Source organism: Nycticebus coucang, chromosome 10, assembly GCF_027406575.1.
Source record: "Nycticebus coucang isolate mNycCou1 chromosome 10, mNycCou1.pri, whole genome shotgun sequence".
In the NCBI taxonomy this organism is placed as follows: Eukaryota; Metazoa; Chordata; class Mammalia; order Primates; family Lorisidae; genus Nycticebus; species Nycticebus coucang.
In genome coordinates this window covers 112,992,452-113,064,540 of record NC_069789.1, presented here as the reverse complement: position 1 = coordinate 113,064,540, position 72,089 = coordinate 112,992,452, and the positions used below count along the sequence as shown (strand labels likewise).

General features: G+C 39.9%; 1 pseudogene; it reads left to right on the top strand.

Annotated features, from left to right (window-relative positions):
- The first annotated feature begins 41,200 nt into the window (after nt 1-41,200).
- Nucleotides 41,201-45,570, top strand: LOC128596552 (ganglioside-induced differentiation-associated protein 2-like; annotated as a pseudogene).
- The last annotated feature ends 26,519 nt before the right edge of the window (nt 45,571-72,089 follow it).

Genomic DNA, 72,089 nt, shown 5'->3' with positions numbered 1-72,089 from the left:
ATGGCAGCTTTGGGATTGAAGGCTATCCTCAGTGACTTTGGATGCAAACTTCTTTTCTATCTTCACAGAGTGGGCAGAGGAGTGTCCATTAGCAGCACCTGTCTGTTGAGTGTCTTCCAGGCCATCACGATCAGCCCCAGGAACTCCAGGTTGGCAGCGTTTAAAGCAAAAGTTCCTGAGTACACTGGCCCCTCAATATGCCTGAGCTGGATCCTGTACATGCTTGTAAATAGCATTGTTCCCATGTTCATGACTGGAAAATGGAGCAACGTAAATTTCACAAGCTACAAAGATTACGGATACTGTTCTGCTGTTCGTCATGACAAAACCAGTGACATAATGTATGCAGCTCTGCTTTCCATATCTGATGTTTTCTGTCTGGGCCTCATGCTCTGGGCCAGCAGCTTCATGGTTTCTGTCCTACACAGGCACAAGAAGAAGATGAGACACATTCATAGGTCCAATGTCTCCTCCAGATCATCTCCTGAGTCCAAAGCTACTAAAACCATCTTTCTTTTGGTGAGCACCTTTGTCTGTTTTTACACCCTCTCTTGCATCTGTCAAGTTTTTGTGGGTCTCAATGATTACCCCAGTTTGTTCTTGGTGAGCATTGCTTGGATCACTGCTGGGTGTTTTCCAGCTGTCAGCCCCTTTCTGCTCCTGCGTTATGATTCCAGTTTGTCCAGGCATTGTCTTGCCTGGATAAAGAATCAAAAACCTCCTGATTCTATAAGAAATATGTAAATGAATGGCACCCATATCTCAGTGGGTAGGGCACTGGTCACACACTGGCAGGTTTGAACCTGGCCCGGGCCAGGTAAAACAACAATGACAACTACAACAACAAAAAAATAAGCCAGGTGTTGTGGTGAGTGCCTGTATTCTGAGCTACTTGGGAAGCAGAGGAAAGAGAATAGCATAACCCCAAGAGTTTGAGACTGCTGTGAGCTGTAATGTCACAGCACTCTACCAAGGGCAACAGCTTGAGACTCTGTTCAAAAAAAAAAAAAAGAAAGAAAAAGAGAAAAGACAAGAAAAGAAGGAAAGAAAGAAAACAAAGAAGAAAAAAGAAATGTGTAAATGATTAGCTTCCGCTCAGTGTTGAGGTCTTTATTTCCTCTTCCCCACAGAATTTTACGTGCTGTTGTAAAATAGTCAGATTAAAAAGGAATGATTATCTACCATTCGTTACTAATATTTGTGTGTGAGCATTTGTGTGTGGGTGTATGTAACAATCTTTTTATGTTTATTATTGACCAAGTAATAACACTAAAATATTACACACAAGAACTGTAAATTTTGGATTAAAAATAAGACTAATTTCAATAATAACAAACTACTTTAACATAAAATCTTTTATTTTGTGTATTTTTGTACTGATTGATTGACTTGTCATTAGCTTATTAACTGAGAAATGTTCAATTTCCTTAAGTAGTGTGATGGTTGATGTCTCTGGTTTTTCGTTCTGATACCTGCTGTTTTATATATATTCAAATGCGTGTTTTGCCTTGCGATTATGATTCAAATGGTTTTGAGAGCAATTTTTGAGAAATCATAAATTCACGATATTCTCAAATATGAGTTCCTTTGTGGAACCAATGCAGTACAGACATCCCAAAATATTCATAAAATGTTTGGGAAGGGTGTGATTAATGAACATCAGGTGTGTCAGTAGTTTGAGGAGTCTTATTCTAATGGTGTTAATCTTGAAAATTACCCACGTGGATGACATCCGCCCAAGGTATATGACGATGAGCTATAGTGCAAGTGAATCCATCTCAACCTATATGTGAATGAGCATGAAGGTTTGACGTTACTGTTCTGGTGATATTGAAACATTTGAAAAAAACAGCAAGATATAGAAGGTGGGTAGATGGATCCACATGAATGAAATGAGCAACTGAGGAGTAATCGCCTCAAAGCTCACCTTGCTTTTCTGTCACAACATAAAGGTGAATCATTTTTACATCTCATTGTTCCACGTGATAATAAATGGGTTCTTCTTGAGAATTGCAAAGATGTGACTCAGTGGTTGGATAATGATGAAATGCCCAAAGCCAATCCAAAACTAAATGTTTATCTAAGAAATCTAATGGTGTTGTTTGGTGGTCCAGAACTGATATTACTCACTACAACTTCATGAAACCTGGTCAACTGAGCACAGGTCTACTGCAATCAGGTGAATGAAATGATGAGGGTGTTTGCTATTAAGGAGCCATGATTGGTCAGTAGAGACAGGCCAATCATCTTGAGAGACAAGGCTCAACTACATGTTACACAAACAATGCTGCTCAAACTACAAAATCTGGACATGGAAACTGTCTGTCATCCACCATAGTGACCAGACCTTGTGCCAACCACTTCTTCCAAGGAAAATTAGTCAATTCTCAACATGTTTTGGAGAACACCTTTCATGATTTCATTGCAAGTCTTGCTTCAGTCTTCTTTGCTATTACAATAAACAAACTACCGTTCAGGTGGCAAAACGCTGTAGACAGCTTAGGTGCATGCTTTGATTAAATGGACTGCTCCTTGTCTGAGATACAATAAACCAAACTGTGGATTTTAAATTAGACATTTCGTATTTGGTGACTGCATGAAATACATCAAATGCGAGTTTTCTGTTGTTTTTTTCAAATTGCCGAATATTTCAGGGGTATACAGGCTTTGGTTACATAATTTGCTTTGTGTATTTCAGGTCAAAGCTATAAGTGTTCCTTTTACCCAGAATGTGTTCATTTTATCCTTTAGGTGTGAGTTCACCCAAGGTGTCTGCCCTCTCCCACCTTCTCGATTTCCGTTGTGTTTACTTCCATATGTGCACATGGGTGGATCAACTAGTTCCAATTCAGTACTGAGAACATGTGGTGTGTTATTTTCTTTCCTGTGACACTTCACTTAGAAGAATGTCTCCAGGTACCTCCATCACACCTCTCCACTCACCTTTATATATCTCTCACATGCTTCATTTCTTCTCCAACACCATGCATATGTAGACATCTAAAGAACTCCCACCCTAACCTTCTCCATTTCTCTCCCAGCCCCTCACCTTTTTGATGTCTAACATTCTGTAGGCCTGTTCCAGGGCCTATCACCTGTGCAAACCCAGTCAATGCCTTCTGATCCCCTGTGTTCAATCCTAATTTCAATCCCTCAGCCCATCTCTATGTCACCTGCATCCCACACTATATAATGTTCCCATCCACAACTCTCAGGTGTTCCCAGTTTCCCCATACACACATCCAGTCCTGTATCCTGCCTTTTCCCCCTGGGCTCTGCAGCTTACTCATGTTTGTTGCCTCCCAGCTCCCTCATTGCCCTGTGCTTATTTGCCTTTCTCCTCTTCTCCTTGAGCTCCTCTGGGCTCCATCTCCTGTCCTCAGACTCTAGACCTGCTGTGGACCACGCTCTCTACTTCCAGGATCTACTTAACCCTTCCTTGTCCATGCTTTGCTTCTGAATTCTTCGTAGACAGTCAGTTTCATGGGACTTTCACCAAACTCTGACCTTCTTTGTCTGTTACTTCCCTACCCTACCATTTCCTTCCATGTGAAGAAAACTTGTATGCCTATTTCCCCCAGAAACCCCTGTGCCCTTGACCCTTAGCATCCCTCAACACTTTTATCACCTTTAACACCCACACTGCCCACACTGCACAATAATTTCACACACTTGGGGCATTTAACACTTTTTGTTCATCTGCTTCTCTTTTCTCCTGCACTCTTTATTCTCACTCTCCCCAGGCTCTCTGCACCACTGTTTTACCCCTATGTCCTTCACACCCTGTGTCCTCTTTCTGCCCTCCTTCTTTCTCACACCTATGCACTGACTCTGCTCAGAAACCCCATATCAACTTTCCAACTTTGCATTACATGAGAAGGTGGTACTGAAAATAGTAATTTATTCTTGCATTTAATTGTCAACCAAGTTATTTTTTCTTTCTCTTTCATTTTAAATTTCAGGTTCATATGAGAGTAAAAACAATTAGGCTACAATGTTTGCATTTGTTAGGTGGGGTCTCTGTTGTAGTTGTGTCCCCCCTACAAGAGTTATGCCTATTTTCTTATGTTGTGCCCATTAGTTGGGAGCACAGCAACACACAATAACTTTTCATATTATATATTGTGAATATTTGTCATTGTGGTTTTTGTGAGATTGGAGGAATTAGAAATAATACAAAGAGTTCCCCTTTTCTTACATCCAGAGTTCTAGAGATATAACAGGCTTCTATGTGGGGGTATATATGTGTGCATGGCATGTGTGTTCACAAGGACATGCACACATCAGAATTGTGAGGTTTGATATTATGAAAGTGGCTGTGATTATGTGTTCATGTGAGTGTGTGTCATTTACAGTGTTTATGAATATGACTGTCAGGGTGTATGTGAAGAGTGTGTGCACAAGTGTTTAAGAGTTTCTGCTGATACTGTGTGCATGAGTGACAGTGCATGTAATTGTATGAGAGTTTCTGTGTATGAGTGTGCATGGGCACATCTTCCTTGCATCTGTGTGAAAATCAGTGAATCAGTTCATGTGTTTGTTTGCATGTGTGTGGTGTCCATGTTCCACTGTTTAGGCTATATTCCTGAGTGGAAAATTAGGGGAGATTGGATAGGGAACCTGGATTACATTGTAGAATTGCTTGTTAGAAAAACCAAAGAATCAATTTCATCTCCCACTTTATGTTTCTCAATTGTAAAAGCAACAAATACTCCTCACTTACAATTCATAAAAATATGAATGCAGAGGAGAGTAGTAACTATTCTGACTCTTGAATCAAGAAAGTGGCATTGGCCTATCTGATAGTTCCATGAGTAATAGAAATTTCTTGTTAAACCACCTGATTGTGGTGTTTACTTATATATGGGAGGCTTTCAGATCCTCACTCTTCCTTCTGTGGATGTTGTTTTGTGTCTGTGATTTATGATTAATAAAGTTCAATATTGGTAAAGTATACATTCACGTCAATTTCTATATTAATTGGCTGTGATCATGATGATGGACCCAATCAATTGTCCTTCAAATGAGTCCAATGATTTTCAAGGTAAATATCTTTGAACATCATCCCTAGGAGTAACTCATTTCTCATTTGGCACCTTGTTGTAATATCCTTTAAGTAAAGAGTGTCTGCTTTGCTCTGAACATAGAAGAAAGGTGGTAACTGTTCCTTTCCCAAAGCTAATTGCCAAGGATGTTAAAAGTAATAATAAAAATAAGTCCACACACAAGCAAATGCTGTGTATCCTGACCTGAGTCCCCCCAAGTTCACTACAAAAGAACAAAGAGGTTTCACAACATCCTTAGACCCTCAATACACCCACACATCTGTGGCCCTCAGGTGCCTCTTGTAAGTCACTTCATCTCTTAGCAAAACATGAGCTCAAATTCCTAGTCACTCAAAATGGTTCTTTAGGACAGTAGTTTACTATCTTCTCAGTGTGGTGGCTCTCTGAAAATAAGTCACTTCCTTTTCCAGAACTCCTTGTGTCTTAATTGACTGGCTGTCCTGCAGTAAGTGAGATGATCTTGGATGAGATTACACTAATTTATATAACTTAAAGGATGCTATTACTTAATAAAAGGAAGATTAGAAAAGAACTACATTTGGGTAGAGCAACTTTTCAAGGAGGCAAAGAACACAATGGGATACAAACACTTCCATGCCAGGTCCTCACATGACAGACTTCACTATGTAGTAGGGAGATTGCTGGATCAAATGGTCATTGTACTTTTATTTCTTTGAGGTATTTCCATGCTACTTTCCACAGAAAGTAACAAGGAACAGAACATTTATCTAAAAGAACAGATGTAACCTTTAACTTAGCTGTACATTAAACTTACCTTGATTTTCCACCCCTTAGGCCCCTTCCAGGAAATTCCAGACCAAAGCAGGCCCTGTTTGCAATGCTTGACTTTTATAAAACTAGTTTTCTAAGCACTTAGCAGGGCCTTAAAAGGAACATCCCTTTCTGTAGACCGTGAGACAGCTTTCCACCAAGTATAAAGTTATGCCAGTATAAGTTTAAACATGATTACATTATCCTACAATGGGAAGGTTTGATTTTCCTCTTCCAGTTGTTGCCCATGTGGGTGGGGTGGGATGTCTTAGTTGCTTGTATTTCTCCTCAGCTGAGACTTCAACCCAGGGTCCCAGATTCACTAGGTTTGGACAGAGATCAGCTGAATACAAGACAGAGCCTCCTAGTCCCACCACACCAGCCAGGTCCCCAGAGTCTCAGGTGGTGGTACTGTATGGGTCCTTTGCAAAGGTATAAGGGAAAAGCTGCAGTCACCAGTCCCAGCTCTTTGGAAAAGGGCTGGTTAACCACAACCCCAGAAGCCCCCAATCCAATTTTACCTTACCTGCTCATCTATCCAGACATTGAAAAACATTCATGGGATGGAATCAGTTAAAAAACTCTGGCAACATGAATAATCAGAGTAGATCAACTCCCCCAAGGAATGACAAAACAACCACACTACAAGATCCCATTCATAAACAAATGACTATGATGTCGGAAATAAAGTTTAGAATTTGGATGGCAAATAAGATTAACACAATGAAAGTAAAATTGGTATTAGAAATTCTAGAAATAGTTGAAAAGTTGTCTCAAGAATTAAATGAATTCAAAGACAACAACACCAAGGGTTTTGACACATTGAGAAAAGAATTTGCAGCCCTCCAGTAGAGTCCTCCAGTAACAGAATGGAGCAGACAGAAGAAAGGATTTCTGACATTGAAGACAAAGCCTTTGAATGCTCCCAAATGCTCAAAGATAAAAAGAAGTGGAGAGCAAAAATGGATCATTCTTTCAGAGAGCTGTGGGATAATTCCAAAAAAGAAGACATTTGCCTTATAGGAATTCCTGAAGGTGATGAGGTTGTGTTGAATGTCTCAGATGCTCTCCTCCAAGAGATAATCGAGGACAACTTCCCAAACATCACAAGAGATTCTGAAATTCAGATAGTAACAGTTTCAGAACCCCAGCACGACTCAATCCAAATAAAGCATCTCCCAGACACGTTATAATTAACTTCACCAAAGATAATATGAAGGAGAAAATACTGCAAGCAGCCAGATATAAGAATCCACAACCCATAAGGGGAAGAATATTAGAATGATTGCAGATCCCTCTGCTGAAACTTTTAAAGCCATAAGAGGTTGGTCATCTACCTTCAACCTCCTAAAACAAAACAATGTTCAACTCTGGATACTGTATCCAGCTAAACTGAGATTCATTTATAATGGAGAATTGAGACATTCACATGTTGAAGAAATTTGCCATAACTAAACCAGCTCTCCAGGATATTCTCACACCCATGCTCCACAATGACAAGCACAATGCTCTACCGCCAATGTAAACTAACTCAGAAACTTTTGATCAAATCTCAACTTCCACAGTGGTGAAAGGATTAAACATGTTCACTGGACATTTGAAAAACTCAATGCCCAAAATACTACCAGGCTTATCAATACTCTCAATTAATGTGAATGGTTTAAATTGTCCTCTAAAGAGTACTTTAAAAGATAAATATAGACTCAGGGTGAAGAGATGGACATCTATAATTCAGGCAAATATAAATCAGGTAAAGCAGGTGTTGTAATTTTATTTGCAGAAACAATAGGCTTTAAACCAACACAAGTAAGGAAAGATAATGATGGTCACTCATATTTGTAAAGGGACATTCTCAACATGATGAGATTTCAATTCTTAATATATATGCACCCAACCAGAATGTTCCTCAATTTATAAGAGAGACTCTAACTGATGTGAGCAACTTGAATTCCTGCAGCAACTTAATGGTCAGATATTTTAACATGCTTTTGGCAGTGTTGGATAGATCCTCTAATAAGAAACTAAGCAAAGAAATTTTATACTTAAATTTTACCATTCAACAATTGGATTTAACAGACATCTACAGAACATTTCATCCTAGCAAAACTGAATACTCATTCTCATCAGCCCATGGAACATCCTCCAAAATTGATCACATCTTAGGTCACAAATCTAACCTCAGCAAATTAAAGAAAAAATATATAAATTATTCCTTGTAATTTCTCAGACCATCATGGAATATAAGTTTACTCAGGAACAACAGGAATATGCAAACTCACACAAAGACATGGAAACTAAATAATATTATGCTGAATGATAGCTGAGTCATAGATGAGATTAAGAAGGAAATTACCAATTTTTAGAACAAAATGATAATGAAGACACTAAGTACCAGAACCAGTGGGATACTGCAAAGGCAGTCCAAAGAGGGAAATTTGTAGTAGTGCAAGCCTTCCTCAAAAGAACAGAAAGATAGGAAATCAATAACTTAAAGGGATATCTCAAGCAACTAGAAAAGGAAGAATATTCCAATCCCAAGACCTGCAGAACAAAAGAAATAACTAAAATTAGGGCAGAATTAAAAGAAATTGAAAACAAAAAATTATGCAATAGATCAATGATGCAAAAAATTGGTTTTGTGAAAAGGTCAATAGAATAAATGAACCTAACCAGAAATAAAAGAATAAAATCTCTAATTTCATCAATCAGAAATGACAGAGATGAGATACACACTCCTCAGAAAAGCAAAAAAATCCTTAAAGAATATTACAAAACTTTATTCTCAGAAATACGAAAATCTGAAGGAAATTGACTAATACTTGGAAGCATGTCACCTTCTTAGACTTAGCCAGGAAGAAGAAGAAATGTTGAACAGGCCTATATCAAGTTCTGAAATAGCATCAACTATACAAATCTCTCTAAAAAGAAAAGCCCGGGACCAGATGTCTTCACCAAACCTTTAAAAAGAAACTAGTACACATATTACTCAACCTTTTCCAAAACATACAAAAAAAAGAAATACTACTCAACACATTCTATGAAGCAAACATCACCTCAATCCCCAAACCAGGAAAAGACCCAATAAGAAAAGAAAATTATAGACCAATATCACTAATGTATATTGATGCAAAAATATTCAACAAGATCCTAACAAACAGAGTCCAGCAACACATCAAACAAATTATACACCATGACCAAGTGGGTTTTATCCCACAATCTCAAGGCTGGTTCAGTATACGTAAATCTATAAATATAATTCATCACATAAACAAATTAAAAAACAAAACCATATGATTCTCTCAATTGATGCTGAAAAAGCTTTTGATAATATCCAGCATTGTTTCATGATCAGAACATTTAAGAAAATGGGTATAGAATGGACATTTCTTAAACCGATAGAGGCCATCTACAGCACACCGACAGCCAATTTCGTCTTTAATGGAGTTAAATTGGAATCATTTCCACTCAAATTAGGAAGCAGGCAAGATTGCCCATTGTCTCCAACTGCTTTTTAACGTTGTGATGGAAGTCTTAGCCATCCCAATTAGGCATGAAAAAGCGATCAAGGGTATCCACATAGGGTCAGAAGAGATCAAACTTTGACTCTTCACAGATAATAGGATTTTACGTCTTGAAAACATCAGGGATTCTACCACAAAACTCTTATTAGAAGTGATCAAGGAATACAACAGTATCTCATGTTACAAAATCAAAACTCATAAATCGGTAGCCTTTATATATACCAACAATAGCCAAGCTGAAAAAACAATCAAGGACTCTATTCCATTTACACTAGGTGCCAAAGAAGATGAAAAACTTGAAAGTATACCATACCAAGGACATGAAAAATCTCTAGAACGAGATATATGAAACCCTAAAAAAAAGAAATAGCTGAAGATGTTAACAAATGGAAAAACATACCATGTTCATGACTGGGAAGAATCAACATTGTTAAAAAGTCCATACTACCCAAAGCAATATACAATTTCAATGCAATTCCTATTAAAGCTCCACTGTCATACTTTAAAGATCTCAAAAAAACAATACTTTGTTTTATATGGATTCAGAAAAAAAACTTGAATAGCCAAGACATTACTCAGAAGTAAAAACGAAGGAGGAGAAATCATGCTACCAGACCTCAGACTATACTATAAATTGATAGTGATCAAAACAGTATGGTGTGGCACAAAAACAGAGAGGTAGATGTGTGGAACAGAATGGAGAACCAAGAGATGAACCCAGCTACTTACCATTATTTGATCTTTGATAACCCAATTAAAAACTTTAGGTGAGAAAAAGATTCCCTATTTAAGAAATGCTGCTGGGTGAACTGGCTCGCGACCTATAGAAGACTGAAACTGGAACCATTACCTTTCAACATTAACTAGATAGACTCTCGCTGGATTAAGTATTTAAACTTAAGACATAAACTATAAAAATACTAGAAAAAAGTGCAGGGAAAACACTTGAACAAATTGGCCCGGGGGAATATTTTATGAGAAGGAACACCTGGGGAATTGAAGCAACACCAAAAATTCACCAGTGGGACCTGATCAAACTAAAAAGCTTCTGCACAGCCAAGAACACAGTAAGTAAAGCCCTCAGAATGGAAGAAGATATTTGCAGGTTATGTCTCCGACAAAGGTTATATAATCAGAATCCACAGAGAACTCAAACATATTAGCAAGAAAAGAACAAGTGATTCCATCTCAGGCTGCACAAGGGACGTGAAGAGAAACTTCTCTAAAGAAGATAGGCGGGGGAGGAGACAAGAGGGCTGACTGAAGCCAGCTTTTAACAGAGGCTCCTGTCTAGTAGGAGAGTTAAAGGACAAAAATTCAGCAAGTAACCTGGTGGATTTGAGCTGCACTAAGAGAAAAGGTTGAAGAATGCACGTCAACCCAGCTGAGGTGAGCTGCGACCACAAGGATACAAACAAAAGGTACAAAATCCGTCACCAAGCGGATGGGAGTCCCCTCCCCCATGAGAATGGCTCAGAGTGCCCCACAAACAATCGGGCAGAGTTCAAAGGTCTTCCGACTACACTCCACGGGAGAGACCCTCTAAAAACTGGACCTACCTCCCCTACTAGGATGCCACGGCATCCTTCTGCCAGGCATAAAACTGTATAAACTGTATATAGTCTCTACCTGGAATTCTGATCTCCCAATGCTCCCCTTTACTCACACTGAGGTCTGGCGGCCAGTCCCGGTCGGCGGAGAGGGGACTGCACTGGAGTGGCAGTTCCCTGGGGCACAGTGCGACAGCCGACTTTTGGTGACAGTACAGCCAGTCATAAAACTGTGTGAGGCTATGTGTGTTCTCTGCCCGCAAGCCCAGGCTCCCAGCGCTCCCTGCACTCCCCTCTGCTCTCACTTCAAGGTCTGGAGGCCTGTCTCCCAGGGGTCCAGACTCTTGGGCGATTGCTCGAGGGGTGTAGACAGTGCTGGGCTGCAGCACTGGGGTACGAGAGCGGAGAGAGGATGGTTGGCTGGAAGGGAGCTACACTGGAGCGGCGGTTGCCTGAACCATAAAACAGCAGCCCTCTTTTGCTAGCAATACCGCTTACTACCGAATTTCTGAAGCCACACCCCCTGTCTCCCTAGGCAACCAGAGACTCTGAGTACAGGATTTGCCTGAGGCTACCCCAACTTGCAAACCAGGGAAACTCCCAGAGTGGGGCTGACCCAGAGGTCCGCTTTACTAAACCTAAGATGCACCTGGTCCTCAGGGAATCGTCAGCTTATAGACAATACAAGAGCAAAGACAAGCTGATTTGGAGCTCAATTCAACTTCTCTTCTGCAGGGGAACTGCAGAGTTGTTCTGTTCTGTTCTGTTCTGTCAGTAACATTAATCAGGGGCGAGACTGGACCTGATTGAAAATCCCCCAACCTTCATCAAGCACCCGAGGTTGTTAGCCTTCACCTCCTCCTGCTACAGAGAGGCAGAGCACAGCAGCCTGGCAGACTTCCTTGTGATTCAGGCAGGTGCAAACTCCCGGAGTACCGATTCACTACAAGCAACTCGGTCAGCCAACTGCAGGGCTATCAGTGACTGGGTGTGACAGCGGTGCAAGGTCGGGAACGAGGAATCAAACTTCCCAGACTGATCTATTGGCTGGGTGGCTCCTCCTGACTCCACGCAGCACTGGGGCAAGCCACACCAGAGTAGCCACCAGACACATGTGGTCCAGTTCCCAGAGACCTCTTAAACTCTCTCACCCAAGACAGGTGCAGACTGAGACAATTGATTTGGACTTTTTGAACTGAACCAATCACCTGAGGAAAAATCAGGTGGTACCCTGTGTGCACGGTGGTAGGAAGGTTTGATTTTTCTTTTCCAATTGTCTGCCGGTGGGGGGTGGGGTGACTTAATTGCTGATATTTCTCCACAGCTGAGACTTCAATCCAGAGTATCTGTTTCACTAGGGTGAACAGAAAAAAAAACTGAAAACAAGACAGAACCACTTAGCCCCACCACACCAGACAGGGCCCAAGTTTCTCAGGCCACAGCACTGTACATGCCCTTGACAAAGGCCCAGGGGAAAAAATCAGAGGGAGTAAAAGCACCATGGGGCGGAATCAGTGGGAAAACTCTGGTAACATGAATAACCAGAATAGATCAACCCCCCCTAAGGAAAGATATGGCAGATAAAATTGAAGATCCCATTCATAAACAACTGGCTGAGATGTCAGAAATCGAATTCAGAATGTGGATTGCAGACAAGATTAACAAAGTGGAATTAGGAATTCGAGGAGAAATTCAAAAGTTGTCTCAAGAATTTAACGAATTTAAAGACAAAACCACCAAAGACTTAGACACACTGAAGCAAGAATTTGCAGCCCTCAAAGATATGAAAAATACAGTAGAATCCCTCACCAACAGAATGGAGCAAGCAGAAGAAAGGACTCTGACATCGAAGATAAAGCCTTTGAATGCTCCCAAACCCTCATAGAGGAAGAGAAATGGAGAGCAAAAATGGATCATTCTCTCAGAGAGCTCTGGGATAATTTGAAGAAGGCAAATATCCGAATCATAGGAGTTCCAGAAACAGATGAAGTGGCCTCGCTGGGCACAGAGGCCCTTCTGCATGAAATTATGAAAGAGAATTTTCCAGACATGCCTACAGATTCTGAAATTCAGATAGCGGACAACTTCAGAACCCTAGCACGACTCAACTCCAATAAGACATCCCCAAGGCATATCATAATTAACTTCACTAAAGTAAATATGAAGGAGAAAATCCTCAAAGCTGCCAGGAGAAAGAAAACCATTACCTTCAAAGGGAAGAATATTAGAATGACTGCAGATCTCTCTGCTGAAACTTTTCAAGCCAGAAGAGGGTGGTCAAACACTTTTAATCTCCTAAAGCAAAATAACTTTGAACCCTGGATCCTGTATCCAGCTAAACTGAGTTTCATTTATGATGGAGAAAATTAATACTTTAATGACATTCATATGTTGAAGAAATTTGCCATAACCAAACCAGCTCTTCAGGATATTCTCAGACCTATCCTCCATAATGATCAACCCAATCCTATACCACAAAAGTAAACTCACTCGGAAACTTCGGATCAAACTCCAATTTCCACACTGGTGAAAGAATTAAAAATGCGCACTGGACTTTTGAAAAACTCGATACCCAAAACTTCACCAGACTTATCAATAATCTCCATTAATGTGAATGGCTTAAACTGTCCTATAAAGAGGCATAGGTTAGCTGACTGGATACAAAAACTCAGGCCAGATATCTGTTGCATACAAGAGTCACATCTTAACTTAAAAGACAAATACAGACTCAGGGTAAAAGGATGGTCATCCATATTTCAGGCAAATGGTAATCAGAAAAAAGCAGGTGCTGCAATTTTATTTGCAGAGACAATAGCCTTTAAACCAACAAAAGTAAGGAAGGACAAGAATGGTCACTTCATATTTGTTAAGGGTAATACTCAATATGATGAGATCTCAATTATTAATATCTATGCACCCAACCAGAATGCACCTCAATTTATAAGAGAAACTCTAACAGATATGAGCATCTTGATTTCCTCCAGCTCCATAATAGTCAGAAATTTCAACACTCCTTTGGCAGTGTTGGATCAATCCTCCAACAAGAAGCTGAGGAAAGAAATCTTAGATTTAAACCTAACCATCCAACATTTGGATTTAGCAGACATCTTCAGAAAATTTCATCCCAACAAAACTGAATACACATACTTCTCATCAGCCCATGGAATTTATTCCAAAATCAATCACATCTTAGGTCACAAGACTAACCTCAGTAAATTTAAAGGAATAGAAATTATTCCTTGCATCTTCTAGGACCACCATGGAATAAAACTTGAGCTGAGTAACAACAGGAATCTGTATACCCATGCAAAAACATGGAAGTTAAATAACCTTATGCTGAATGATAGCTGGGTCAGAGATGAGATTAAGAAAGAAATCGCCAACTTTGTGGAACAAAACAACAATGAAGACACGAACTATCAGAACCTCTGGGACACCGCAAAGCCAGTTCTAAGAGGGAAATTTATAGCACTGCAAGCCTTCCTCAAGAGAAGGGAAAGAGAGCAAGTTAACAACTTAATGAGACATCTCAAGCAACTGGAAAAGGAAGAACATTCCAACCCCAAACCCATTAGAAGAAAAGAAATAAACAAAATTAGAGCAGAATTAAATGAAATTGAAAAAAATAGAATAATATAATAGATCAATAAATCAAAAAGCTGGTTTTTCAAAAAGGTCAATAAAACAGATAAACCTTTGGCCAACCTAATCAGGAAAAAAAGAGTAAAATCTCTAATCTCATCAATCAGAAACAACAAAGATGAAATAACAACAGACACCTCAGAAATCAAAAAAATCCTTAATGAATATTACAAGAAACTGTATTCTCAGAAATATGAAAATCTGAAGCAAATTGACCAATACTTCGAAGCACGTCACCTTCCAAGACTTAGCCAGAATCAAGTGGAAATGTTGAACAGGCCCATATCAAGTTCGGAAATACCATCAACCATACAAAATCTCCCTAAAAACAAAAGCCCGGGACCAGATGGTTTCACGTCAGAATTCTACCAAACTTTTAAAGGGGAATTAGTACCTATATTATTCAACCTGTTCTAAAAGGTAGAAAAAGAAGGAAGACTACCTAACACATTCTATGAAGCAAACATCACCCTGATCCCCAAACCAGGAAAAGACCCAACAAGAAAAGAAAATTATAGACCAATATCACTAATGAATATAGATGTAAAAATATTCAACAAGATCCTAACAAACAGAATCCAGCAACACATCAAACAAATTACACATCATGACCAAGTCGGTTTTATCCCAGGGTCTCAAGGCTGGTTCAATATACGTAAATCTATAAATGTAATCCAGCGCATAAACAGATTAAAAAACAAAGACCATATGATTCTCTCAATAGATGCATAAAAAGCTTTTGATAATATCCAGCATCCCTTCATGATCAGAACACTTAAGAAAATCGGTATAGAAGGGACATTTCTTAAAGTGATAGAGACCATCTACAACAAACCAACAGCCAATACGATATTGAATGGAGTTAAATTGGAATCATTTCCACTCAGATCAGGAACCAGACAATGCTGCCCATTGTCTCCATTGCTTTTTAACATTGTAATGGAAGTTTTAGCCACCGCAATTAGGGAAGAAAAGGCAATCAAGGGTATCCACATAGGGTCAGAAGAGATCAAACTTTCGCTCTTTGCAGATGATATGATTGTATATTTGGAAAACACTAGGAACTCTACTACAAAACTCTTAGAAGTGATCAAGGAATACTGCAGTGTCTCAGGTTACAAAATCAACATTCGTGAATCTGTAGCCTTTATATATACCAACAATATTCAAGTTGAAAAAATAGTTAAGGACTCTACCCCATTCACAGTAGTGCCAAAGAAGATGAAATACTTGGGAATTTATCTAACAAAGGACGTGAAAGGTCTCTATAAAGAGAACTATGAAACTCTAAGAAAAGAAATTGCTGAAAATATTAACAAATGGAAAAATATACCATGCTCATGGTTGGGAAGAATCAACATTGTTAAAATGTCCATAATACCCAAAGCAATATATAATTTCAATGCAATCCCTATTAAAGCTCCACTGTCATACTTTAAAGATCTTGAAAAAAACAATATCGTTTTATATGGAATCAGAAAAAACCAAGACATTACTCAGAAATAAAAACAAAGCAGGATGAATTATGCTACCAGACCTCAGACTATACTACAAATCGATAGTGATCAAAACAGCATGGTATTAGCACAAAAACAGAGAAGTAGGTGTCTGGAACAGAATAGAGAACCAAGAGATGAACCCAGCTACTCACCGTTATTTAATCTTTGACAAGCCAATTAAAAACATTCAATGGGGAAAAGATTCCCTATTTAACAAATGGTGCTGGGTGAAATGGCTGGCAACCTATAGAAGACTGAAACTGGACCCACACCTTTCACCATTAACTAAGATAGACTCTCACTAGATCAAAGATTTAAACTTAAAACATGAAACTATAAAGATACTAGAGGAGAGTGCAGGGAAAACCCTTGAAGAAATCGGTTTGGGCGAGTATTTTATGAGGAGGACCCCCCTGGCAATTGAAGCTGCTTCTAAAATACACTACTGGGACTTGATCAAACTAAAAAGCTTCTGCACAGCCAAGAACACAGTAAGTAAAGCAAGCAAACAGCCCTCAGAATGGGGAAGATATTTGCAGGTTATGGCTCCGACAAAGGTTTAATAACCAGAATCCACAGAGAACTCAAACGCTTTAGCAAGAATAGAACAAGGGATCCCATCGCAGGCTGAGCAAGGGATTTGAAGAGAAACTTCTCTGAAGAAGACAGGTGCACGGCCTTCAGACATATGAAAAAGTGTTCATCATCTTTAATCGTCAGAGAAATGCAAATCAAAACTACTTTGAGATACCATTTAACTCCAGTGAGACTAGCCTATATCACAAAATCCCAAGACCAGAGATGTTGGCGCGGATGTGGAGAAAAGGGAACACTTTTGCCCTGCTGGTGGGAATGCAATTTAATACATTCCTTTTGGAAAGAGATATAGAGAACACATAGAGATCTAAAAATAGATCTGCCATTCAATCCTGTAATCCTTCTACTGGGCATATACCCAGAAGACCAAAGATCACATCATAACAAAGATATTTGTACCAGAATGTTTATTGCAGCCCAATTCATAATTGCTAAGTCATGGAAGAAGCCCAAGTGCCCATCGATCCACAAATGGATTAATAAATTGTGGTATATGTACACCATGGAATATTATGCAGCCTTACAGAAAAATGGAGACTTTACCTCTTTCATCTTTACATGGATGGAGCTGGAACATATTCTTCTTAGTAAAGTATCTCATGAATGGAAGAAAAAGTACCCAATGTACTCAGCCCTACTATGAAACTAATTTAGGGTTTTCACATCAAAGCTATAACCCAGTTTCAACCTAAGAATAGGGGGAAGGTGGAAAGGGAGGGGAGGGAGGGGGGAGGTAGGTAGAGGGAGGGGGATTGGTGGGATTACATCAGCGGTGCATCTTACAAGGGTATATGTGAAACTTGGTAAAGGGTCTGTGAAGCTAGTGAATGATGCCCCATGAATATATCAATGTACACAGCTATGATTTAATAATAAAAAAAAAAGAAGACTGGCGCACGGCCTACAGACATGAAAAAATGCTCATTATCCTTAATCATCAGACAAATGCAAATCAAAACCTCTTTGAGATATCATCTAACTCCAGTAAGATTAGCCCACATCACAAAATCCAAAAACCAGATATATTGGCATGGATGTAAACAAAAGGGAACACTTGTATATTGCTGCTGGGAATGCAAACTAATGCATTCCTTTTGGAAAGATGATTGGCGAACAGTTAGGGATCTCAAAATAGACTTGCCATTTGATCCTACAATTCCTCTACTAGGTATATATCCAGAAGACCAAAAATCACTTAATAACAAAGATACTTGTACCAGAATGTTTACTGCAGCCCATTTCATAATTGGTACGTAATGGAAGAAACTCAAGTGCCTATCGACCCATGAATGGATTAATAAATTGTGGTATATGTACACCATGGAATATTACGGAGCCTTAAAGAAAGATGGAGACTTTACCTCTTTCATGTTTACATGGATGGAGCTGGAACTTATTTTCCTTAGTAAAGAATCTCAAGACTGGAAGAAAAAATATCCAATGTACTCGGTACTTTTATGAAACCAATGTATATTTACTCACACTTTCTTATGAAAGATAGATCACAACTATAACCCAGGATGAAGGAGGAAAATGGAGGGGGGAGGGAGGAGGGGGAGAGATTTGATAGACAAACAGTGGGACCACACCTATGGAGGATATTGCAGGAGTACAAGTTAAACCTATCAAGAATAGAACATAAATGTCTCAAGTAAATGAGGTGAAAGTTATATTAATTGGTTTGATGTAAGCACTCAAAATTGTATAAAAAAAAGCACATTCTACCCCACATATCCATAAATGTATTCGTGATGTATGTGTATATGACTTAATAAAAGGAAAAAGAAAAGCATAGGTGTGATGAGGCTGGCTCAAGCAATTCCTGGAAGTAGAAAGTGTGGTCACATTGGCCGGCACTTGTCATTCAGTGAGTAGGGCACAGGCCCCATATACCAAAGGTGGTGGGTTTGAATGTGGTCCCGGTCAAATTATAACAACAACTAAAAAATAGCCGGGTATTGTGGTGGGCGCCTGTACTCCCAGCTAGAGGCTGAGGCAAGAGAATCACCTAGCCCAAGACCTGGAGCTAGGGCTGTGAGCTGTGATGCCAGAACACTCTACTGAAGGCAACAAAGAGCGACACTGTCTCTAAAAAACGAATGGATCAATAAATTGTGGTATATGTACACCATGGAATATTATGCAGCCTTAAAGAAAGATGGAGACTTTACCTCTTTCATGTTTACATGGATGGAGCTGGAACATATTCTTCTTAGTAAAGTGTCTCAAGAATGGAAGAAAAAGTACCCAATGTACTCACCCTTATTATGAAACTAATGTAGGACCTTCATATGAAAGCTATATCCCAGTTATAACCTAAGAATAGGGAGAAGGGGGAAAGGGAGGGGAGGGAGGGGGGAGGGAGGGGGAAGGAGAAGGATTAATGGGATTACACCTGCGGTGCATCTTACAAGGGTATATGTGAATCCTAGTAAATGTGGAATGTAAAGGTCTTGGCAAAATAACTAAGAAAATGCTACAAAAGCTATGTTAACTAATGTGATGAAAATGTGTCAAACGATTTATGAACCAAGTGTATGGTGCCCCACGATCATACTAATGTACACAGCTATGGTTAATAAAAATAAATTAAAAAAAATTAAAATTAAAAAAAAAAATAACAAAGTGTGGTCACCAAACTCTGACATCTACCTCCCTTGTCTATCTTCTCTGTACCCCCATCATTCCCTTCTTTGGGATAAAAACCTGCACCCATATTTCCCTAGCATCTCACGTACCCTGGATCCTTGGCATCCCTTTACCCAGTTTTTATCCCCAATCTTCACAATGACTGTTGATACACCTGGGACACTCAACTCTTTTTTATTCATCTCCTTCTCTTCACCCACCCTCCCCAGGCTCTCTACACCACTGTTTATGCCCTATGACTTTCACACCCTTTGTCTTTCTTCCCTCATTCTCTCTCACACCCATGCAGTGGCTCTGCTCAAAACTTCCACTTCAACTTTCCCAGTTCGTATTATGAGCTAAGGTGGTAGCGCACACAGTAACATTTAAGACTACATATTGTAAATATTTTCCTGGTGAATTTTTGAAGTAGTGGAGGAATTAAAAATAATAGCAAGAGTCCCTCTTTTCTTGCTTCAAAAAGTGTGGCCATATAACAATTTTCCGTGTGTATGTATATATGTGCATGTGCATGTATATTCACAAGGACTTCCACACATCATAATTGTGAGGGTTGATCTTTTGAAAGTGGCTGTGATTGTGTGTTCATGTGAATGCTGAGTGTCCTCCTGAGTGTGTCTTCACATGAGTGTCAACATGTGTGTGTAGGGTGTGTGCACAATATTCAGGAGGTTCCACTCATATTGTGAAGGTGAGTGACATTGTTTGTATTCGGCGTGAGTGCTTCTGTGTATGTGTGTGTACATGCACGCCTTCCTTGAATCTCTGAGGAAATGTGCAAATCAGTCTGTGTGTGTACACTTGTGTGTGATGTTAATGGTTCACTGTTTTGCCTCTAATTCCTGAGTGGAAATTTAAGGGAGATTGGATAGTGAACCTGTATTTAATTGTGGAATTGCCTATGAGAAAAACCAAAGAATCAATTTCATCTCCTACTTTGTTTCTCAGCTGTAAAATCAACTAATACTCCTCACTTAAAAGTCTAAAAATATAAGTGTAGGCGACTGCAGTTACCATTCAGACTCTTGTATCAAATAAGTAGCTTTAGCCTATCTGATAGTTCCATGAATGGTAGAATTATCTAGTGAAACCACCTGATCCTGGTGCTTTTATGTCTTTCACATCCTTATTTCATTCTTCTGTGAATGTTGTTCTGTGTGTATCATCTGAGATTAATAAAGATCAATGATGGTAAATTATATTTCCCATAAGTTTCCATATTAATGGGCCTTTGATTATAGAAATGAATCAAATAAATTGTCCTTTAAATGAGTCCAGTGATTTGCAGCTTCAATTATTGCCATCATGTTCTTCCTTGCGCTTGTACCTTGTTAAACACCCTCCCCCTTTGGTAACAATGCTTTAGGTTAAAAGCATCTGCCTTGCTCTGAACATAGGCTAAAGAAAGATGGTAACTGTTCTTTCCCAATATTAACTCCCAAAGAGGTATTAAAAGTTTACACTCAAGCAACAATGCTGTGTTAAAGATTCATAGCAATGTGCTGAACTGAATCCTCAAAAGTTACCAAAGGAAAAACAAAGAAGTTTTACAGCCTCCTCAGACCCTCAGTGATGCCCACGTATCTGTGGCTCTCAGCTGCCTCTTATAACTTCCTTCACCTCTTAATAAAACAGGAGCCCAAATTCATAGTCATTTTAAATGGTCCTTTAGGACATTAGTCCACCCCATCTCACTTTGGTGGCTTTCTGAATAAAACTCACTTTGCTTGCCGCAACCACTTGTATCTTAATTTACTGGCTGTCCTGCAGCAAGTGGGATGAACTTGAATAAGGTTACACTAGTCATAACTTATGAGCCGTGCCAGTTAGTAAAAGGAAGATGAGAAAAGAAATAGATTTGCGAAGAAAAACTTGCAGGCAAAGATTACAATGGAACATACACACTTCACTAGCAATCCCTCACATGACAGACCTCAGTAATTCCTGCTCTCTCCTGTGAGACCTGGCCTGCTTTCAGGGATCATGAAGAACAGAGAGCCTCTTGAAAATATTTCAGTATTCTCTTAGGGGATGCTAGCTAGAAATGGGTAATTGTTTTGTAATAATTGACAACTGGGAAAATTTTCCAGAATTATTTTCAGCTCCCAAGGCTGCACACTCATGCTGGCTCCAGGTGAAATGATAATTGCAGCCCTGAGGTGAGATGAGGTCACTGAAGCACAAACCATATCTAGAGTCTGGCTGCCTCCCTGCCACACAGGCACTGGCTTGGAGTGACTGTCACCCTGAGCACCCCATCCTGGCAAAAAGAAGACGCAGGGTGAGTATTTTCTATTTCAGTGTGAGGGGCAGAGTCTGTAAGGACGAACTTAAACTAAGAGTCTGTTTAAGACAGTGATCGTGTCAGAGGAAAGGACTCTCCTGGATGGAAGCTGGTCAGGTGTCCAAACCCCTCAGGGAGGGGACAAAATTTGTGGGGAATAGATGCAGCTGGTAGGAAGAAATGGGTGTCCGAGACCCTGCACCAGTTCCTAATTGTGCCTAATTTGGTTAATAAGCCTCACTGGCAGGGAGTTTTACTGTTTTATCAAAGTCATAATGAACATAAATGTTCAAGGGGCTTAAAGATGTCATTCCAAAAGTTTAAAAATTTTCCCTTATAAGAAGAATAAGCTCTGTGGGTCTCAAATATTATGGTGATCGTAGTTCACAACACTACATTGTTTGCTAGAAAATGTATACAGAAAAGATTTAAATGTCCCAAACTCAGTCCCCTGACACAATAACTGTTGGTGATGATAGATGTGTTAATGAAATCGTTTGTAGTAATTAGTTAGTATGTGTATGAATGTCAAATCTTCATATTGTACACCCTGAATATACACACGTTTTATTCCCTAAAAAGAAATGCTTCTAAGTAATGGTTTTCAAAAAAAATACAAGACTATAAAGTAAAACTTATAGCCATACCTGAACAAATAGAAATTTAAGAAGTGAACATGCCATTCATTCAACTGTTACTGGAATTTCCTTCTTCACTAAGTCCTTGGTCTCAGGGATTCAAAGAATGAATCCAGGGGCCACAGATCAGGTAAGACAGGATTTATTATACAGAAAAGGATACAGAAAAAACATCAAAGCTCCTGACAGAGGGGAAGACCCAAGTTGGAAAATCTCAGCCTGAGCCCTTTGTCTAGGGGTAGGTAGAGCCTAACAAAGGAATGGACATAGTCCCTTCTTGAGCAAAAAACAAAAAAACAAACAAACAAACAAAAAAAAAAAAACCTCAGCGCAGACCCTTCTTGAAACTTTCCTTGCCCAGAAAACTTACATGAAATTGACCAGGCCTAGGAAATGGGGGTTCCCCCTTCAGCTTTGAATGGGGGAACTCTGCATTATGGTCTATTTCAGCTTCAGAAGGTGTGTGTGTGCTGCGGGGAGCAGCTTCACACCATTTGGTACTGAACTTTTTTTCTTTTTTTTTTTTTTTGTGGCGGCGGGTAGAGGGGGAGGACAAGGTCTTACTATGTCGCCCTCGGTAGAGTGCCTTGGCATCACAGCTCACAGCAACCTCCAACTCTTGGGCTTAAGCGAATCTCTTGCCTCAGCCTCCCAGGCAGCTGGGACGACAGGTGCCCGCCACACGCCCAGCTATGGTACTGCACTTTTAAATAAGGGGAAAGAAGAGGTGGCTCAGGAAGCCCCATAGGCTGCGCCCTAGTCTCCCTCAACCTCCTAGGGACTCGTGGGCTTCCGCCGCACTCGCCCCTCTCCCTAGCCCTTGTCTCCCCAGCCCTGCCTCTCTGAGCCTCTCAGCGCACCATCACCCCTGGGGCGGAGACACAGAAGGCGAGGCAGATCCTGTCAGGCAGCCTGCGCAACACAGAGCGGGGTCACCACCTGCTGTCACTACCTTCAAGGAATCACAGACTAAATGTTCAGGTTTCCTGGAGATTTGCCAGCAATCCCTTCACACTCCTCTAACTAATAGTAAGATGAACTTTGAGGGATAACATGATCCTATGTGGACGGTGTATTTGAAGGGCAAGGACTTGAATAGAAACCTTTTCTCTAAGTCTGGGTGTGAGATGCAATAAACAGTGACAGTAACTGTGTCTGTACTGAAAATGGTTTTAGTCTGGAGAGCAAAGGCTGTCTCTCTTATTAATGTTAAGGAAGAAACACTTCAGGAAGGTTAACGTAATAATTTTGGCTTTTTCATAGCAGTTGTCAGGATGATGTCATCTTGTCACCTGTGTAAAAATATACTCATAAGTTGACACAGTTGTACACACTGGTGTAGGAATGTGACAGTGGAGATTGTGTATGCTCCAGGTTTATATGGTACATCTCTGTACCCCCCATTGTATTCTGCTGTGAAGATAACACTCCTGTACAGAAAAAGTCAATTAATAATATATACCGTAATGACAAAATAAAATCTACTCTTTCAGTTTCTCAAATGCACAGATTTTCATGTTTTATATATTCCTTCCTTGCCATAATACTTCTCCTTTAACATCATTCACATATGTCACTACATTGCTAATAGTTTTATGTCTATTTACTAAGTACCTGTTAACTTAGGTATTAATAAATAGATAAGAATGTAATCTAAAATAATCATAACTTTGTTTCTACTCTGCACTATATTATCACGTACTGTATTTCATGTCCCAAGTTTAGTACATGACAAAGGATTATTCAATTATTGGTAATGTAGGTGCCATTGTGCTTATATTCATGTGACAAAATCCTGCAGGTTCTTCTAAAACTGTCCTAATATCAACCCACTATTGCATTCACTACACATAATTTGTAACGCGGCCAGTCCCTGCAGTATTATGTTGCCATCATTACTGAAATATCTAAAGCCTTTCTAACAATTGATAGAGGTCTTAAAAAAAATCTTTATAAATAAATGGAAACTTGTTCCAACCAAATGCACAGTCTAACACCATTGTAACAGAAAGTAACAGTGTGTTAAAACAAATCTCAACATACATTTGAATTATTTGGGAAAAAACATGAGTAGCCATTTTGGGAATGCTAGTGGTTCACTGCACTTTTTTTTTTTAAACATCCAGTCAGTGAAATAGGCCACTCCATCTCTAATTAGCATGTGAATTTAGAGAAATATTTAACCTCTCTGTTAATAAGTTCTCCTCATCTTTATATGAAAGTGACAGCCCTTTTTGCTTCCATCGTTGTCAGGAATGAACAGGTTCCCTTGTTACTGCCCTCATAGCAGGGACTGAAACATTATTAATGCTCTCTCAAAGTTTACACTTCACTCTTGGTAACCTCTTAGTAAAATAAAGACATGAACATACACTTCTCAGGGAAATTAATGGTCTGTGGAGAGCACTGGATGTGAGTTCCCATCATCCATGTGGCCCCTGCTTCATCTTCCCCTGCAGTGTCCTCTGGCTGAAAAGGTTCCCCAGACAGGATGGCTGCCAGTGATGTGGCAATAGGAGTCATCTTCTTATCACAGACTGTGGTGGGAATTCTAGGGAATCTCTCTCTACTTTATCAGTATCTGCCACTGGGGTTCTCTGGATACAGGATGCGGTTCACAGACACGTTCATTAAGCACTTGACTGTAGCCAACCTCCGCTTCCTCCTCTGCCCCAGACAATGGCAGCTTTGGGATTGAAAGATTTCCTCAGTGACATTGGATGTAAACTTCTTTCCTATCTTCATAGAGTGGGCAGAGGAGTGTCCATTTGCAGCACCAGCTTGTTGAGTGTCTTCCAAGCCATCACAATCAGCCCCAGGAAATCCAGGTTGGCAGAGCTTAAAGGAAAAGCTCCCAAGTACACTGGGCTCTCTGTATACCTGAGCTTGGTCCTGTGCTTGTAAATGTCATCTTGTAAATGTCATGCTTGTGAATGTCATCTTTCCCATGTTTATGACTGGAAAAGGGAGAAACATAAACTTCACAAGCTACAAACATTATGGATACTGTTCTGCTATTCATCATGACAAAACCAGTGACATAATTTATGCAGCTCTGCTTTCCTTCCCTGATGTTGTCTGCCTGGGCCTCATGCTCTGGGCCAGCAGCATCATGGTTTTGGTCCTGTACAAGCACAAGGAGAACATGAGACACGTTCATAGGACCAATGTCTCCTCCAGATCATCTCCTGAGTCCAAAGCTACTCAAAGCATCCTTCTCTTGGTGAGCACCTTTGTCTGTTTTTACACCCTCTCTTTCATCTTTCAAGTTTTTATGAGTCTCACTGATTAAAACACTGCTATGATAGCTGCTGGGTGTTTTCCAGCTGTCAGCCCCTTTCTGTTCATAAGCTGTGATTCCAGTGTGTCTACGCATTGCCTTGCCTGGATAAGGACTTGAAACCCCCCTGATTTTATAGGAAATGTATATATGATCAGCTTCAGCTCAGTGTTCAGGTCTTTATTTCCTCTTCCCCACAGAATTATATGTGGCATTTTGAAACAGTCACATTAAAAGGGAGTGGCTATATACACATATATGTTAGAAATATTTGCCCATGAAAAGGTGTCTGTGTGTGTCTCTGTGTGTACATATCAGATTATGTTTATTACTTAAAAAGCAATAGCACTGAAGTATTGCACATAAAAATTATAAATTTTAGGGCAGCGCCTGTGGCTCAAAGGAGTAGGGTCCCAGCCTTATATACTGGAGGTGATGGGTTCAATCCCGGCCCTGGACAAGAAACTGCAAAAAAAAAAAAAAAAAAAAAAAATTATAAATTTTGGATTAAAGAAAACACTAATTTCAATAGTGAAAAACTTCTTCAACATGAAATCTTTTTAATATATATTTGTATCAGTTGATTAATTTGCCATGTGCTTACTTATTAAGAAATGTTGAGCTTCCTTAAAGTAGTAAGTTTGACAATTGATGTCTCTGACATTTCATTCTGACACTTCTTATTTTCTATATTGTGAAGGTACATCATCCTGTATTCAAATGGACATTTTGGCTTGTGATTATCATTCAAATTGATTTTAAAGCAATTTTGGGGAAACCATAAAGTAGTCAAAAATTTCTGGTATTTTCAAATATATGTTCCATCGTGGAACCAAAGCAGTGAAGACAGGTCAAAATATCCACCAAGTGTTTGGGAAGGATGTGACTAATGAACACTCAGTGTGTCAGTGGTTGGAGGAGTTTTGTTCTGGTGATTTTAGTCTTGAAAATGAATCACGTTGATGACCTGAGCCCAAGGTGTATAATGAGGAGCTGAAAGCTGTAGTGCAAGTGAATCCATCTCAACCTACATGTGAATCACCAGCAATATTGGACAGTTTGAAAGAAACCAGCAAGGTAAAGAAGGTGGATAGGTAGTTCCCCAGGAATTAAATCAGCATCAGACAAGAAATCTAACAGCTTGCCTTGCTTTGCTGATCAAGGTAACCATTTCTACATTTTACTGTCCATGTGATAATAAATAAACCCTTTTTGAGGAGATTAAAGATGGCGGCCGAGTAACAGCTTCCCTGCAACTGGGAACAGCAAATCTGGGGACACAAGACTACAGGCATCTCTGGCCCGTGGGATCTGCCTAAATCATCCCTTTGAGGATACAGGGAGCCAGCAAGGGACTTCTGGACCCCAAGAGGAGGACAAAAACAGTGGAAAACTAGCAAGTGGTTGCGTGTGCTCGATTGATCTAATCACGACGGCAACCGTAAGTACAAGCAGCAGTGAGACTGCAAACCGGACAGGCCTTACCTGTGAACTAATTCAGTGTTCTTGGACTTGGCACTCAGTTGAACTGCCTTGGGGAGAGCTTGAGCAGGAGTGTGGAGAATTTTGGGCATTGTCTGGGGCCCCAGACTGAGCCACTGAGCTGGGCGCACAAAGCCATTGTGAAAGAACTGCCTTAGCAAGCTCTGCCCTCAGGGTCTCAGAGCAAGGATTGGGCGGGTCAAAGTAACCTTCTGACTGAGCAGCCTAAAGGCGGGGACTGAGCTGCCTTACAGCGTTAATCCTTAGGGGCAGAGTGAGACGGTTTTGGCACACTGGAGCCTTGGGCTGTTGCCCTGGGTAGAGTGCCGTGACATCACAGCTCATAGCAACCTCAAACTCCTGGTCTTGGCACAGCCCAGACCTCCATACGAGCTGTGCAGTGACCCCCGACTGGTGACCCACACCCACCGGGGCTCCACATTCCGTGACCAGGAACTGCGGGAGCCACACAACCCCGCGTCCTCCCTCCTGTGTCCACCCAGCTTCCACACTAGCCCATTCATCTGGACAGGGACTCTGGTAGCTGCGTGCCCTTTGGAGCCCTCCCTGCCTCTGCGTAGAGCTCGTCTCCTGGCCAGAGATGGCTGGAGCCTTGGGCTCTCTGTGGCAAAGTCACTGGGCGCCTGGCACTCCCAGAACCGTATGCAGCACCCCCAGCTCTGTTGCTGGATCCGGGTGTGTCACAAACTGGAGCTGCTTCAACAACCAGAACTCCCTAGCTAGAGCAGCCCCAGAGGAACTTCACAGGGTCACTCCCTACAAAGATCCAGCAACAATAGAGTGATCTGGCTGGGGTCTAATCTTGGAGAGACACCTCCCCAACTCTGAGGACAGCCAGAGGCAACGGTGAAAAACAATCAGGAGGCAAAATCAACAGAAAAACTCTGGCAATATGAATAATTTGAGTAGATCAACTCCCCCAAGGATCAATGGGGCAGAAACAGCACAAGACCCCATGCACAAACAAATAGCTGAGATGTCAGAAATTGAATTCAGGATCTGGATGCAAATAAGATCGAATTAGAATTCCAAAAGTTATCTCAAGAATTCAATGGATTCAAAGACCAAATGACCAAAGATTTTGACACATTGAGACAAGAAGTTGCATCCCTCAACTTCTACTGTGATTCTCAGTAGAATCCCTCAGTAACAGAATGGAGCAAGCAGAAGAAAGGATTTCTGACATTGAAGACAAAGCTTTTGAATGCTCCCAAACCCTCAAAGAAGAAGAGAAATGGAGAGCAAAAACAGACCACTCTCTCAGAGAGCTCTCAGACAATTGGAAGAAAGCCAATATTCATCTTATAGGGATCCCTGAAAGTGACAAAGTGGCTTCACAAGGCACAGAGTCTCTTCTCCATGAGATTATGAAGGAGAACTTTCCAGACAAGCCAAGAGATTCCGAAAGTCAGATAGCAGAGTTTCAGAACTCCAGCACGACTCAACCCAAATAAGAGATCCCCCAGACACATCATAATCAATTTCACTAAAGTTAATATGAAGGAGAAAATTCTGAAAGCTGCCAGATGAAATAAAACCATTACCTACAAGGGGAAGAATATCAGAATAACTGCAGATCTCTCTGCTGAAACCTTTCAAGCTAGAAGAGGATGGTCATCACTTTTAATCTCCTGAAACAAAATAACTTTCTTTTTTTATGTATTTTTTTTTTGTAGAGACAGAGTCTCACTTTATTGCCCTTGGTAGAGTGCCATGGCGTCACACAGCTCACAGCAACCTCCAACACCTGGGCTTAAGCGATTCTCTTGCCTCAGCCTCCCAAGTAGCTGGGACTACAGGCGCCCGCCACAATGCCCGGCTATTTTTCTGTTGCAGTTTGGCCGGGGCCGGGCTTGAACCCACCACCCTCAGCATATGGGGCCAGCGCCCTACCCGCTGAGCCACAGGCGCTGCCCGAAACAAAATAACTTTCAACCCAGGAACCTGTACCCAGCTAAACTGAGCTTCATTTATGATGGAGAAATTCAATACTTCAACAACATTCACATATTCACAGAAACCAGCTCTCCAGGACATTCTTAGACCTACCCTTCATAAAGACCAGCATAATTCTCCACCACAAAAGTAAACCCACCCAAAAAATTTTTGATCAAATTCCAACTTCCACAGTTGCAAAAGGATTAAAAATGTCCACCGGTCTCTTGAAAGGCTTATCAATACTCTCAATTAATGTGAATGGTTTAAATTGTCCTCTAAAGAGGCATAGGTTGGCGGACTGGATACAAAAACTCAAGCCAGATATCTGCTGCATCCAAGAATCGCATCTTACATTAAAAGACAGATATAGACTCAAGGTGAAGGGATGGTCATCTATATTTCAGACAAATGGAAAGCAGAAAAAAGCAGGCATTGCAATCCTGTTCGCAGATGCAATAGGCTTTAAACCAACCAAAATAATTAAGGATATGGATGGACACTTCATATTTGTCAAAGGTAATACTCAATATAATGAGATCTCAATTATTAATATTTATGCACCCAACCACAACACACCTCAATTTATAAGAGAAACTCTAACAGACATGAGCAACTTGATTTCCTCCACTTCCATAGTAGTTGGAGACTTTAACACCCCTTTAGCAGTCCTGGATAGATCCTCCAAAAAGAAGCTAAGCAAAGAAATTTTAGATTTAAACTCAACCATTCAAAATCTGGTCTTAACAGACATCTACAGAACATTTCATCCCAAAAAAACTGAATACACATTCTTCTCATCAGCCCACGGAACATACTCCAGAATCGACCACATCCTAGGCCACAAATCTAACCTCAGCAAATTTAAAAAAATAGAAATTATTCCTTACATCTTCTCAGACCATCATAGAATAAAAGTTGAACTAAATAACAACAGGAACCTGCATACCTATACAAAAACATGGACGCTAAACAACCTTATGCTGAAGGATACATGGGTTATACACGAGTTTAAGAAGGAAATCACTGTATTTTTGGAACAAAACAACAATCAAGACACGAATTACCAGAACCTCTGGGATACTGCAAGGCAGTCCTAAGAGGGAAATTTATAGCACTGCAAGCCTTCCTCAAGAAAATGGAAAGAGAGGAAGTCAATAACTTAATGGAACATCTCAAGCAACTGGAGAAAGAAGAACACTTCAACCCCAAATGCAGCAGAAGAAAAGAAATAACCAAAATCAGAGCAGAATTAAATGAAATTGAAAACAAAAGAATAATACAACAGATCAGTAAATCCAAAAGCTGGTTTTTTTAAAAGATCAATAAAATAGATAAAACTTGGGCCAACCTAACCGGGAAAAAAAGAGTAAAATCTCTAATTTCATCAATCAGAAATGGTAATGATGAAATAACAACAGACCCCTCAGAAATTCAAAAAATCCTCAATGAATACTATAAGAAACTCTACTCTCACAAATATGAAAATCTGAAAGAAATCGACCTATACCTGGAAACATGCCACCTACCAAGACTTAGCCAGAATGAAGTGGAAATGTTGAACAGGCCTATATCAAGTTCTGAAATAGCATCAACTATACAAAATCTCCCTAAAAAGAAAAGCCCAGGACCAGGTGGCTTTACATCAGAATTCTACCAAACATTTAAAGAAGAACTAGTACCTATACTACTAAACCTCTTCCAAAATATAGACAAACAAGGAATATTACCCAGCACATTCTACAAAGCAAACATCACCTTGATCCCCAAACCAGGGAAAGACCCAACAAGAAAAGAAAATTATAGACCAATATCACTAATGAATATAGATGCTAAAATACTCAATAAGATCCTAACAAACAGAATCCAACAACACATCAAAAAAATTATACACCATGACCAAGTCGGATTTATCCCAGGGTCTCAAGGCTGGTTCAATATACGTAAATCTATAAATGTAATCAACACATAAACAAACTTAAAAATAAAGACCATATGATTCTTTCAATTGATGCATAAAAAGCTTTTGATAATATCCATCATCCCTTCATGATCAGAACACTTAAGAAAATTGATATAGAAGGGACATTTCTTAAACAAATAGTGGCCATCTACAGCAAACCCACAGCCAATATCGTATTGAATGGAGTTAAATTGAAATCATTTCCACTTAGATCAGGAACCAGGCAAGGTCGCCCATTGTCTCCATTGCTCTTTAACATTGTAATGGAAGTTTTAGCCATTGCAATTAGGGAAGAAAAGGCGATCAAGGGCATCCACATAGGGTCAGAAGAGATCAAACTTTCACTCTTTGCAGATGATATGATTGTATATCTGGAAAACTCTAGAAATTCTACTACAAAACTTTTAGAAGTGATCAAGGAATATAGCAATGTCTCAGGCTACAAAATCAACACCCATAAATCTGTATCCTTTATATATACCAACAATAACCAAGCTGAAAAAACAGCCAGGGACTCTATTCCTTTCACAGTAGTGCCAAAGAAGATGAAATATTTGGGAGTATACCTAACAAAGGACATGGAAGATCTCTACAAAGAGAACTATGAAACTCTAAGAAAAGAAATAGCCGAAGATGTTAACAGATGGAAAAACATACCATGCTCATGGCTGGGAAGAATCAACATTGTTAAAATGTCCAGGGGAATGATGGGAAGATGGCAGACTGCAGCCAGCTTTCCACAGAGACTCCCATTCTGAAGGTGAGTTAGGGGCTGAAAATTTAGCAAGTAACCTGATGGATTCGAGCAACACCAAGTGAGAAAGTTGAAGAACGCACATCAACCCCTCTGAGGAGAGCTACGACCACAGGAAGCAAACAAAAGGTACAAAACCCATCACCAAGTGGACGGGAGTTCCCCCTTCCCCACCTGATTGGCTTAAGGGCAAAAAAGGGCAGAAATCAAAGGCCATCCCACTACACTTCACGGGAGAGACCTACTACAAACCGGACCTACCTCCCTTACTAGGATGCCTAGGCATTCTCCTGCCAGGCATAAAACTGTATAAATCTGTTAATATCCTTTGCCGGCAACTCTGAGCACCCAGCACTTCCCTCCACTCTCTCTGAGGTCTGAAAGCCTGTCCCCCAGGAGTTTGGATTCTTGGGTGACTCCTAAAGGGGAGAGGACAGTCCCCGAGCTGCAGCTGGTCAGCGCTGATTCTGGGGCACGGGAGAGAGGTGAGCACAGTCAGCGGAGGGAGACCCTCATCAGGGCGGTGCTTCCCTGAGGTGAGGTGCAACAGCCCTCCTTGGGCAACAATACAACCAGGCATATAACTGAGTCGAACTCGCTACCAGCTTCTCTGAGCTCCCTGCTGCTCTGAGCTCCTGGTGCTCCCCCCGCCCTCACTCCGTGGTCTGGAGACCTGAGTACCTGCCGTGTGACCGGGCAGGGAGCAGGGTGGAGCTGAGTCTTGTTTTTGCTACCCGGTGGTTCTGGGCTCCAACCGCTCCCTCCACCCTACCCCCACTCTGAAGCCTGAAGGTTTGGGCTGCGACGGTACAACCGGGCGAGAGACTGGGAAGAACTGAATTTGCTCGCTGTCGACCGGGCTCCCTACAACTCGGAGCCCCTGCTGGCTCTGGGCTCTAGGTGCTCCCTCGCCCTCACTCTGTGGTCCAGAGACCTGAGCACCTGCCGTGTAGCCAGGCGGGGAACTGGGTGGAGCCAAGTCTGTTCGCTGCCCGGTGGTTCTGGGCTCCAGCTGCTCCGCCCAACCCCGGCCCCACTCTGAAGCCTGAAGGCTTGAGCTGCGGTGGTACAACTGGGCGAGAGACTGGGAGAAACTGAATTTGCTCGCTGCCGACTGGGCTCCCTGCAGCTCTGAGTCCTTGCTGGCTCTGGGATCCCAGCGATCGCCCCGCCCTCGCTCTGTGGTCCGGAGACCTGAGCGAATGCCGTGTGGCCGGGCAGGGAACTGGGTGGAGCTGAGTCTGCTCACTGCCCAGTGGTTCTGGGTTCCAGCTGCTCCCTCCACCCCGCCCCCACTCTGAAGCCTGAAGGTTTGGGCTGCGACAGTACAACCAGGCGAGAGACTGGGAGGAACTGAATTCGTTTGCTGTTGACCAGGCTCCCTATGGATCGGAGCCCCTGCTGGATCTGGGCTCCAGGAACTCCCCCGCCCTCACTCTGTGCTCTGGAGATGGAGACCTGAGTGCCTGCCGTGTGGCTGGGCAGGGAACTGGGGGGAGCTGAGTCTGTTCGCTGCCCGGCAGTTCTGGGCTCCAGCCGCACCCTCCACCCGGCCCCCACTCTGAAACCTGAGGGCTTGAGCTGCGATGGTACAACCGGGCGAGAGACTGGGATAAACTGAATTTGCTCGCTACCAACTGGGCTACCTGTGGCTCTGAGCCCTTGCTGGCTCTGGGCTCCCAGCACTTCCCCCGCCCTCGCTCTGTGGTCTGGAGACCTGAGTGCATGCTGTGTGGCTGGGCAAGGAACTGGGTGGAGCTCAGTCTGTTTGCTGCCCAGCGGTTCTGGTCTCCAGCCGCTCACCCCACTCCGCCGCCACTCCAAAACCTGAAGGCTTGAGCTGCGGTGGTACAACTGGGCAAGAGACTGGGATGAACGGAATTTGCTCACTGTCGACTGGGCCCCCTGCGGCTCGGAGCCCCTGCTGGTTCTGAGATCCCGGCGCTCCACCCCGCCCTTGCTCTGTGGTCTGGAGACCTGAGCGCATGCCGTGTGGCTGGGCAAGGAACTGGGTGGAGCTCAGTCTGTTCGCTGCCTGGCAGTTCTGGGCTCCAACCGCTCCCCCCACCCCACCCTCACTCTGAAGCCTGGAGGCTTGGGCTGCCGCAGTGCGGTGGAGCCAAAGATTGGGAGGAATTGAGTTAGCTTGCTGCCGGCGGCACTGAGCTCCCAGCACCCCACCCCACTCTCATTCTGGGATCTGGAGGCCTGTCCCCCGGGAGTCCAGATTCTTGAGGGATTTGTCGGGGCATGGACAGTGCCCGAACTGCAGCTGGTCAGCCCTGATTCTGGGACACAGGAGTGAGGCTGGGGGAGACCCACATCAGAGCGGCAGTTCCCTGAGGCGGCTGAAGCCATACCCCCTGCCTCCCTGGCAACCAGAGGAGGCCACCACTGAGTATAGGATTTGCCTGAGGTGACTCACAGACCCCAGAAACATCCAGGGTAGGGCTGACTCAGAGAACTGAGACTTCAACCCAGAGTAAGTGCTTCACTGAGGTCAAACAGAAGCCAGCTGACAATAAGTCAGAATCACTGAGCCCCACCACACCAGACAGGGCCCCAGTCTCTCAGGATACAACACTGAACGGTCCCTCAACAAAACCCTAGAGGAAAAATCAAAGGGCGTAAAACAACCATGGGGCGGAATCAGCAGAAAAATCTCCGGTAACATAAATAACCAGAATAGATCAACCCCCCAAAGGAAAGAAATGGCAGATGTAATTGGAGATCCCATTCATAAACAACTGGCAGACATGTCAGAAATCGAATTCAGAATTTGAATTGCATACAAGATTGATAAAATGGAATTAGGAATCCGAGGAGAAATTCAAAAGTTGTCTCAAGAATGTAATGAATTTAAAGACAAAACCACCAAAGACTTAGACACACTGAAGCAAGAATTTGCAGCCCTTAAAGATATGAAAAATACAGTAGAATCCCTCAGCAACAGAATGGACCAAGCAGAAGAAAGGATTTCTGACATCAAAGATAAAGCCTTCGAATGCTCCCAAACTCTCAAAGAGGAACAGAAATGGAGAGCAAAAACGGATCTTTCTCTTAGAGAGCTCTGGGATAATTCGAAGAAGGCAAATATACAAATAATAGGAGTTCCGGAAAACGATGAAGTGGCATCGATGGGCACAGAGGCCCTTCTACATGAAATTATGAAAGAGAATTTTCCAGACATGCCTAGAGATTCTGAAAATCAGATAGCAGACAGTTTCAGAACTCCAGCACGATTCAAACCCAATAAGTCATCCTCCAGACATATCATAATTAGCTTCACTAAAGTCAACATGAAGGAGAAAATTCTCAAGGTTATCAGGCAAAAGAAAGCCATTACCTACAAAGGTAAGAACATTAGAATGACTGCAGATCTCTCTGCTGAAACTTTTCAAGCCAAAAGTGGGTGGTCATCGACCTTTAGTCTCCTAAAGCAAAATAACTTTCAACCCCGGATCTTGTACCCAGCTAAACTGAGTTTCATCTATGATGGAGAAATTAAATACTTTAATGACATTCATATGTTGAAGAAATTTGCCACAACCAAACCACCTCTTCAGGATATTCTCAGACCTATCCTCCGTAATGACCAATCCAATCCTCTACTACAAATGTAAACTCACTTAGGAACTCCTGATCAAACTCCAATCTCTACAATGGCAAAAAGATTAAAATTGTCCACTGGACTTTTGAAAAATTCGATACCCAAAATTTCACCAAACTTATCAATAATCTCCATTAATGTGAATGGCTTAAACTGTCCTCTAAAGAGACATAGGTTAGCTAACTGGATACAAAAACTCAGACCAGATGTCTGTTGCTTACAAGAGTCACACCTTAATTTAAAATACAAATACAGACTCAGGGTGAAAGGATGGTCATCCATATTTCAGGCAAATGGTAACCAGAAAAAAGCAGGTGTTGCAATTTTATTTGCAGACACAATAGGCTTTAAACCAACAAAAGTAAGGAAGGACAAGAATGGTCACTTCATATTTGTTAAGGGTAATACTCAATATGATGAGATTTCAATTATTAATATCTATGCAATGACAATGAAGACACAAACTATCAGAACCTCTGGGACACCACAAAGGAAGTTCTAAGAGGGAAACTTATAAAGCTGCAAGCCTTCCTCAGGAGAATGGAAAGAGAGGAAGATAGCAACTTAGTGGGTCATCTCAAGCAACTGGAAAAGGAAGAACACTCCAACCCAAACCCAGTAGAAGAAAAGAAATAACCAAAATCAGAGCAGAACTAAATGAAATTGAAAACAAAAGAACAATACAACAGATCAATAAATCAAAAAGCTGGTTTTTTTAAAAGCTCAACAAAATAGATAAACCGTTGGCCAACCTAATCAGGAAAAAAGAGTAAAACCTCTAATCTCATCAATCAGAAATGACAAAGACGAAATAACAACAGACTTCTCAGAAATCCAAAAAATCCTTAATGAATATTACAAGAAACGTTACTCTCAGAAATATGAAAATCTGAAGGAAATGGACCGATACTTGGAAGCTCGTCACCTTCCAAGACTTAACCAGAAACAAGTGGAAATGTTGCACAGGCCCATTTCAAGTTTGGAAATAACATCAACCATACAAAACCTCCCCAAAAAGAAAAGTCCGGGACCAGATGGTTTCACATCAGAATTCTACCAAACCTTTAAAGAGGAGTTAGTACCTATATTACTCAAACTTTTCCAAAATGTAGAAAAAGAAGGAAGACTCCCCAACACGTTCTATGAAGCAAACATCACCCTGATCCCCAAACCAGGAAAAGACCCAACAAAAAAAGAAAATTATAGACCAACATCACTAATGAATATAGACACAAAAATATTCAACAAGATCCTAACAAACAGAATCCAGCAACATACAAACAAATCATACATCATAATCAAGTTGGCTTTATCCCAGGGTCTCAAGGCTGGCTCAATATACATAAATCTATAAATGTAATTGAGCACATAAACAAATTAAAAAACAAAGATCATATGATCCTCTCAATCGATGCAGAAAAAGCTTTTGATAACATCCAACATCCCTTCATGATCAGAACACTTAAGAAAATTGGTATAGAAGGGACATTTCTTAAACTGATAGAGGCCATCTACAGCAAACCGACAGCCAATATAATATTGAACGGAGTTAAATTGGAATAATTTCCACTTAGATCAGGAACCAGACAAGGCTGCCCATTGTCTCCATTGCTTTTTAACGTTGTAATGGAAGTTTTAGCCACTGCAATTAGGGAAGAAAAGGCGATCAAGGGGCATCCACATAGGGTCAGAAGAGATCAAACTTTCACTCTTCGCAGATGATATGATTGTATATCTGGAAAACACTAGGGACGCTATTACAAAACTCTTAGAAGTGATCAAGGAATACAGCAACGTCTCAGGCTACAAAATCAACATTCATAAATCAGTAGCCTTTATATATACCAACAATAGTCAAGCTGAAAAAAAATTAAGGACTCTATCCCATTCACAGTAACGCCAAAGATGAAATATTTGGAAGTCTATCTAACAAAGGATGTGAAAGATCTATATAAAGAGAACTATGAAACTCTAAGAAAAGAGATAGCCAAGAATGTTAATAAATAGAAAAACATACCATGGTCATGGCTGGGAAGAATCAACATTGTTAAAATGTCCATACTACCCAAAGCAATATATACCTTCAACGCAATCCCTATTAAAGTTCCACTGACATACTTTAAAGATCTTGAAAAAACAAACTTCGTTTTATATGGAATCAGAAAAAACCTCGAATAGCCAAGACATTACTCAAAAATAAAAAAGCAGGAGGAATTACGCTACCAGACCTCAGACTATACTACAAATCGATAGTGATCAAAACAGCATGGTATTGGCACAAAAACAGAGACGTAGATGTCTGGAACAGAATAGAGAACCAAGAGATGAATCCAGCTACTTACTGTTATTTAATCTTTGACAAGCCAATTAAAAACATGCAGTGGGGAAAAGATTCCCTGTTTAACAAATGGTGCTGGGTGAACTGGCTGGCAACCTGTAGAAGACTGAAACTGGATCCACACCTTTCACCACTAACCAAGATAGACTCTTACTGGATTAAAGACGTAAACTTAAGACATGAAACTATAAAAATACTAGAAAAGAGTGCAGGGAAAACCCTTGAAGAAATTGGGTTGGGTGAGTTTTTTATGAGAAGGACCCCCCGGGGGATAGAAGCAGCTTCAAAAATACACTTTTGGGACTTGATCAAACTAAAAAGCTTCTGCACAGCCAAGAACACAGTAAGTAAAGCAAGCAAACAGCCCACAGAATGGGAGAAGATATTTGCTGGTTATGTCTCTGACAAAGGTTTAATAACCAGAATCCACAGAGAACTCAAATGCATTAGCAAGAAAAGCACAAGGGATACTATCACAGGCTGGGCAAGAGAATTGAAAAGAAACTTCTCTGAAGAAGACAGGCGAGCGGCCTTCAGACATATGAAAAAATGCTCGTCATCTTTAATCATCAGAGAAATGCAGATCAAAACTATTTTGAGATATCATCTAACTCCAGTGAGACTAGCCTTTATCACAAAATCTCAAGACCAGAGATGTTGGCATGGATGTGGAGAAAAGGGAACACATTTGCACTGCTGGTGGGAATGCAAACTAATACATTCCTTTTGGAAAGATATATGGAGAACACTTAGAGATCTAAAAATAGATCTGCCATTCAATCCTGTAATTCCTCTGCTGGGCATATACCCAGAAGACCAAAAACCACATCATAACAAAGATATCTGTACCAGAATATTTATTGCAGCCCTATTCATAATTGCTAAGTCATGGAAGAAGCCCAAGTGCCCATCGATCCACGAATGGATTAACAAATTGTGGTATATGTACACCATGGAATACTATGCAGCCTTGAAGAAAGATGGAGACTTTACCTCTTTCATGTTTACATGGATGGAGCTGGAACATATTCTTCTCAGTAAAGTGTCTCAAGAATGGAAGAAAAAATATCCAATGTATTCACCCCTACTATGAAACTAACTTAGGACCTTCACATGAAAGCTATAACCAAGTTACAACCTAAGAACAGGGGGAAGGGGGAAAGCATGGGTAGGGAGGGGCTAGGTGGGGAGAGGGAGGGGTATTGAAAGGATCACACCTGTGGTGCATCTTACAAGGGTACATGTGAGCCTTCGCAAATGTGGGATGTAAATGTCTTGGCAAAGTAACAGAGAAAATGCCAGGAGGGCTATGTCAACTAATGAGATGAAAATGTGTCAAATATTCTATGAAACAAGTGTATGGTGCCCCATGATCATATTGATGTACACAGCTATGATTTAATAAAAAAATAACTAAATAAAATGTCCATACTGCCCAAAGCAATATATAATTTTAATGCAATTCCTATTAAAGCTCCATTGTCATACTTTAAAGATCTTGAAAAAATAATACTTCGTTTTACATGGAATCAGAAAAAACCTCAAATAGCCAAAATATTACTGAGCAATAAAAACAAAGCAGGAGGAATCACGCTACCAGACCTGAGACTGTACTATAAATCCATTGTGATCAAAACAGCATGGTACTGGCACAAGAGCAGAAAAGTAGATGTCTGGAACAGAATAGAGAACCAAGAGATGGATCCAGCTACTTACCATTATTTGATCTTTGACAAGCCAATTAAAAACATTCAGTGGGGAAAAGATTCCCTATTTAACAAATGGTGCTGGGTAAACTGGCTGGCAACCTGTACAAGATTGAAACTGGACCCACACCTTTCACCATTAACTAAAATAGACTCTCACTGGATAAAAGATTTAAACTTAAGACATGAAACTATAAAAATACTTGAAGAAAGTGCAGGGAAAACTCTTGAAGGAATCGGCCTGGGTGAATATTTTATGAGGAGGACTCCTCAGGCAATTGAAGCAGTATCAAAAATACACTACTGGGACCTGATCAAACTAAAAAGCTTCTGCACTGCCAAGAACATAATGAGTAAAGCAAGCAGACAGCCCTCAGAATGGGAGAAAATATTTGCAGGTTATACCTCTGATAAAGGTCTAATAACCAGAATCCACAGAGAACTCAAATTTATTAGCAAGAAAAGAACACGTGACCCCATTTCAGGGTGGGCAAGGGACTTAAAGAGAAACTTCTCTAAAGAAGACCGATGCAAAATCTACAAACACATGAAAAAAGTTCATCATCCTTAATCATCAGAGAAATGCAAATCAAAACTACTCTGAGATAGCACCTAACCCCAGTAAGAGTAGCCCACATAACAAAATCCCAAAACCAGAGATGGTGGCGTGGATGTGGAGGAAAGGGCACACTTCTACACTGCTGGTGGGAATGCCCACTAATACGTTCCTTCTGGAAGGATGTTTGGAGAATACTTAGAGACCTAAAAATAGACCTGCCATTCGATCCTATAATTCCTTTACTAGGTTTATACCCAGAAGACCAAAGTCACAATATAACAAAGACATCTGTACCAGAATGTTTATTGCAGCCCAATTCATAATTGCTAAGTCATGGAAGAAGCCCAAGTGCCCATCGACCCACGAATGGACTAGCAAATTGTGGTACATGTATACCATGGAATACTATGCAGCCTTAAAGAAAGATGGAGACTTTACCTCTTTCATGTTTACATGCATGGAGCTGGAACATATTTTTCCTAGCAAAGTATCTCAGGAATGGAAGAAAAAGTATCCAATGTACTCAGCCCTAGTATGAAGCTAAATTATAGCTTTCACTTGAAGACTATAACCCAACTATAGCACAAGACTATGGGGAAAGGGTCAAGGAAGGGGAAGGGAAGGGGGAGGTTTTGGTGGAGGGAGGGTAATAGGTGGGGCCACATCTATGGTGCATCTTAGAATGGGTACAGGCGATTGCACTAATGTACACAGCTATGATTTAACAATTAAAAAAAAATAAACCCTTTTTGACAATTGCAACCATATGACACACGGCTGGACAATGATAAAGTGTCCAAAGTTGGTCCACAACTGAATATCATAAAAAAAAAAACAAAACGCTAATTTCTGTTGTTTGGAGGTCATTCACTGATATTACCCACTACAGCTTCATTAAACCTAGTCAATGAGCACATGTCCACTGCAACCAGTTGAATGAATTGATGAAGATGTTTGCTGTCAACCAGACATGATTGGTCAGTAGAGACAGGCCAATCCTCTTGAAAGACGATGCTCAAACACATGTTGCATAAACAACACTGTTCAAAGTACAGAAGCTGGACAGGGAAACTCTCTGTCATCCACCATAGTGACCAGACCTTGCGCCAACTGAGGGGAGCACTTCTTGTGTGTAAAAGTAGTCAATTCTCAAGGGACTTTGATTTGCTTTAGCCAGCTTGCCTCTGCTAAGGGTTGTCCAGAGATTTCCCTTGGCCTTTTTTCACCAGGAATTTAACCCATCCCACCCAACACCCAGATGGGACTCTCAGTGAATAAAGTCTCCAGTGAATATTGCTGAGGAATTTGGGAAAAGTCAAACCAAAATTCTCATCCATGGTTCCGTTGGGTGCATCTTCCCAGTTTCTCAATGTGGAGACACTAACAAGCCGGGGTGAGTCGTGTGAAGATAAATTAAATTCTCCTGATACTACATCTGAAATATTTCATGAAGACAGTATTATATCACCTTTTCATCTTAATAAGGATGTCAATGGAAAAGTGATTCTTTGGAAAGGAGGCATGGCATTACTGAGCTGTACAGCTATTGTGAATACCAGCAATGAAAGTCTCACAGATAAGAATCCTGTATCAGAAAGGATCTTCATGCTCGCAGGGCCTGATTTGAAAGAGGATCTCCAGAAACTTAAAGGTTGCTGAACAGATGAAGCAAAGTTGAAAAAGCATTTCATATGGCTGCCCAGTTAATCATTCACACAATGGGACATAAATATAAGAGCCGCTATCTCACAGCAGCTGAGCATTCCCTGTACAGCTGCTTCAGAAATCTACTTCAGCTAGCAAAAGAGCAATCAATATTTTATGTTGGATTCTGTGTTATTCTGCAAAATGAGGCTATCCTTTAGAACAGGGTCCTCAAACTTTTTAAACAGGGGCCAGTTCACTGTCCCTCAGACTGTTGGAGGGCTGGACTATAGTTTATAAAAAAAAAACAAAAAAAAAAACTATGAACAAATTCCTATGCACACTGCACATATCTTATTTTGAAGTGAAAAAACAAAACAGGAACAAATACAATATTTAAAACAAAGAACAAGCAAGTTAAATCAACAAACTTACTAATATTTCAATGGGAATTATGGGCCTGCTTTTGGCTAATGAGATGGTCAATGTCCGGTTCCATATTTGTCACTGCTAGTCATAACAAGTGATGCAAGTGTGCATCAGTTAGTCTAGATCTGGTTGGAGATTATTCACAGACATAAGTGCTGCCAAAGATGGTTGCCATTTTGAGTGCATGTTTCCTGAGATTAGGGTATGTCTCATAAGGGAGACATGCATAGAAATCAGGAAGGCTGCTTGACTTGAACACAATTCTGAAGTTCAGCCAGTTCCATTTGGTAAATCGTATCCACATGTTCAATGTCAATAGAAAATGGGTTACAGAAAAGCTGTATGTAACCCATGTCAATAGAAAATGGGTTACAGAAAAGCTGTATGTAACCCATGTCAATAGAAAATGGGTTACAGAAAAGCTGTATGTGACAAATATGGAACCAGACATTGACCATCTCATTAGCCAAAAGCAGCCCATAATTCAGATGGGCTCTTTAAATCTAAATTGGAACTCCTTTTGCAACTTTTCCAGTGAATTCACACATGTTTTATTTGGGAATGCAACCAATGGATTTTCCGCTAACAGATTTTGAGTTGTGGGGAGATGGCAGAAATTTTCTTCCTTCACTTTTTTGATGAGGAGGCCTAATTTTACTTCAAATGCTTTCACATGTGATTGCATATCCCAGATTAGCTTCCCCTTTCCTTGAAGTTGCACATTGAAACTGCTGAGTAGATCTGTTCCATCTGTCAGAAAGGCAAGATGTCATTTCCATTCTGCATCATTGAGCTCTGGTACTTCTTTGTTTTTTGAAAGCAGAAAAGCTGTAATATGTGGAAGTAAGTCATAGAAATGTTTCAAAACTCTCCCTTGACTCAGCCAATGGACTTGTGTGTGGTACAGAACATCTTTGTAGGCAATATTTACCTCAGACAGAAATTCCTGAAATTGTCTGTGGTTTAGTGCATTAGCTCTAATGAAGTTAACACAAGATACCACAATTTTCATGATAGAGTCCCACGTCAGTGATTTGCTTCTTGGTGGATGAGGCAGTGGCTCATTGGATGAGAATTGGCTATTGGATGGGAATGGTTGCGTTTGTCCATCTCTTGGTTAATGCAAGCAATTACTCCTTTCTTAGACCCCACCATGCTAGGAGCACCATCAGTTGTCACACTGGCTAGTTTAGCCCAGTCCATTTCCAAACCATTCACAGTTTGGTAAACCTTTTCATAGATATCCTGTCCTGTAGTTGTTCCTTTGATGCTTTGCATTGCAGCAAGCTCTTCTGCAACTTCGAAATAGTCATTCGAATAAAATTTAGAAGTTGTGCAGAATCATGAACATCATTACTTTCATTGAGTGCCAAGGAAAAATAGAAAAGTGTTTTTGTGGAGTTTTGGAAATGCTGATGCAAATTGTCTCCCATTTCTTCAATCCTTTGTGTAATTGTAGGTCCTGAAAGACTCGCTGTACTAAATAATCGTCCTTCTCTGGACATATCTCCTTGGCAACAGAAATAAGGCATTCTTTAACAAATTCTCCCTCCACGAATGGTCTGCCAGTGCATGCTATTAGCTTGGCAACTTGAAAAATTGCTTGCAGTGATGAAATATTTAGCTGCTTCTGCTTCACAAAAGTATTTTGCTGAGTTGTCAATGTATTTTTCAGCTTTAATGTTTTATCTTTTCTCACTTCTCTCTTTATGTTGAATTTGATAGTGTCGATGCAAATTGTATTCTTTGAACACAGACACTATATTCTGGCATATCAAACACACAGCTCTTTCCTAGTACTGCATGAAAAAGTAATCATAAGTCCACTGTTTTTTGAATATCCTACTCTCTGACTCAATTTTTCTCTTTCTTGATATCATTGTTTCCTAGGGATTCCAAATTGCTATTAGTAAAATACATATATATATATATACATAGCACTCCAAAAACAATATACCAGCAGTAACTGCCCACACAGAGACATATAGACTGCACTGCCCATCAATGCAGTCTGATCAATGTCCATCAACGCAGCCTTGACAATCCACATCATTTCAGCCTCACCAGTGGCCATATTGGTGGAAGTCCACTTTTACCTCAGGCAACACTGGTGCAGTGTGGAAACTGGCACAATTACAGAGCCAATTCCTAAACCACCTTTCCAGTTCACACTACCCTGTGCGAGCTGCAGTGCGATCTGTGAACTCGCACAGGCATCTGATCGCATGGGTCTTTTCACCCATGCAATCAGATTCCACTGCAGGAAAAAAAGAAGGCACGTATGCCTTTTTTCTTCCGAATCTAATTCAAGTTCAGCCATACAAGCATATGGCTGAACTTGCACTGCTCAGAGATTGCAACAGTGTGAACTGGGGCTTACACAGCACACAACATACAACATCATCACAACTGAATAGCAATCAGAATATAAATGCAGGTGAGTTGGAGAGTTTGGCTCACATTCCACACATGTGCACTGCGGGCCTGGGATGAGTCAGTTGCTAAGCAGGACAGGCAGTGGCAGCAAAAACACCTGGCAGGTAGGATAAATGTCCTCGGTGGGCTGCATGTGGCCTGTGGGCCATAGTTTGAGGACACATGCTTTAGAAGATGCAACACCTATAGCACTTCACACTGTAAGCAGATTCCTAGAGACTCATGGGGAAACCATTGAAAAAGTAGAATTTTCTGTTACTAATCTTGAGAGGTCCTTAAAGAAGGAGAGTAGGTCATTGCCATACCTACCTGCAGATATTGAAAATGCAGAAGGGAGCCAGTGGTACCTAAATGGCAGATTAGAATAAGTGAAAAACCTGGTGCTCCAGAGGATGACTGAGAAGGGGAGCATGAAGGCTTGGGAGTTGATCTCTCTTTCATTGGCTCTCATGCTTTTGCTCAAATGGAAGGAAATATTGATGAACAAAGAAAAATGATCCTTCAGGGACCATTATCAGAGGCAGCCCTGCAGAAGCAGCATCAAGGAAATTATAATCACTGGTTATGTCACGCAAGATGCAAGGATCTGTCTGGTATTGCTTCTCATAAAGCCTTACACCAAACAGGTGTTGATAACTGTGGTGGAAGAGTAATGGTGGTAGTTGAAAGAAATATTCCTGTACCATTAACAGATATAGATAGGCTCTTTTGTATTTCATTCATGTAATGGATCACATTGCTGTGAAGGAATACGTACTGTATATTTTCACACACTGAATGCAATCACCTGGACTCTGACTTTCTGAAGAAACTCTACGATGATGTAAGCTCGTCAGATTGTATTAAAAAATCAACACGTTGTACCCCACAAATGCATAAATGTACTCATGATATATGTGTATATGAGTTAATAAAAAAGAAAGAAACTCCATGATATTGTTTATGTCAAGCATAAAAGGAATTTGAAGGCTGTTTATTTTGTTCATCTAACATTCGTTCAGAGATAGTCAACATGGTTTCTCAACACCTTTTCTGTCTCAGGACTGAAGGACAAAAGTCAGTATGTAGACAGCCTCCACTGGATATTTTCTGCCATATCACCAGAATACACCCACTTTCCACTTTTTATCCTTGAATATGATGCCAGGGAAACCAGGCCTTACTATACAGCATGTTCCCCATCGCCAGATTTGTGACCTGCCATCTTTCAACACTTCTTGATTTTATGGATGCCACTTCCTCTGTGAATTGCTACCTTATGAAGTGATATTCATTTTTGTTGTACAGATACAGAGATACTTTTGTCCCCACCTCTCTGTTACTGTTTTTATTGACCATAAGTCTTCAGGCACATAAGCAATCTAAAAATGGTAGGCCAATCTGAACTGCACACATTTTAAATTTAAATATTTGTATCAAATGGAAATGTTCATTTTTAGATTGTTGTTAATAGAAATTAGGAAACAATTTTTGAGTATCTTCCATTTCCTGATGGACACTGATTTCTCCATTAGACAACCACCAATATTGTTCATGTCATCTCTTTAACATTGCACACTTCCTTTATGTACTTAAATATTTCTCAAAATATACGGAACCAGTGTATGCTGACCAGATAATTGTTTGCTTCAGATGTTGGCATAGATCCCCCTTACATTTTATTGAGATAATTCAGTTATGATAAAAGAGAATTGTCGGAGACCAAGAATGTGGAGATGTGCCTATCAGAAACATCAAAATCATTAGTAAAATGTAGGACTTGGAATTTTGATGTACAGGACTAAACTTTAAGAACTAAGGTTCCTTGGATTATATAATTTGTTAAGATTGCCACTATTGTGATCTCAAAAGTGTTGAGAAACAATACTCCATCTTCAGCCTCTTTCCTATAATCCTCTTTCCTGTAATCACAGGTGATTTGGTCTCCTTATTTAAGCACATACTTTATCGAAGAGCATCTCTCCAAGACTCCATCAGTGACCCTTCTGAGCATGTGTTGTCTTCCCAGAGGCAAGAATGATTTTCTTTGACTCTTAGCATTTTCACCTCGAGGACATTTCATAACATTGTCTATTGGTTGCCTGCATCAATATGGGGGAAGTGTGTTAGAGTAAACAAATCCAGGGACCTAATAATTCACAAAAGACCACTTTTACTGCTCAGGCTCAATTTGTGCCTTAGCTTGTTAATCAGTAAAAATTAGAATTACACTGTCTCCCTTACAGAGATATCATAAGGATAGCATTTAGAAAGAGGTTTGGGCTCGGTGCCCGTAGCACAGTGGGGTTGAAACCGACCCAGGCCAGCTAAACAACAATGACAACTGCAACAAAAAATATCTGGGTGTTGGGGTGGGCTCCTGTAGTCCCACCTACTTGGGAGGCTGAGAAAGGAGAATCGCTTAAGCCTAACAATGTGAGGTTGCTGTGAGCTGTGATGTCATAGAACTCTACGGAGGGTGACATAGTGAGACACTGTCTCAAAAGAAAAAAAATAAAGGCGTTTGATGACTGAATGAAAAATGCTAAGCGAGTCTGTGTGCTGGAGTGTCTTCAGTTTTTTAAAAGAAAATAAATACATATGAGGGAACATTACAAAAAAAAATCATCAACTCTCAACAAGTTTTGGAGAACACCTTTGACAATATCATTGCCACTCCCTCTTCAAGCTTCTTTACTGCTAAAATAAAAAAGCTACCCCTAAGATGATGGCAATGCTGTGTGGACAGCTCAGATGCATACTTTCTTTAAATGGACTGCTTCTTGTTGGAGATACAATAAACTAAACTATGCATTTAAAATCAGACATTTCATATTTAATGAGCTAATGAAACACATGGAGTATACTTCTTATTTCTCTACTTTTTTTATTTTTAGGGTTTAAAAATTTTTCAGAATATTTCTGGGGTACACACGTTTTGGTTACATTGTGTGTTGTGTATATTTCAGAACAAAGTTATAAATATGACTTTCACCCAGGATGTGTGTTTTATACCAGTTAGATGTGAATTAACCCAAGCTCTTTCCCCTCTCCCACCCACTTGGTTCCTCTTGCATTTACTTCCATATGTGCACATACGTGTTTAACTAGCTCCAATTCAGTATTGAAAACATGTGGTGGGTGATTTTCCATTCCCGTGACACCTCACTTAGAAGAATGGTCTCCAGGTCGCTCCATCCCAACTCTCCCCTCACCTTTATCGTTCTCTTACATGCTTCCTTCCTTCTCCCTCACTCTGAAGATGTTACATCTACTCAACCCCTACCATGACCTTCTCTATTTCTTCCCCACCCCCCTTACCTTTTTGATGTCCATCTTTCTCTGGGCCTATTCCAATGATTTCAGCGTGACCCTTCTGACATCCCATCACCTCTGCAAACCTAGTCATCCACCTCCCTGTTCCCTGTGTTTATTCTCAATTTCAATCCCTCAGCCCATCTCCATTCCCCCTCTACCCCACACTAAATAAGGTTCCCACTGCAACTCTCAGGTATGCTCAGTTTCCCCATAAACACATCCAGTCCCATATCTTGCCTCCTTCTCCTGTGCTCTGAAGCTCACCCATGTTTATTGCCTTGCTCTTTTCCCTCATTGCCCTGTGCCTATCTGCATTCTGCCTCTGGTCCTTGAGCTCCTCCAGGCTCCATCTCCTGCCTCCACACTCTAGATCTGCTGTGGATCACACTCTCCACTTCCAGGGTCTACTAAACCCACCCTTATCCATGCTATGCTTCTGAATTCTTCACAGACATTTAGTTTCCTATGACTTTACCAAACTCTGACTTTTCTTTGTTACTTCCTGACCTCATCATTTCCTTCCTTCAGATGAAAACCTACATCACTATTTCCCCAGAGTCCCTTATGCCCTGTACTCTTAGCATTCCTGAACACTTTACCCTCTTTTCACTCCCAATCTGCACAATGATGTTGACACATCTGGGACATTTATCTCTTTTTTATCCATTTGCTTCTCTTTTCCCCTGCACTCCCTATTCCCACCTTCCCAAGGCTCTGCACCACTGTTTTACCCCTCATGCCCTGTGTCCTCTTTCTTCCCTCCTTTTTTCTCACACCCATGAACTGGCTTTGCTCAAAAGCCCCATTTCAATTTCTCTAGTTTGAATCATGAGCTAAGGCGGTACTGAAGACAAATTTTTAAGGCTGTATATTTTAAATATTGTCCTTGTGATTTATTTGCAGGATTGGGGGAATTAAATACAATAGAAAGGATCCCCCTTCTCTGACATGTTGACTTCCAGAAATATAACAGTTTTCTCTATGTGTGTATATATGTGTGCATGTGTGTGTTCATAAGGACATCTGTACGTCATAACTGTGAGATTTGATTAATGAAAATGGCTGTGATTGTGTGTTCATACGAGTGTGTGTCATCCTGAATGTTTATGAACATGGGTGTCAACATGCATGTGCAGGGTGTGTGCTTGAATGTGAGGTTCCACTCATGTGCACACAAGTGACACTGTGTAAATTGTGTGAATGCTTCTGTGCATACATGTGTACATGCACGCCTTCTTTGCACCTATGTGGAAATGTCTGAATCTGTTTGTGTGTGTGTTTGTATGTGTGTGCTGTCCGTGGTCCAGAGTTTTGCCTCTAATTCCTAAGTGGAAAATTAGGGAAGCTTGCATAGTGAACCTACATTAAATTGTGTAATTTCTTATAGGTAAAACTGATAAATAAATTTCATATCCTACTTTATGTTTCTCAATTATAAAGTAAGGAAAACCTCTCCCTTCAAATTCATGAACATACAAGTTTAGGGGAGTGTAGTAACTATTCAGACTCTTGAATCAAGTAAGTAGCACTGGCCTATCAGATAGATCCACGAGTGGTAGAATTATCTGGCTAAACCATCTGAGTTGGTGCCTTTAGGTGTATGGGAGTCTTTCAGATCCCCAATTCTTACTTCTGTGGATATTGTTCTGTGTCTATGATCAGAGAAAAATAAAGGTCAATAATGGTAAAGCATATTTTTTCATAAATGTCCATATTAATCATCCTTTGATTATTTTTGTTGTTTTTTTATTGTCATAAACGCATAAATCATGTATACATTAATGCATTTATGGGATACAATGTGCTGATGTTAAATACAATTTGGAATTATATTTAAAAACTGGTTAATACATAAATGCAGAATACAAGTGTCTACATACAATAACTAAGAAAATGCCATGAAGGCTACGTTGAACAGTTTGATGCGAATATTTCAGATCGTATATGAAACCAGTACATTGTACCCCTTGATTGCATCAATGTACACAGCTATGATTTGAAAATAAAAAAAAAGCAGCACCAATATGCAAAGCAAAACTGGTTAATACAGCCTTCACCTCATTTATTTAATTATTGTGTTAAGAGATTTATACTCCATGCTTAATAGATTTAACATGTACCCTTGCAATATGCACCATAGGTGTGGTCCCACCATATACCCTCCCTCCATCAATCCTTTCCCTTCCCCTCCCATAAACATGGACCTTATCAACTGACCTTTAAATGTGCAGATGAGTCCTATGTTTTCCAGTGTACAATTATTGTTATCATGTTCTTCCTTTTTATTGTATCTCTTGAACACCCTCCCCAGGAGTAGATCATTTTGCATCTGACACCATGTGGTAACACCCTTTAGGTTAAAAGCATCTTCCTTGCTCTGAATGTAGGCTATAGAAAAATCTAACCTTCCCTTTCCCAAAACTAATTTCCACCTCACATTAATCTGATATAAAGAAAAGAAAAAAATCTTGGGCAACACAATGAGACCCTGTCTGTGAAAAAAATTATTTGGTGGTGGTAGCACATGTCTGTAGTCCTAGCTACTTATAAGGCTGAGGCAGGAGGATCTTTTGATTCTAGCAATTTGACACTGCAGTGAATTATGTTCTATCCTGTGTATTTTACCCTGGGCAACACCACAAGATCCCATGTCAAAAAATATATATAAAGTTTAATTTTAATTTTTTAATAACCAGAATCCACAGAGAACTCAAATGTATTAGCAAGAAAAGAACACGTGACCCCATCTCAGGGTGGACAAGGGACTTGAGGAAAACTTCTTTAAAGAAGACAGACACACAATCTACAAACACATGAAAAAAGCTCATCATCCTTAATCATCAGAGAAATGCAAATCAAAACTACTTTGAGATATCACCTAACCCCAGTAAGAGTAGCCCACATAACAAAATCCCAAAACCAGAGATGTTGGCGTGGATGTGGAGAAAAGGGCACACTTCTACACTGCTGGTGGGAATGCACACTAATACGTTCCTTCTGGAAGGATGTTTGGAGAATGCTTAGAGATCTAAAAATAGACCTGCCATTCGATACTATAATTCCTTTACTAGGTTTATACCCAGAAGACCAAAGACAAAATATAACAAAGACATCTGTACCAGAATGTTTATTGCAGTCCAATTCATAATTGCCAAGTCATGGAAGAAGCCCAAGTGCCCATTGACCCACAAATGGACTAGCAAATTGTGGTACATGTATACCATGGAATATTATGCAGCCTTAAAGAAAGATGGAGACTTTACCTCTTTCATGTTTACATGGATGGAGCTGGAACATATTCTTCTTAGCAAAGTATCTCAGGAATGGAAGAAAAAGTATCCAATGTACTCAGCTCTACTATGAAGCTAAATTATAGCTCTCACATGAAGGCCATAACCCAACTATAGCACAAGACTATGGGGAAAGGGCCAAGGAAGGGGAAGGGAGAAGGGAGAGTAATGGGTAGGGCCACATGTACAGTGCATCTTAATGTACACAGCTATGATTTAACAATAAAAATAAATAAATTAAAAAAGAAAACCTGTACCCCCATTTCCCAAGAATCTCATGTAACCTGGACCCTTATAATCCCTGAACTCTTTAACCCCTTGCACTCCCACACTGTACAATGATGTTGACAGACCTGGAACTTTTAACACATTTTATCCATCTACACTTCTTTTCCTCTGCACTCCCCATTCCTACCCTCCCCAGACTTTCTGCACCACTGTTTTACCCTTATCCTTCATACCTTTTGACTTCTATCTTGTCTCCTATTTGTCACCCCCATGCACTGTCCCTGCTCAAACCCCCCATTTCAATTTCCCCACTTTCCATCATCATGAGGTAAGGTAGTACTGAAGACAGCAATTTTTTTTGCCCTTAATAAAGCTATTCCTTTAACCTGGATGAAAGTGGAAGACATTATTCTTAGTAAAGCATCACAAAAATGGAGAAGCATGAATCCTATGTACTCAATCTTGATATGAGGACAATTAATGACAATTAAGTTTATGGGGGGGGAAGCAGAAAGGGATGGAGGGAGGAGGGTGGGGCCTTAGTGTGTGTCACACTTTATGGGGGCAAGACATGATTGCAAGAGGGACTTTACCTAACAATTGCAATCAGTGTAACTGGCTTATTGTACCCTCAATGAATCCCCAACAATAAAAAAAAAAAGGGGGGGGGGAAAATGTTGCCATTCTCCTTTTTTCCTCTCACTCCTTTTTTCCATTCTTTTGTAATTGCTCCTTGCTCATCTTGCCCCTGCTCATTAGTCCTACACAGATGCCGTGATAGTAGTACTTCTTGCCTAATTTTCCTTCCCCACCCACTCAGACTCATCATTCACTGTCCTCAGCTTCCACTTCTGTCTTCCAGCATTTTTTTTTTTTTTTTTTTTGTAGAGACAGACTCTCACTTTATGACCCTCGGTAGAGTGCCGTGGCCTCACACAGCTCACAGCAACCTCCAACTCCTGGGCCCAAGCGATTCTCCTGCCTCAGCCTCCCGAGCAGCTGGGACTACAGGCGCCCGCCACAATGCCCGGCTATTTTTTGGTTGCAGTTTGGCCCGGGCCGGGCTTGAACCCGCCACCCTCGGCATATGGGGCCGCCGCCCTACCGACTGAGCCACAGGCGCCGCCCTCTTCCAGCATTTTTAAGGGATTAAAAGGAACCCATCAGAGTCCTTGTGGGTAGGATTCTGGTTTCAGGACACTAGAGAACAAACATGGCAAATACTTCTGCATTCTAGGTCAGGCAGCTTCCTCTCCCACCTGCTGCTCAGGCCACGAGTTGGTACAGTGGCCCAGGAACTAGCAGAAAATCATTAAGCTTTGATGTTGCTTCTGGACCATCTTAGCCTCCAAATACTTGAAGCAGTTTGATTCTTAAAAACTTATGAAGAAAAAAAAATAACTTATGAAGAAAAAGAAGCTACCAATATATATTCCCCCTTTATTTCTTTTAGGTTTAAATAAATAGTAATGCTTATTCTACCTATGTCAAGTTTTTACTTCTTAAGTAAAGCTTTGTAACAAATAAAACATTTTATTCCAAAAAAAAATAAAATAAAATAAAAAATAAAGCTATTCTTTCTTTCTCTTTCATTTTAAATTTCATCTTCTTATGAAGACACAAATGATTAGGTTGCAGTGTTTGTGTTTTTCAGGTGAGGTCCCTGTTGCAGTTGTGTCCTGCAATCAGGAAGTGTGCCATATAGCCATACACTGTACTCATTACCTGGCAGCACTCCAGCAAATAATTTTTAAGGCTATATATTGTAAATATTGTCTTGTGGTTTCTTCAGGATTGGAGGAATTAAAAATAAGGTCTCGCTTTTCTGACATCTGAGTTCTGGAGATATAACAGTCTTCTATATGTGTATATATATGTGTGCATGTTGTGTGTTCACAAGGACACCCACACATCATAACTGTGAGGCTTGATCTTATGAAAGTGGCTGTTAATCTGTGTGCATATAAGTGTGTACGAACATGAGTGTCAGGATGTCTGTGCAGAGTGTGCACAAATGTTATGAGATTCCACTGATACTGTGCACATGAGCGACACTGTGTGAGTGCTTCTGTGTATGTACATGCACACCTTCCTTGCATCTCTGTGGAAATGTGTAAATCATTTTGAGTGTGTCTTTGCATGTGTGTAGTGTCCATGGTCCATTGTTTTGGCTCTGATTCTTGAGTGGAAAAATAGAAGCGATTTGATAGTGAACCTGAATTAAATTGTAGAATTGCTTATCAGTAAAAACAAGGAATAAGTTTCATCTCCTACATTGTTTCTCAATTGCAAAAGCAACAAATACTCATCACTTTCAATTCATAAAAATAGAAGTGTAGAGAACTTCAGTAACTATTTGGCAGTGTTGAATTCAGTAAGTAGCATTGGCCTACCTGATAGTTCCATGAGTGGTAGAACTATCTGGTTAAACTACCTGATCCTGGTTACTTTATTTAGGAAGGATCTTGTTTCTGTTGTCTCTGAATGTTGTTCTGTGTCTATGATCTGAGACTAACATAGATCAATAATAGTAGAGTATGTTTTCCCATAAATTCCCATATTAATTTTCCTTCTTTTTTAAGGCACAATAAGGCACACATTACATTATATTAATTAATTAATTTTTAAATCTTCACTTTGTTTTATTTTATTTTTAACTTAATTTTTATTAAATCATAACTATATACATTTATGGGGTATAATGTGATAATTTGATATACAATGTGGAATGCTTAAATCAAACTGATTAATATACCATCACCTCACTTACTTATTTTTTGCGGTAAGACATTTATAACATACTCTTAGTTGTTTTGAAATGTACCCTTGCATTGTGCACATTAGGTGAGATCCCACCAAATACCATTAATGGGTCTTCAATTATGAAAATGGACCAGATCAATAGGATTTTAAATGTGCAAATGATTTCCAGGGTAAATTATTGTTATCATGTTCTTCCTTTTGCTTGTATCTCTTTGAATACCCTCCCTAGGAGTAGCTCATTTTGTTACTGATAGCTTGTGGTAATATCCTTTAGATTAAAGGCATTTGCTTTGCTCTGAACATAGGCTATAGAAAGATGTTAAGTGTCCCTTCCCCAAAACCAAGTCCCACTGAGGTAAGAAAAGTTCACACACAAGCAACAATGCTGTGTTAAAGATTCACAGCAACATCCTGTCCTGAGTTCTCCAAAATTCACTGAAAAAGAACAAAAACGTTTCACAAGCTCCTCAGACTCTCAATGACACGCACGTATCTGTAGTCCTCAGTTCCTCTTGTAACTTACTTCTCTCAGGAACACAGGAACCCAAATTATGGTCATTTAATATGGTTCTTTAGGACATTATTATGTTCTCAGTGTGCTGGCTTTCTGAAAGAAAGTCACTTTCCTTGCCCCAACCACTTGTGTCTTAATTAATTGGCTGTCCTGGACCAAGTGGGATGAACTTGGATGAGGTTCCACTACTAATAACTTAAAGGACAGTGCCACTCAGTAAAATGAAGATTAGAAAAGAACAAGATCTGGGCAGAAAAATCATTGCGAGGAGGCAAAGAACACAATGGGACACACATACTTCCCTGCCAGTCACATGACAGACCTCAGTAATTCCTGATCTCCTGTGATACCTGGCCTGCTTCCGGGGATCATGAAGAACAATAGAGCCTCTTGAAAAGACTGGCATATTCTCTTAGGGGACATTAGGCAGAAATGGGTAATTGTTTTTTAATAACTGGCAACTGGGAAAAAAGTTTCCAGAAGTGTTTCGAACTCCCCAGGCTGCATACCCATGGCTGCTCCAGGTGAAATGATAATTCCAGCTCTGGGGAGAGGTGAAGTCACTGAAACACAGCTCATATCTAGAGTCTGGCTGCCTCCCTGCCACACAGGTACTGGCTTGGTGTGACCATCACACTGAAGCTGTCACCCTGGCAAAGAGAAGACTCTGGGTGAGTATTGCCTATTTCACTGTGAGGTACAGAGTCTGTTAGGAAAAACCCAGACCAAGAGCCTGTTTAAATGATGGTGTCAGAGGAAGGGACTCTCTTGGATGTCAGGTGGTTGACTGTCTAAGCCACTTAGGAAGAGGACAATTTTCATGGCGAATAGATGCAGCTGGTAAAAAGAAATAGCTGTCCTACACCCTGTGCCAATTCCTGATGGTGCCTAATTTGGTTAATAAGCCTCAAAGACAGGGATGGTAACTGTTTGATCAAGGTTATAGTAAAAAAAAAAAAAAAAAAGAAAAGATGTTTAATGCACTTAAAGTTGTCATTCCAAATGGTAAGAACTGTCATTTACAAGAAGAATAAGCTCTGGGGGTCTATATATTATGGTGACCATAGTTCACTATTGTTTGCTTGATAATTTATAAAGATTTAAGTGTCCCTTACTCAGTCACATGACTCAGTAACTGTGAGTGATGGTAGATGTGTAAATGAATTTGTGGTGATTAGTCACAATGTGTATGACTATCAAAATTATCATATTGTGCTCCTTGAATGTATACAAGTTTTATTTCTTAAAAGGGGATACTTATAATTTTTTTTCAAAGGAAGATAGAGGACTGAAAAGTAATTAATTATAGACACACCTGAATAAATACAAATTTAAGAAGTCAATGTGCCATTCATTTTACCTTCAAGGAATCACAGACTAAATGTTCAGACTTACTAGAGATTTGCCTGTAATCCCTTCATACTTCTAACAAAGAGTGAAATGAACTTGCTGGAATAATATGATCCAATATGGAGAGTGTATTTGAATGTCAAGGACTTGAATAGGAACATTCTTCTCTAATTCCAGACACAGTAACTATGTGTCTACTGAAAATATTTTTAGTGCAGGGAGTATGGAAAGTCCAGTCTCATAATGATAACAAAGAAACATTTAAGTAAGGTTAACAATAATTTTGGCCTTTTGACAGCAGTTATCAGTACTATATCATGTTGTCACATGTGTAAAAATATTCTCATTAATTAACACGGGTGTACCACACTAGTGTAGGAATGTGACAGTGGGGACTCTGGGCATGCTCAGGATTTATATGGGAAATCTCTGTACTCTCCATTCAGTTTTGCTGTGAAGAGAACACTTCTGTACACTATAAAGCTTATTCAAGCCTATTTTGTTATTTGCAATACTTAAATGCACAATTTTTTTGTGTTATATATTACTTTTGGGGGGTAAAACTTTACATTTAATATCATTCACATATCTCACTACATTGCTAATAATATTGAAATCTATTTCTAAGTATTTGTCTGTTAAAATATGGATTAATAAATAGATATGTATATGATCTAAAATTAATAATAACTTTGTTTCTAATCTGCACTATTTAATCATGTGTTGTATTTCATGTCCGAAGTTCAGTGTATGACAAATGATTATTCAGTAATTCTTAATATAGGTCCACTTGTGCTTGTGTTCATGTGACTAAATCCTAAAAATTATTCTCAAACTGTGCTAGTATTGACCCACTATTGCATTCACTACACATAATTGTAATGGGGCCAGTTCCTGAAATATTATAGTGCCATGATATTATCATATTTAGTAAAATATCTAAAGGTTTTTTTTTTTGGTAACTGATATAGTCCTTAAAAAAATCTTTATGTCTAAATGGAAACTTGTACCAACCCAATGGACAATCTACCACCAGTCTAAAAGGAAAAAACAGTGTGTTAATACAAATCTAAATACATATCTGAATTACGTGGGAAAAACCCCAAACACCTCATTTAGAAGATGCTACGACTTTAGTACACTTTCATGTTTTTAGCTGTATAGCCAGCGAAAGAGCCCATTCTATCTCTAATCAGCATGTGAATTTAGGAAAATATTTAACCTCTCTGAGACTAAGTTCTCCCCATCTTTACAACTAAAGTGACAGACCTGGCTGCTTCCTGTATTGTGAAGAATGAAGAGGTTTCATTGTTACTGCTTTCATAGCAGAGATTTAAACATGAATGTTTTCTCAAAGTTCACATTCACATTGTAGGAACCTCTCTGTAAATAAAAACATAAAGATACAATGTTCATGGGTAAATAATGTTCAAAGGTGGCATCATCCATGTAGCTTCTGCTTCATCTTCCCCTCAGGGTCCTCTACCTCAGAAGGGTCCCCTGGCAGGATGGCTGCCAGTGACGTGGCAATAGGAGTCATCTTCTTATCACAGACTGTGGTGGGAATTTTTGGGAATCTCTCTCTACTTTCCCAGTATCTGCCGCTGGGCTCCTCTGGATACAGGATGCGGCTCACAGACACGTTCATTAAGCACTTGACTGTGGCCAACCTCTGCTTCCTCCTCTGTAAAGGAGTGCCCCAGACAATGGTAACTTTGGGATTGAAGTATTTGCTCAGTGACTTTGGATGCAAACTTCTTTTATATCTTCACAGAGTGGGCAGAGGAGTGTCCATTAGCAGCACCAGCCTGTTAAGTGTCTTCCAGGCCATCACGATCAGCCCCGGGAACTCCAGGTTGGCAGAGCTTAAAGCAAAGGCTCCCAAGTACACTGGCCCTTCCATATACCTAAGCTGGATCTTGTGCATGCTTGTAAATGTCATCTTTCCCATGTTCGTGGCTGGAAATTGGAGCAATGCAAACTTCACGAGCCATAAAACTTTAGCATACTGTTCTAGTATTCGTCATGGGAAAACCAGCGACATAATGCATGCAATGCTGCTTCTGATCCCTGATGTTTTCTGTTTGGGCCTCATGCTCTGGGCCAGTAGCTTCATGGTTTATGTCCTGTACAGGCACAAGCAGAAGATGAGACACATTCATCGGTCCAATGACGCCTCCAGATATTCTCCTGAGTCCAAAGCTACTAAAACCATCCTTCTCTTGGTGAGCACCTTTGCCTGTTTTTACACCCTCTCTTCCATCTTTCAAGTTTGTGTGGGTCTCGCTTATTACCCCAGCTTAGTCTTGGTGAGCACTGCTGGGATAGCAGCTGGGTGTTTCCCAGCTGTCAGCCCCTTTCTGCTCATGAGCTGTGATTCCAGTGTATCCAGGCATTGCCTTGTCTGGCTAAGGAATCGAAAACCCCCTGATTTTATCGAAAATATGTAAATGATCAGTTTCAGCTCAGTGTTCGGGACTTTATTTCCTCTTACACACAAAATAAGTGTAGAGAAATAAAATGCCATTCTCAATTACTCAGATTAAAAGAGAGTGGATGTATACCCATATATAAATTTGTATGTTATAAATATTTGCCTATAAACTTGTGTCTGTGTGTGTCCTCATGTGTGTACCTAGCTTCAGATTATGTTTATTATCTACTAGGCAATAACACTGAAATACTGCCCATAAGTACAAATATTGAGTTAAAAATAACACTAATTTCAACAATGACAAACTGCCTTAACATGAAATCTCTTTTGTTTTATATATTTTTGCGTTCATTAACTTACCATTAGCTTATTAACTAATAAATGTTCAATTTCCACAACTAGTAAATGTGACAAATGTATGTATTTCTGATATTTCATTCTGAAGATTCTTGTTTTATTTCTACTGTGAAGGTACATCCTCCTGTATTTAAACACACATATTGGCTTGTGATTATCCTTCAAATTGTTTTGAGGGCAATTTTTGTGAAACCATAAATAAGTCAGCAATTCATGGTATTTACAAATATGAGTTCTATCATGGAATCAATGCAGTGGAGACTGCTCAAAATATCCACCAAGAGCTTTGGAGGGATGTGACTAATGAACGCTCAGTACGTCAGTGGTTTGAGGAGTTTTGTTCTGGTGATTTTGATCTTGAAAATGAACTATATGGATGACCTGAGCCCAAGGTGTATAATGATGAGCTGAAAACTATAGTGGAAGTAAGTCCATCTTAACCTACCTGTAAATTAGCATCAAGGTTAGACGTTAGTATTCCAACAGTACTGGACCGTTTGAAAGAAATCGGAAAGGTAAACAAGGTGGATAGATAGTTTCACACAAAATAAACGTGCATCCGAGAAGGAATCATCCAATACTTGTCTTGCTTTGCTGTCACAACATAAAGGTGAGCCATTTCTACATCTCATTGTTCCATGTGATAATAAATGGATTCTTTTTGACAATTGCACACATCTGACACAAAGGTTGGATGATGACGAAGTGCCCAAAGGCTGTCCACAACTGAATATTTATCAATAAAAGTAATGGTGTTGTTTGATGGCACTGATATTACCCACGACAGCGTCATGAATCCTGGTCATCTGAGCACATGTCTACTGCAATCAGTTCAATGAAATAATGAGGATGTTTGGGGTTAAGCAACCACAATGGGTCCGTAGAAACAGGACAATTCTTTTTCAAGAGAATGGTCAACCACATGTTGCACAAACAATGCTGCTCAAACTACAGAAGCTGGACATGGAAACTCTCTGTCATCCTTCATAGTGATCAGACCTTGCACCAATGGGCGACCATTTCTTACAGGGTTTTGGACCACTTCTTGCATGAAGAAATAGTCAACTCTAAATCAGTTTCATAATATCATTGCTACTTGCACTTCAAGCCTCCTTGCTACTTAAATAAATAATCTACCCTTAAGACAGAAAAAGTGTGTGGACAGCTCAGGTCCATACTTTGATTTAATGGACTACTTCTTGTTGGAGAAGAATAAACTAAACTGTGGATTTTAAATTAGACATTTCATATTTCATGACCTAATAAAACGCATGGACTGTATTTTTTATTTCTCTACTCTTATGCTTTACTTTCAGGGTTTAAAAAAAATTTCAAATTTCAGAAGTACACACGTTTTGGTTATAGTTTGTTTTGTATATTTCAGGTCAATGTTGTAAGCATCCCTTTCATGCAGAATGTGTGCATTATGCCCATTAGGTGTGAATTAACTCAAGCTCTCCTTCCCTGATCCTACCTACTTGATTCCTGTAGTGTTTACTTCCATATGGGCACATACATGTTGGTCGACTAGTTCCAATTCAGTATTGAGAACATGTGGTGGGCAATTTTCCATTCCTGTGACACTTCACTTAGAAGAATGGTCCCCAGGTCCCTCTATCTCACCTCTCCCCTCACTTTTGTCTTTCTCTTACATGGTTCTTTCCTTCTCCCCCATTGTAAAGATGTAGACATCTCCTGAACCCCAACTCAGCCTTCTCTACTTTTACCTCAGTCCTCTCACGTTTTTGATGTCCATCCTTCCAGGGATCTCAGTGTGACCCTTCTGACCTCCCATCACCTGTGCAACCCCAGTCACCTGCCTTCCCACTCTATGTGTTTAATCCCAGCTTCAACCCCCCAGCCCACCTCCATGTCCCCTCACACCACACTATGTAATGTTCCTGTCTCAACTCTCAAGTAACCCATTTCCCCATAAACACATTCAATTCTGTATCCTGTCTCTTTCTCCTGTGCTCTGAAGCTCACCCATGTTGATTGGGTGAGCTCTAGTTCCCTCCTTGTCCTGTGCCTATTTGCCTTCGTCCTCTTGTCCTCGATCTTCTCCAGGCTCCAACTCCTGTCCCCACAGTTTACATCTGCCATGGACCACACTCTCTACTTCCAGCACTTGCTTAACCCTTACTTGTCCCTGCCATGCTTCTGAATTCTGCACAGACATTAAGTTTTCTGTGACTTTCACAAAATTTTGACTTTCACCTTCTTTCTCTGTTCACTCCCAATCCCCATTATTTCTTTCTTCAGTATGAAAACCTGCATGCTTATTCCCCAGAATCCCATATGCTCTTGACATTAGCATCGCTGAACACTTTACCCCCTTTTTACCCTCAATCTCCAATTGATTTTTGGGAATCATTCACCAGGGAATTTAACACTATTTTCTCCATCTGTTTTCTGTTCCCTCACACTCCTATCCCCACCCTCCCCAGCCTGTCTGCACCACTGTTTTTCCTCTATGTCCTTAACACCCTGGGTCCTCTTTCTTCCCTCCTTCTTTCTCACACTATGCAATGTCTCTGCTCAAAAACCCCCATTTCAATTCCCCACATTGAATCACAAGCTAAGGATGTATTGCACACAGCCATTTGTTTTCTTATTTCAGATTAATTTGAGGGTACAAATGTTTTCATCATATTGTTTTCAATTTCACAATAAAGTTCAAGTTTTAGTTGAGCCCTTCACCCACGGGTAAGGCTGAACATCTCAATATTGTGCCAATTAGGTCAGATCCCACCAATCACCCTCGTTCCATACCTGTCCCTGCTCCTCTTGTCTCCCTTGCCCCTTGATAGACTATACTAGCGACTTTTCTTTCATGTGAGTGTGTAGTTGTCTATATATTGGTTTCATGTTAGTAGTGAGTACATTGGATACTTTTTCCCCATTGTTGAGATAGTTTACTAAGAAGAATGTGTGTCACTCCATCCAGATAAACACAAAAGATGTAAAATCTCCATCTTTTCTTTTTTTTTTTTGGCCGGGACTGGCTTTGAACCCACCACCTCCGGCATATGGGACCGGCGCCCTACTCCTTGAGCCACAGGTGCCACCCATTCTCCATCTTTTCTTATGGCTGAATAGTATTCCATGGTATAGGTATACCACAGTTCATCTGTTGATGGGTTGATGGGCACTTGGGCTGCTTCTCCGTCTTGGTAATTGTGAATTGAGTGGCAATAAACATTCTGGTGCAAATGTCCTTGTAGTAAAATGATTTTTGTTCTTCTGGGTAGATATCTAGTTAAGGGATTGCAGGATCAAATGGAAGGTCAACTATTAGTTCTTTGAGAATTCTCCATACTTCTTTCCATAGAGGTTTTATTATTTTGCAATCCCATGCAGTGCAAAAGTGTTCCCTTCTCTCCACATCCATGCCAACATTTGCAGACTTGGAACTTTGTGAGGTGGACTAATCTCACTGGAGTTAGATGATATCTTAGGGTGGCTTTGATCTGCATTTCCCTAATGATTAGGAATGATGTTTGTTGGGAATTCATCAGTATTCTTTAGGGGAGTTTCTGTTCAAGTCTCTTGCCCACTTACAGATGGTATTGTTTACTCTTTTCTTGTTAATTTGAGTTTTCTGCAGATTCTAGTTATCAGTCCTTTGTCAGATTCATAGCATGGAAATATCTTCTCTCGTTCTGAAGGCTATTTGTTTTAGTTGTGGTACCCTTAGCTGTGCATAAGCTTTTTAGTTTATGTCCCATCATTTATTTTTCGTATTGCTGCCATTGCCAAGGGAGTCTTCTTTATAAAATCTTTTCCCAGGCCAATTTTGTCAAGTATTTTTTGCACCCTCTCTTCTAGAATTTTTATTATTTCATGTTTTAAATTTTTTCATCCAGTAAGAGTCATTGTTTTCAGTGATGAGAGGTGCCAGTCCAGTTTCAGTCTTCTATATATGGCTAACCAGTTCTCCCAGCACCATTTATTAAAAGGGATTTTTTTTTCCTTTTATTAAGTCATATACACATAGATCATGAATACACTTATGCATTTGTGGGGTACAATGTGTTGATTTTTTATATAGTTTGGAGTGCTTACATCAAACTAATTAATATAGCTTTTGCCTCATTTACTTGATTATTGTGTTAAGACATTTATGTTCTATACTTGATAGATTAGACTTGTATCTTTGCAATACACTCCATAGGTGTGGTCCCACTGTTTACCCTTCCTCTATCAAACCTCCCTCCTCCCCTCCCCTTCCCACTCCATTTCTCTCCTTCATCCTGGGCTATAGTTGTGATCTGTCTTTCATAAGAAACTGTGAGTAAAATAAATTGGTTTCATAAAAGTATGGAGTATAGCGAATACATTTTCTTCCATTCTTGAGATACTTTACTTAGGAGAATATGTTACAGCTCCATCTATGTAAACATAAAAAAGGTAAAGTCTCAATCTTTTTAAAAGTCTGCATAGTATTCCATGGTATACAAATACCACAATTTATTAATCCATTTATAGGTCAATGGGCACTTGGGCTTCTTCCATGACTTGGCAATTATGAATTGAGCTGCAATGAATAATCTGGTGCAAATATCTTTGTTGCAAAGTGATGTTTGGTCTTTTGGATATGCTCCTAGTGGAGGAATTGCAGGATCAAATGGGAAGTCTATTTTTAGATCCCTGAGTGTTCTCCAAACTTCTTTCCAAAAAGAATGTATTAGTTTGCATTTCCACCAGCGGTGCAGAAGTGTTTCCTTTTCTCCACATCCATGCCAACATCTGTACCTTTGGGATTTTGTTATAGTCGGAGGTTTTAACAGTCCGTGGCAATGTTGGATAGATACTCCAATAAGAAGCTTAGCAAAGAAATTTTAGATTTAAACCTAACCATGCAACATTTGGATTTAACAGACATCTACAGAACATTTCATCCCAACAAAACTGAATACACATACTTCTCATCAGCCCAAGGAATATACTCCAAAATCGATCACATCTTAGCTCACAAGTCTAACCTCAGTAAATTTAAAGGAATAGAAATTATTCCTTGCATCTTCTTAGACCACTATGGAATAAAATATGAACTCAGTAACAACAGAACTCTACATACTCATACAAAAAATTGGAAGGTAAAACTTATGCTCAATGATAGCTGGGTATTAGATGAGAGTAAGAAGGAAATTGTCAAATTTTTGGAACAAAATGACAATGAAGACACGAATTATCAGAATCTCTGGGATACCACAAAGGGGGTCTTAAGAGGGAAATTTATAGCACTGCAAGCCTTCCTCAAGAGAATGAAAAGAGAGGAAGTTAACAACTTAATGGGACATCTCAAGCAACTGGAATCAGAATTCCAACCCCAAACCCAGTAGAAAAAAAGAAATAACCAAAATTAGAGCAGAATTAAATGAAATTGAAAACCAAAGAATTACACAACAGATCAATAAATCAAAAAGTTGGTTTTTTGAAAATGTCAATAAAATAGATACACCTTTGGCTAACCTAACCAGGAAGAAAAGAGTAAAATCTCTAATTTCATCAATCAGAAACAACAAAGATGAAATAACAACAGACTCCTCAGAAATTCAAAAAATCCTTAATGAATATTACAAGAAAATTTATTCTCAGAAATATGAAAATCTGAGGGAAATAGACCAATACTTGGAAGCACATCACCTTCCAAGACTTAGCCATAATCAAATGGAAATGTTGAACAGGCCTATATCAAGTTCTGAAATTGCATCAACCATACAAAATCTCCCTAAAAAGTAAAGCCCGGGACCAGATGGCTTCATGTTAGAATTCTACGAAACCTTTAGAACTAGGTTCTAAATATAGAACTAGTACCTATATTACTCAACCTGTTCCACAATGTAAAAAAAGAAAGAATACTACTCAACATATTCTATGAAGCAAACATCACCCTGATCAACTTGTCTCAAGAATTGTTCAAGAATTCTTGAGAAAAGACCCAACAAGAAAAGAAAATAATAGACCAATAATAGACCAATATAATGAATATACATGCAAAAATCCAGCTACTTACCGTTATTTGATCTTTGACAAGCCAATTAAAAACATTCAGTGGGGAAAGGATTCCCTATTTAACAAATGGTGCTGGGTGAAATGGCCTGCGACCTGTAAAAGACTGAAACTAGACCCACAACTTTCACCATTAACTAACATAGACGCTAACTGGATTAAAGATTAAACCTAAGACATGAAACTATAAAAATACTAGAACAAAGTTCAGGGAAAACTCTTGATGAAATCGGTCTGGGTGAATATTTTATGAGGAGGACCCACTGGGGCAATTGCAGCAGCTTCAAAATTACACTACTGGGGTTTGATCAAACTGAAGACCTTCTGCACAGCCAAGAACTCAGTAAGTAAAGAAAAGAAGACAGCCCTCAGAATTGGAGAAGATATTTGCTTTTTATGTCTCTGAGAAAGGTTTAATAACCAGAATCCACAGAGAACTCAAACGTATTAGCAAGAAAAGAACAAGTTATCCCATCTCCGGGGGGCAAGTGACTTGAAGAGAAACTTCTCTGAAGAAGACAGGCACAAGGCCTACAGACATATGAAAAAATGCTCGTCATCCCTAATCATCAGAGAAATGCAAATCAAAACTACTTTGAGATATCATCTAACTCCAGTAAATTTAGCTCGTATCACAAAATCTTTCTTTCTTAATCTTTCTTAATCTCATGACTATGATCCCAAGACCAGAGATGTTGGCGTGGATGTAGAGAAAAGGGAACACTTCCACACTGCTGGTGCGGATGCAAATTAATACATTCCTTCTGGAAAGATGTTTGGAGAACACTTAGAGATCTAAAAATAGATTTGCCATTCAATCCTATAATTCCTCTACAAGGTATATACCCAGAAGACCAAAAATCACATAATAACCAAGATATTTGTACCAGAATGTTTATTGAGCCAAATTCATAATTGCTAAGTCATGGAAAAAGCCCAAGTGCCCATCAATCCACGAATGGATTAATAAATTGTGCTTTATGTACACCATGGAATATTATGCAGCCTTAAAAAAGATGGAGTCTTTACCTCTTTCATGTTTACATTGATGGAGCTGGAACATATTCTTCTTAGTAAAGTATCTCAAGAAAGGAAGAAAAAGTATCCAATGTAATCAGCCCTACTATGAAACTAATTTATGGCTTTCATATGAAAGCTATAACCCAGTTATAAGCTAAGAATACGGGGAAGGGGGACACAGAGGGGAGGGAAAGGGAGAGGGTGGGCGGAGGGAGTGTGATTGGTGGGATCACATCTATGGTGCATCTTAAAAGGGTACATGTGAAACTTACTAAATGTAGAAAATAACTGTCTTAACATAATAATTAAGGAAATGCCAGGAAGGCTATGCTAACCATTATGCTGAAAATATGCCAAATGGTATATAAAAACAGTGTATGGTGCCCCATGATTGCATTAATGTACACAGCTATGATTTAGTTTAAAAAAAATGTTTGGTAGAATTCTGATGTGAAGCCATCTGGTCTTGGACTTCTCTTTTTGGGAAGATTGCGTATAGTTGATGCTATTTCAGAGATTGTTATAGGCCCGTTCAACATTTCTACTTCTTCCTGGCTATGTCTAGGAAGGTGTTGTCCTTCCAAGTATTGGTTGATTTCCTTCAGATTTTCATATTTCTGAGAATAGAGTTTTTTTGTAATATTTATTAAGGATTTTTTGAATTTCTGAGGAATCTGTGGTTATCTCATCTGTCATTTTTGATTGATGTAATTAGAGATTTTACTCTTTTATTTCTGGTTAGGTTAGTCAAAGTTTTATCCATTGACCTTTCCCAAAAATCAACTTTTTATTCATTGGTCTGTTGTATAATTCTTTTGTTTTTAATTTCATTTAATTCTGCTCTAATTTTGGTTATTTTTTTTTCTTCTACTGGGTATGGAGTTGTAATGTTCTTCCTTTTCAAATTTCTTGAAATTAAGTTGTTGACTTCCTCTCTTTCTATTCTCTTGAGGAAGGCTGGCAACAATATAAATTTCTCTCTTAGGATTGCCTTTGCATTATCCAATAGGTTCTGAAAGTTTGTGTCTTCATTATCATTTTGTTTCAAGAATTTGGTAATTTCTTTCTTAAGTTCATGACTATGATCCAGCTATCATTGATAATAAGATTATTTAGTTTCCATGTCTTTGTGTGAGTTTGCAAATTCCTGTTGTTACTAAGTTCATCTTTTATGCCATGAAGGTCCAAGAAGATACAAGGAATAATTTCTATTCTTTAAAAATTTGCTGTGGTTAAACTTATGACCTAAGGTGTGATAAATTTGGGAGGATGTTCCATGGGCTGATGAGAAGAAGGTGTATTCAGTTTTGTTAGAATGAAATGTTCTGTAGATGTCTGTTAAATCCGATTGTTGAATGGTTAAGTTTATGTCTAAAATTTCTTTGGTTAGATTTTTATTGGAGCATCTATCCAACGCTGCCAAAGGAATGTTAAAATCTATGACTATTACGGTGCTGGAGGAAATCAAATTGTTCATGTCAGTTAGAGTCTGTCTTACAAATTGAGGTGTATTATTGTTGGGTGCATAAATATTAATAATTGATATCTCATCATGTTTAGTGTTGCCCTTAACAAATGTGAAGTGAACATCCTTATCTTTCCTTACTTGTGTTGGTTTAAAGCCTATTGTATCTGCAAATAGAATTGCAACACCTCTTTTTTTCTGATTTCCATTTGCCTGAATTATAGATGCCCAACCCTTCATCCTGAGTCTATATTTATCTTTTAAGGTTAGATGAGATTCTTGTATGCAGCAGATTTCTGGCCTGAGTTTTTGTATACAGTCAGCCAAACTGTGCCTCCTTAGATGAATATTTAAGCCATTCACATTAATTGAGAGTATCGATAAGGCTAGTAGTATTTTTGGTGTTGAGCTTTTCAAAGGTCCAGTGGACATTTTTAATTCTTTCACCACTGTGGAAGTTGGGATTTGATCACAAGGTTCTGAGTGAGTTTACTTTGGTGGTAGAGTATTGTGCTGGACATTGTGAAGGATGGGTCTGAGAATATTCTGGAGAGCTGGTTTAGTTATGGCAAATTTATTCAGCATATGAATGTCATTAAATTCTTTAATTTCTCCATCATAAACGAAACTCAGTTTTAGCTGGATATAGGATCCTGGGTTGAAAATTGTTTTGTTTAGTAGGTTGAAGGTAGATGACCATCCTCTTCTGGCTTGAAAAGTTTCAGCAGAGAGATCTGCAATCATTCTAATATTCTTCCCCTTGTAGGTTATGGTTTTTTTACATCTGGCTGCTTGCAGTATTTTTTCCTTCATATTAACTTTGGCAAAGTTAATTATAATGAGTCTGGGAGATACTTTATTTGAATTGAGTCTTGCTGGGGTTCTGAAACTGTCTGCTACCTGAATTTAAGAATCTCTTGTAATGTTTAGAATGTTCTCCTTGATTAGCTCTTGGAGTAGAGGATCTGGGCTTTCGAATAAATGCCAACCCCTTCAGTTATTCCTACAAGGCAAATACCTGCTTTTTTTTTAATTATCCAACAGCTCTCTGAGACAATAATCCATTTTTGCTCTCCACTTCTCTTCCTCTTTCAGCATTTGGTACTTTTCAAAAGCTTGTGTTCAATGTCAGAAATCCTTTCATCTGCCGGCTCCATTCTGTTTCTGAGAGATTCTATTGTATTTCTCATATCTCGGAGGGCTGCAACTTCTTTTCTCAATGTATCAAAATCTTTGGTGATTTTGTCTTTGAATTTATTGAATTCTTGAAACAACTTTTGACTTAGTCCTAGAATTTCTAATTCCAAGTTTACTTCCATTCTATTAGTCTTATTAGCAATCCATATTCTACACTCGATTTCTGAAATTTCAGCCATTTGTCTGTGAATGAGATCTTCTGGTGTGTCTGATTTCTCATTTCTTGGGGGAGTTGATCTAGTCTGATTATTCATGCTGCCGTTTTTCCACTGATTCCGCCCCATGATTGGTTTTCATCAATTGGCTAGGTGAGTAGGTAAGGTGAAATTGGATTGGGGGTTCCTGGGGTTGTGATTAACCATCCCTTTACCAAAGGGCTTGGACTAGTGACTGCAGCTTTTCCCCTACAGTTTTGCAAAGTACCCATATAGTACTACTGCCTGAGACTCTGGGGACTGGCTTGGTGTGGTTGGGCTAGGTGGCTCTCTCTTGTATTCAGCTGATCTCTGTCCAATCTTAGTGAATCGGTTACTCTGGATTGAAGTCTCAGCTGTGGAGAAATACAAGCAACTAAGACATCCCACCCCCCACGGGCAACAAGTGGAAGAGGAAAATCAAACATTCCCACTACAACAGAGCCAGGATAGCACCTTGGAGGGTCCTTGGATGATTTGCCCAGGTCAAGAGTTCCAAACTGGGGTGGCACCTGTGGTCAACGAGTAGGATGCTGGGCTCATATACCTGGGGTGGCAGGTTCAAGACTGGCCCCGGCAAAAACTTAAAAAAAAGAAAAAAAAAAAAAAAAGAGTTCCAAACCGATTGTCTCAGTCAGCACCAACTCTCCAGTGGGAGAGTTCAAAAGGTCTCCAGCAACTATTTATTTATTTATTTATTATTGTTAAATCATAGCTGTGTACATTTGTGCAATCAAGGGGTACAATATGCTGGTTTCTTATACAATCTGAAAAATTCTCATCAAACTGTTCAATGTAGCCTTCATGGCATTCTCTTAGTTATTGTATGTAGACATTTGTATTCTGCATTTAGTAAGTTTTACCTGTACCCATTCTAAGATGCACCATAAAAGTGGTCCCACCCATTACTGTCCCTCCACCCTAACTTCCCACCTCCGATCCCCTTCCTTGGTCCTTTCCCCATATTCTTGTGCTATAGTTGGGTTATAGCCTTCATATGAAAGCTATAAATTAGCTTTATAGTAGGGCTGAGTACATTGGATAATTTTTCTTCCATTCTTGAGATACTTCGCTAAGAAGGATATGTTCCAGCTCCATTCATGTAAACATGAAAGAGGTAAAGTCTCCATCTTTCTTTAAGGCTGCATAATATTCCATGGTATATATGTACCACAATTTGCTAGTCCATTTGTGGGTCGATGGGCACTGGGCTTCTTCCATGACTTAGCAATTATGAACAAAGATGTCCTTGTTATATTGTGATTTTTGGTCTTCTGGGTATAAACCTAGTAAAGGAATTATAATATCGTATGGCAGGACTAATTTTAGGTCGCTAAGTATTCTCCATACATCCTTCCAGAAGGAACGTATTAGTGTGCATTTCCACCAGCAGTGTAGAAGTGTGCCCTTTTCTCCACATCCATGCCAACATCTCTGGTTTGGGGATTTTGTTATGTGGGCTACTCTTACTGGATTTAGGTGATATCTCAAAGTAGTTTTGATTTGCATGTCTCTGATGATTAAGGATGATGAGCTTTTTTTCATGTGTCTGTAGATCATGCATCTGTCTTCTTTAGAGAAGTTTCTCTTCAAGTCCTTTGCCTACTCTGGGATGGGATCACGTGTTCTTTTCTTGCTAATAGGTTTAAGTTCTCTGTGGATTCTGGTTATTAGACCTTCATCGGAGGTATAACCTGCAAATATTTTCTCCCATTCTGAGGGCTGTCTGTTTGCTTTACATACTATGTTCTTGGCTGTGCAGAAGCTTTTTAGTTTGATCAGGTCCCAGTAGTGTATTTTTGATACTGCTTCAATTGCCTGGGGAGTCCTCCTCATAAAATATTCACCCAGGCCGATTTCTTCAAGAGTTTTCCCTGCACTTTCTTCAAGTATTTTTATAGTTTTGTGTCTTAAGTTTAAATCTTTTATCCAGTGAGAGTCTATCTTAGTTAATGGTGAAAGGTGTGGGTCCAGTTTCAATCTTCTATAGGTTGCCAGCCAGTTTACCCAGCACCATTTGTTAAATAGAGTATCTTTCCCCGCTGAATGTTTTTAATTGGCTTGTCAAAGATCAAATAACGGTAAGTAGCTGGATTCATCTCTTGGTTATCTATTCTGTTCCAGACATCTACTTCTCTGCTTTTGTGCCAGTAACATGCTGTTTTGAACACTGTTGATTTATAGTACAGTCTCAGGTCTTGTAGCATTATTCCTCCTGCTTTGTTTTTATTGCTTAGTAATGTTTTGGCTATTAGAGTTCTTTTCTGATTTCATATAAAATGAAGTATTATTTTTTTCAAGATCCTAAAAATATGCCAATAGAGCTTTAATAGGAATTTCATGAAAATTATATATTGCTTTGTGTAGTATAGACATTTTAATGATGTTGATTCTTCCCAGCCATGAGCATGGGATGTTTTTCCATTTGTTAACAATTTAAGCTATTACTTTTCTTAAAGTTTCATAGTTCTCTTTATACAGATATTTCACGTCTTTTGTTAGATAAACTCCCAAATATTTCATCTTCTTTGGCAGTACTGTGAAAGGAATGGAGTCCATGACTGTTTTTTCTGCTTGACTATTGTTGGTATATATGAAGGCTACAGATTTATGTGTGTTGATTTTGTAGCCTGAGACATTGCTGTATTTCTTGATCACTTCTAAACGTTTTTTAGTAGAATCCCTGGTGTTTTCCAGATATACAATCATGTCATCTGTAAAGAGTGAAAGTTTGATCTCTTCTGACCCTATGTGGATACCCTTGATCACCTTTTCTTCCCTAATTGCAATGGTTTAAACTACCTTTACAATGTTAAAGAGCAATGGAGACAATGGGCAACCTTTCCTGGTTCCTGATCTAAGTAGAAATCATTTCAATTTAACTCGATTCAATAAGATTAGCTGTGGGTTTGCTGTAGATGGCCTCTATTAGTTTAAGAAATGTCCCTTCTATGACACTTTTCTTAAGTGTTCTGATTATGAAGGGGTGCAGGATATTATCAAAAGCTTTTTCTGCATCAATTGAGAGAATCATAGGTTTTTTTATTGTTAAATCAGAGCTGTGTACATTAGTGCCATCAAGGGGTACAATGTGCTGGTTTCATATACAATCTGAAATATTCTCATCAAACTGTTCAACATAGCCTTCATGGCATTTTCTTAGTTATTGTATGTAGACATTTGTATTCTGCCTTTAGTAAGTTTTGCCTGAACCCATTCTAAGATGCACCATAGGCCTCACCCATTACTCTCCCTCCACCCTAACCTCCCTTCTCCCTTCCCCTTCCTTGGCCCTTTCCTCATATTCTTGTGGTATAGTTGTGTTATAGCCTTCATGTGAAAGGTATAATTTAGCTTTATAGTAGGGCTGAGTACATTGGATACTTTTTCTTCCATTCCTGAGATACTTTGCTAAGAAGAATATGTTCCAGCTCCGTCCATGTAAACATGAAAGAGGTAAAGTCTCCATCTTTCTTGAAGGCTGCATAATATTCCATGGTATACATGTACCACAATTTGCTAGTCTATTCATGGGTCGATGGGCACTTGGGCTTCTTTCATGACTTAACAATTATGAATTGGGCTGCAATA